The sequence below is a fragment of the Corylus avellana genome, chromosome 5 (genome assembly GCF_965113065.1).
Source record: "Corylus avellana chromosome 5, dhCorAvel1.hap1.2, whole genome shotgun sequence".
In the NCBI taxonomy this organism is placed as follows: Eukaryota; Viridiplantae; Streptophyta; class Magnoliopsida; order Fagales; family Betulaceae; genus Corylus; species Corylus avellana.
Window position 1 is genome coordinate 7,453,840 of NC_142494.1, and position 54,819 is coordinate 7,508,658.

At 35.9% G+C, this 54,819-nt stretch overlaps 4 protein-coding genes across 4 annotated transcripts in view; all 4 read right to left on the reverse strand.

Moving 5' to 3' along the window:
* LOC132183028 (wax ester synthase/diacylglycerol acyltransferase 4-like) overlaps positions 1–2,021 on the reverse strand; it is a 7,576-nt gene extending 5,555 nt beyond the window's left edge. Inside the window, exons 1-2 of the mRNA XM_059596419.2 lie at positions 1,829–2,021; positions 1–410 (exon numbers count right to left, since the gene is read on the reverse strand). The exon at positions 1–410 is cut by the window's left edge and continues 163 nt beyond it. Coding sequence (XP_059452402.2) covers positions 1–410; positions 1,829–2,017 — 599 coding nt within the window. The 5' untranslated portion in view covers positions 2,018–2,021. The remainder of the gene's footprint in view (positions 411–1,828) is intronic.
* Positions 2,022–6,840: 4,819 nt separating this feature from the next.
* On the reverse strand, positions 6,841–12,098 carry LOC132182726 (wax ester synthase/diacylglycerol acyltransferase 4-like). Its single transcript, XM_088516903.1, has 5 exons — positions 11,903–12,098; positions 10,607–11,179; positions 8,112–8,465; positions 7,815–7,952; positions 6,841–7,122 (listed from the first exon to the last, which is right to left on the reverse strand). The coding sequence occupies exons 1-5, from the start codon at positions 12,077–12,079 to the stop codon at positions 6,976–6,978; spliced, it is 1,389 nt and encodes a 462-aa protein (XP_088373029.1). The 5' UTR covers positions 12,080–12,098; the 3' UTR covers positions 6,841–6,975.
* A 5,849-nt stretch (positions 12,099–17,947) lies between these two features.
* On the reverse strand, positions 17,948–38,596 carry LOC132181743 (wax ester synthase/diacylglycerol acyltransferase 11-like). The gene is made up of 2 exons (XM_088516711.1): positions 38,411–38,596; positions 17,948–18,538 (listed from the first exon to the last, which is right to left on the reverse strand). Exons 1-2 carry the CDS (start codon positions 38,594–38,596, stop codon positions 17,948–17,950), a joined length of 777 nt encoding a protein of 258 aa, XP_088372837.1.
* Positions 38,597–40,116: 1,520 nt separating this feature from the next.
* LOC148585324 (uncharacterized) lies at positions 40,117–40,584 on the reverse strand. The gene has a single exon (XM_088516712.1). The coding sequence runs from the start codon at positions 40,582–40,584 to the stop codon at positions 40,117–40,119; it is 468 nt and encodes a 155-aa protein (XP_088372838.1).
* Positions 40,585–54,819: the final 14,235 nt, after the last annotated feature.

Below are 54,819 nucleotides of genomic sequence, written 5' to 3' on the forward strand. Positions count from 1 at the left end.
GAGTTAAAGATCAAGGGAAAGATTTGAAACACTCTTGCACGATCACTTGTATTATCACTTTCTAGTTTTGTGTGTGGGCGTGACGGCAATGTTAAGGGAGCAGAAGGATTATCAGCACTTTGTAGACAAGAAAGAAGTGCACCCATGAGAGAGTAGCCATCACCAAGCGAATGATGAAGCTTGAATATGATATTACCAGCTGCATTGCTTGTTGGATACTTGAATACGTGAACTTCCCATAGTGGTTTGCTTTGGGGAAAGTGATCCATTGCTACCTTTGACAAGTAGTCGTCAAGATATGCATCGTATGATGTGGGTGACAATCCGGCAGGGAAAATGGGGACATTAATATGGTCTTCAAGCTTCACTTCTACTCTTTTCCATTGTCTATCACCTTTTTGGTCCATAACCTATTCCACAAGTGTGATGGGGTAAATAAAAAATTAATCTTTTTGCTCTACCCTACAAATTGTACATTTGAAAGTCAGTAATATATAGACAAAATTAAAGATAACATTTGCTATTTTCCCTAAAAAACGGGAACACATAAGAAGACAAGATGATCATACCACATGGAGAGAAAAAGAAAAGGACAATGTTATAGCATTTCTCAAAAAACTGAAAATTCCTATAAGAGTGTGTAGTTTTTCAGTATTACTCTTTCTATAATAGCCTAAGAAAAAAAAAAGTGTCTTGTCTATAGTAAAGTTTGATTTTATCATTCCAAATTATCATTCTTTTTGTAATATCGCATAAAATTTTTAATTTAAACAAGGATAAAGTTTTTCTTCAAACTGAATTGGAGAATTTTCCTTCAATCTAATCTTTAAAAGTGACATGTATTTATAAATATTTATGATGCACATTTTTTTTAATAACAGGGACGAAGTTAGAATAAATTTTATTAAAAACTCATGTGCATCTCACATGTTATTAAAAAAATGGACTCATATCACTTTTATAAACTAGCTAGATTGAAAGAAATTGCCTTATCAAGTGGCCACCACAACGGGCCAAGGATAATTGCCTCAAGTTAACCAGTTTTAGAAATTAACGTGATAAAATCTGGAATTTATTTGATCTAATTTAATGGAAAAAAATATATTATTATTATCATGATATACCTTCATAAACACGTGTCCAAAGTTTGGAGTCAATTGGACTTCGTTTGGGGGTCCAATTAAAATAGAAAAGAAAAACGTACTTGAAACTTCAACTTTTGGTACTTGAAACTTACCTTTTTCTTCTTCTACGAATATAAGACATGCGTTGTTGGCCATAACTACAACCCCATAACGCTAAACAAACTTAGTGCTGTGGATGGACTAAAGAATTATTACATGCGTTGTTGGCCAGCTGAAATCAATTTTGTTTGATAGTACGTATAATATATAAAATATCAAACAAATAAAGAATTATAAACACAAAAAAGCAAAAGAGATAAATTTTTTTTTAGGATTTTATACATGCATGCTACGTCATTTTTTTTATTCTTTTTTTCTGTTTTTCTAAACCTTAATTCCTAGAATATCAAATGGACTCTTCTCATTTCATTTTGCTTGAGACCTTTTACCATTTCTTTAATACAAACACCCTTTTCATATGTCATTGCCTTAATTGGCCTAACCATGCATATGCATGGAGCCGACCATGACCACCACCACCACCGACTGTCGTTGATGTTCCCGGCCGCTTCTAAATCAGAATCCCACGGCCATATATGGACGAAACATAGAAGTGGTGGTGGTGGATTTGAGACTACATGCATAAACCAGAGAAAAATATGTAACATAAAAAGGAAAACATAAGAGAGAGAGAGAGGGGGCACCATGACGGAGGAGAAGCGTGGATTGATAGGGAGGAATAAATCCTTGAGCAAAGATATGGCATGCATGTGGATGTCGGTGATAATTGGAACTTCAATTTCCAAAACGGTGAGAATAGATACAGATAATGCAGAGCTGTAGAGGTATTGTGCAGTTGGACTCATTGGCTCCAATCCTTCCTTCAACTCCATAATGCTTTTCGTCTTTCTGGCCTTCAATATTTGTCTTGCACTCCCACTCGGACAAGTAATTTAATATGGGAGCAATTGCTCACAAAATTAAAGTAGCTTGCCACTCCTGCGGATTTGGATCATCTTTTTATCCTCTTTTATCATCCTAAAGCTGATGTGGCTTTCAAAATCACCATTGAATTAAAATTCAAGTATGATTCATCTAAAATTTAATGATGATTTTAAAAGTCACATCAGCTTTAAGAGAATAAGAAAATGATAAAAAGATGGTACCTACCATTACTCATATTTAAATTATAGCTTGCGGCTTGAGCATGCTCTAACCATTTAAAGTTAGAGCATATATATTAGGGCCCGGTCTAACTAGGGGCCGTCCTTAATTAAAAATATTAAAAGATAATAAAGTAAAATACAGCTACTCCTTGATTCTTGAACCTTACCCTTCAGTCATTTTAATTTTCAATTAATTGGGATTTTCTGTCAAGATTGAAAATGGAGAATGAAGAGTTTATTGCATTAATGATTCAAGTGTTATAATTAACAAACTAACTTAACCAGCTGCCAGGTAGCTAACTAAGCCTCCGTTTGTTTCGATGCAAAATATTATTCATAAGAAAATGTTTTCAACTAAAAATATTTTTTTGAAAATTGATTTTCCAAAAAACATTTTCCAATGTTTGACGCATACGGAAAATCACAATTTACGATAATGTCCCGACCGGGTTCCAGCAACAACCTCACTAGGTCCGGCGAATCCCGATCGGCTCCTGACGAAGTCCCAACGGTTGTTTAGTTGGGTCCCAGCAAAGTACCAATGGTAGCCCGACCAGGTCCTTGTGAATCCCAACCACCCGCCGTGTCTCGATCGGGTCCTAGTGGTGCGAGACCAAGTCCAGCTAGTGGCCTTAATTACCAGGTCCTAGCAAAGGCCGGACGGTAGCCTGACGAGTTCTGATCGAGCCCTAGCAAAGTCCCAACTAGGTTCCCATGAACTCCGAGTGGTGGCCCGACGAGTCCAGATCAAGTCCCAGCAAGGTGCATACTATGTCTTGATTGGGTCCCAACAGGGTCTTGACCGTGTCCCGACAGGGTCCTGGTGAAATCCGGGCGGGGTCCCGACGATGTCTCAATTGGGTGTGTCGATTTGAAAATAAGATGCTTCAACTCGAAAAATAGTTTACTGCTTTTAAAAATGAAAACTATTTTTCGAAAATTAAAAAGGCTTTTTTAGTTAAACTGAAAATATTTTATAGTAAATATTATTTTCAATCACACCAAACACCTGAAAATATGAAAAACAAAAATTATTTTACGAGTCTAAGATAGCAATAATCTGCAACCTGTCTAACTAATTTCCTGCTGATTCACCACGTGTTACTGCAGTGCTCAATAGTTGGTTTCACCTGATTAATTCCTATTGGTTGTTGGCTGTTACACGTCCCAAATTGTAGACAAAGTGGTCATGCATAAGGAATCATTGGCTCTAACCCTACCTTGAACTCCATAATTGTATTTGTTTTTAAGCTTTTAGTTATTTTGCAGTAACTTTGTGACTTGGAAAATTAATTACACCTCAAAGTTGTGGCAGTCGTTTTTGTTGAGCATAAATATGTGTAAAATAGTTGAGTTTCACATAAAAAAATATGTGCCACAACTCATAAAAATATTGTGTTTTATCATGCAACAATATGGGTTCAATAAAATCCTTCCCAAAGTCTAATAATCTCCCTAACACGCTTTTCATAAAAAATGAACATATTGAGATCCTATCTATTTAAAATAAGTGATTCTTATCTTCTTACTTGTGGTTGTTTAGGGGTTGTTGTTTGGGTTGCTCAGCCTTTTTTGTATTTTTATCTTGTTATAATTTTTCTTTTCACTCTCCATATTTAAAAAAATAAAAAACAAAAACAAAAGTTATTCCCTCCCCACCCGCAATAAATGCCAATTAAAACTAGAGATCCAAGTCAAAATATTTATGTCCAATAATTCATGTGGTCTATTGAGGTTTCTTTTGAAGAAGGGAATAATTAATTACTTTGTAGCCCGACCTATGTATTTATATAAAACTATGGCCGTCTCCCACCATTATTGATACATGAAAGAGAAGAGAGAGATTATTTTTTTTTCGGCTGCCCCATTTTTCACAACTGCAAAAATCTTCGTTCATTTCAGTTGACTTTTCAGTTTTATAGCATGAGAGAGAGAGTTAGAGAAATGTTCCCTTTTGTGAAGAACTCTCTTTAATTTGTCGGACTGTGAGAATTTGGATGCAAGCTGAAATTTTGGATTTTGAGTTTTATAATTTATTTTTCATAGCGAAATTTCTTTTGGTCATATTTATCTATGAACGGAGACTTGTTAAGCTAAGCTAGAAAAATTTTAGTGTTTTGTATAATTGGCTTATTTTATTTACTTGTGAGTTTTTTTTTTTTTTTCTTTTTAACGAGATGACTTTTGCAAAATTTAATGTAAAAAAGTTTGATAGTCAAAATAATTTCGGTTTGTAACTTTTCAAGATGCGAGCTTTGTTGTGACAACAACGCTTGACGAAGATTTTGGATAGTGTGGTGCCATTAACATGATTCTTTTAAAAAAAGGAAAGTGGTTTCTGCCATCTGGGTTAGGGTGGCCTGCGAGCTACCTCCAAAGGTGGCGGAGGGCGGCTTGACCGGCAGCTATACCTTTCCCTTCTTTTACATTATTTTTTTTTTAATAAAAAAAAATTAATTCTTTAGTTTTTTATTTTTTTAAATTTATATTTTAGTTTCTAAAATAATAATGGTATTATATATATATATATATATATATATATATATATATATATATATAAATCTGGCCTTTTTCGTACACTTTGGTTATTTTATGGGCTACGTTAACACATTTTGAACATTTTGGGGCTCTTCCAAAAATGGCTGTTAGTTTGGGTAGCTTTTTTATATTTTTCCATTACTAAAATAAAAAACTAAAAAAAATTAAAATTTTCTTAAAACAAAAATCTTTTTTACTTTTTTTAGTTTGATATATATTTATTTATTTTTATTAAGAATGACGCATGTCACCATTTTTATTGGCGTTGATGTGACATTTAACCGAATTAGTCAAATTTTTTAATGAAATTTGACTCCAAGAACTAAATTATTTTTTGGCATTTCTTAGGAACCTCTAATTTCCCTTTTATATGACAAGAATCGATTTATAATTCAAGTCAACTACAAGGTTTGATTTTTCATTTATCATTTTTTTATACTGCATGAGCGATATGTAATTTAGGCCAACTATGGTAACTAATTTTTTATTTATTCCAAAAAAAATTGTATTTATTCATCCCTTGTTTTTTATTTTTATTTTTCTTTGTTTAAAAAATAGTTTAGTTTATTTTTTATTTTATTAATTTTATATTTTAGTTTTTAAAAGAATAGGGGTATTATATGAATATTAAAAAAATGTGGCATTTTTTACAAACTTTGGTAGTTTGATGGGCTAGTTTAGTAACTTTTGAACATTGTGGGGCTTTATCGCAAACGACTGTTAGTTTTGGCGCTTCTTTATATTTTTCAGTTTTATTAATTTTTTAATTTTAGTTTTTAAAAGAATAAGGGCATTATAGGAATATAAAAAAATATGTGGCCTTTTTGACAGACTTTGGTAGTTTGATGGGCTATTTAATTTAGCACATTTCGAACATTGTGGGACTCTTTCAAAAACAGCATTTAGTTTTGGGGGATATTTTTTATATTTTTCCTTTTAGTTTTTCAAATTTATATAGATATTTTTGTCTTATTGAAAAATTTGTAAGATCATTTTGGTCTTTTTGTTGGTTTTGAGAGGGACATTGACAATGAGGTGGTAGTTTGAAGGAGTTATGTTTACTTTTCCATAAAATTAATGATAATGATCAAGACTTAGTTGTATTTTGTTCAAAATTATATTTCTTCGATAATTTCATTAACTCAATGTTGTACAGTAGATATATCATCTCCTTAGCTGACGTTAAGTTTGCTTCGAATTCTTTGTAGTTAAGGATAAGATTGAATGAGAAATCTAATGTTGATCAAGCTCAAAGTTTATTTGTTAAAGGTATTTCCAAAAATGAGTCGATCCATTGACAGAAACTCAAGCAATGGCAAAGAAAAATACGAGGCCAACTACAGTCGTAGTCTAAAATGAAAGTTAAGTGTTACTATTACAAAAAAATGGGCATTATAAAGTTGAGTGCTGGAAGTTGAAAAATAAAGGAGAAGATGATAAGTCAAGTTCTTCTTTTGTTGCTAGTGTTGTGGGAAAAAATAAAAAATAAAATTGACGGTTCATAAATTATCCTTACAGTTAATATTTCTAGTAGTCACTTTAATGACAAGTGAGTCCTTGATTATCACTATACATTTCATACGTGCCCTAAAAGAGATTGAATTACTACATATGAGTCAATCAATAGTTGGTTCAGTCTTCATAAGTAATTAACAAATGTAGCCTCTAACATTTTTGGTATTGGTAAAATCATAATAAGGATAAATGACATAATTGTTATTTAGTCCTTTTGACAGAATTCGAGATATACCGTATTTTTTATTTAATTATTATTAATAAATTGAGATCTAAAATTAATTCTTAATCTTTGATTGTGGTAAAAATCTCTATTTTGAAACCGACCAAAAAAAAAATTGTAAACCATTCTCTTTTTAATTAGCCAAAGGCCGAGGTTGATCATCATAGAAACTAGTGCCACACACGATATGTAGTATAGAACCACATATAAGTAATTCAAATCTTATTACTCAACCAAAAGTTAGAAGAAAAAAAAAAAAAAAAAAAGCCAAAAATATAAAAACATTCTTTCAACTAGTTATAACTAGTCCATTCATAATCATAACAGGATTGGAAATATTCATTATGCTTACCAAATAACAATTCAGTATACTTGATGCATATAAAAACCTTCAAATTAAAGTTTTCCGTCAGGGAAGTTCATCTACGGCTTTGAGCATCATCTTAAAGGCATTTTCTATGCATGACTTGAACTTTTGGGGATCAAGGAATCCCTTTTCTATTCCGGCACAGACCCTCAAATTTCCCATATAACTTGTGATTGTTATAGTAAGATTCTGCAAACCCACAATAGTAATAATAATTATTATTATTACAACAGCCCATAAACTATAATTAGAAATTTGAACAGAAACCATGGTTTATTTGTTCCGAAATTATCATTGTAATCAATAATAAAATATCTGAGCAAGTGTAACACCAACGATGTTAGCCCTTCAAAAATCGAAGTTAAGAAGTAAAAGTATTTTAGGAGAATACTAGGTGTTCTCCTAAATCCTAATGTTCCCCTCGTCCGACGTAGATATTATTTTCTAAAAATCATCTGAAAAAAATAAGGGTCAGTTTCTTTTTACTTTTTAAGAAAATAATATCCATCTTGGACAAGAAGAACATAAAGAGAACATCGTCGTTCTTTTATAGTTGATATTTAATTTTGTATGCTGTTTTATAGTTGTAAATTTGAATTATGTAAGAAAAAGAGTTGAATGGACAACAAATTAACATCAAAGCAGTCCTTATTAACTTATAGGGGCACTTATCTAGAGAAGAACCAACAAAATCACATGCTCTTTATTTTATAATGCAAATATGTGACGTCTACCTAAAAATATGCCACAAGTACTGATTCAACCTTGTCTAATTAAGAGATATGATGGCCACAAATTAAATGTTAATTTTTATGTCTATCAAAAGCTCAATATCAAAAACATAAAAGGAAAATTGGATAGTAATACAATTTTAATATTACCTGAGGCCCACCAACTGTCATAGAATATAGGCCTTTAACGGGATATTTAGACACAATCGCCTTTTCAGTTGGCCCAATCACGTTTGAGACCGTCATACTGGAGTTACTTAGTGTCCCATAGATGTATCTAGCAACAGCCTGTATTATTTGCATGCCCATATTAAGAGAAATTTCTGATATGGCAATCTTTCAAAAATAACAAAAATATGTTTCCATATATATAAGTATAACTAATATTAAAATGAAGTTACATAATTGTTTTGAAAAATATCAAATGATTGATTATAGAATATGTACCTCAGGGCCTCTAAGTTTCTTCATAATCTCCAAAAGCCTGCTGGTAAGATAAACATCTAATGAGCTTCTTTTCCTCTTGATTATCTTGTGTGCTTCCCACACAAACTCAATTGGGTCTAAAGATTTAGGATCCTTAAACTTTGGAATTGGAACATGTAAGAAGGCAAATCGGTTTCCCCATGGAGCCTCTGAGTCAGGTTCAACCATCTCCTTCACTGACTTGTATGCCCTTATCATCCTTGTGTTGAGCAACACTAAGGCTGTGGAATGTGCTTTACTTGATTCATGGCTAATCTCTTGCATGCATAAACGGGTGCCCAAGAAGATTATTCCAGTTATTACATCATTTGACGTCTGCACACTCGGGAAAATACAGTTCAGAACTGATCGATGAGCTATAAGAAACTAACTATAATTAACTAAGAATAATAATAAAATAATAAAATAATAAAATAAAAAATAAAAGAGAAGATAATGTTATCCATATAATTGAATTCATAACATTTCCTTTGATATTATGATAAATTAACAATTATCTCAAAAAGCTTAAGCTAATAGGAAGAGATAAATTTAATCACTTAATCAATACTTTAACCATGGAACTCCTTGGATAGGAAGAAGAAATCTCACTGCCTTCCTCAAAATTTGAGAATCATAAGGATTTAACCATGAAGATTCTAATGATATGATGATGAGGTTGAAGCTGTGACATTCGAACAAAAGGGACAACTTTTGGGTCTTAAGTAGGAGAAAATGATTGTCAAGTAAAAGTGGATCTCCCGTCCTTCAATGGCTAATTACATATATATTGATCATTTTCTGATTTGCTTATAGAGGTGGGCATTAATATATTTTAATTAATTAGTAGTTTTAAAAGATATGAAAGTAAAATTGGTCACTCATGAGGAGGGGGAGGTTGATGGGCAAGCCCCCTTCTCTAAGATTACATGATGAGGATGAGGAATATTGGTATGAACTAGGGAGAAAGAGAGAACTAAAATGGAGATTTAAGATATCCTCATTCCTGGCAATCTTGACTCTTTTACCCTTCTTTGCGTCTAACATTTAGAAGGCATAGGCTAGGGAAAAAAATGGCTTTCGTTGGGAAAGAGTCCAAGGTTTTAGAATTATTTCGATACTGAATGAGGCAGAATTCAAAGAGATTAGGTAAGAATAAAACCTAATAAATGAAGCAAATGGCTTGAACTATGTTATTATGATCAAATAAATCATGTGATAAAAAGAATAGAATCTCATTTAAATTAGGGTTAAAAACTCTTTTACCCCTTAGGGTTTCAAAACTTAATTTTTTTCTCCTAAGGGGTTTCTTTTTTATTACAGAAGGTACCTGTGATTTTCATAAAGATCAAAATGGTACTTCCGTTAAAATTCCATTCAAAATTTAACAGAACATCACCTCAGCACCAATCAGATGTCGCCATGTGTCATATAATTAATTTTTTTGTAATTTTTCAAAAAAATTATATTTAAAAAAAATATGGGGGTGGCCGTCATCTTGCCGGTTTAGGGGTAGCGAGCCACCCCGCGCCCGGGAAGTCACCGCTGTTAGGTAGAGACAATCGCTTCTTTGCCTGTTTATCTGGTTGTATATATGGATCTCTCTTTTGGATTGCTGTGGGATCTCAAACCAATTCCAAGCCTTGAGCTAGCTTCATCAACTAGATCATCCTTGGGTTTGCGTTCGGCAAGCAGCGTATTGGATGCCTTTTCCATCCCTGCTGAGTTACTGGGTGAAGAACCACAGCCATCAGAATGAGAGTGCCCCATTTTCAAACTTGAAAGGTTCATCTGAAGATTTGATGCAATTGGTTTCTTGTGAGCAGATTTTTAGTGGGATTTGGTTCCATTCTGGCCCTCACTAGATCCATTTTCATTTACCATCACTCTTATCTCTGAGATTGATATCAAGAAGGCGGTTCTCCCAAACAGGCCAGATGGGGTTGCGCCACCCCCAAATCGGCCAGATGGGGGTTTCCTGGCCACCCCTATGGCCAAAGGGGGTGGCCAGCCACCCCCCAAATGGCCAAGAGCCACCCCCAAATTTTTTTTCTTTTTTTCTTTTTTTAGAAAAAATTTAATTATATGACGCATGGCGACATCTTATTGGTGCTGACGTTACGTTACGTTAAGTTTCGAACAGACTTTTAACGGAGGTACCATCTTGGTCTTTATAAAAATCACAGGTAGCTCCGGTGATAAAAATGAAACCCTATGGGGAAAAAAAAAAAAATAAAGTCTTGCAACCTAGGGGGCAAAAGAATATTTAAAAACATAAAGAGTTACATACTTAAATACTTTAAACCCAAATGGCTAATAAACATGACAGTTGGGAGTTATTAAAAAGTTCATAATTGATACCTAAAAAAAAAAAGTTCATAATTGAAGATAAACTTGCTTTGTGCTAGTAGTGAATATGAATTTCATGAAAATCAAATGATCATTAGCTAGTTTGTGCTTAGACATGTTGATCTTACCAATCCAAGCTTGGCCTTTATGTGTTTGATACGATCAAGAGAGAATGTCATGGTTGATATTGTGATTGGCCGAAACACTACTCCTTCATCCCCCGACCTAATTGGTGTCCGATCGTCCTTAACCAAAGTGCTCTTCAAAATGCTCCATCCAAAATCCGATAGAGAGTTAGAGATCAAGGGAAAGATTTGAAACACTTTTGCAAGAGCACTTTTATTATCACTTTCTAGTTCTGTGTGTGGGCGTGACGGCAACGTTAAGGGAGCAGAAGGATTATCAGCACTTCGTAGACAAGAAAGAAGTGCACCCATGAGGGAGTAGCCATCACCAAGCGAATGATGAAGCTTGAATATGATATTACCAGCTGCATTGCTTGTTGGATACTTGAATACGTGAACTTCCCATAGTGGTTTGCTTTGGGGAAAGTGATCCATTGCTACCTTTGACAAGTAGTCGTCAAGATATGCATCATATGATGTGGGTGACAATCCGGCAGGGAAAATGGGGACATTAACATGGTCTTCAAGCTTCACTTCAACCCTTTTCCATTGTTTTTCACCTTTTTGGTTTGTAACCTGTTTCAGAGTTCTCAGTATTAGTGGCACGTGATAAGATCGAGGTAAAGCTATAAAACCATCGAATCAACAATCAATATACTGTGCTTAAAAAAGAAAAAGAAATCAAGATCACGAAACAATGACAATGTACCCACAATTTTAACAAAATGACAAAATTACCCTTACTAAGATAAAAACAAACATACTAAAATTTATAAAAAATAATAAATAAATAAAAAGCAAAACAGGGGTGCCAAACCACCCCTGGATGGTGGCCGGACCACCCCTAGTTAACTGGGGATGGTCTAGCCACCCACAGGGGGTGGATCGGCCACCCCCGAGAGAAAAATCTAGGCGTGCCTAATTAATCTTCATTTGAGCATGGGTGTTAGAGACTGAAAAACTTCTTCTTCGCAAGGGATTGTGAGACAATTCTTCCTCCGCTTGCCGGAGAAGGATTTGGAAATCAAGACGAGTCAAGTAAGAGATTGGGACAATGACCTAGAAATATAGAAATGGCTTATGTCTTCTTCGGCTTGGGTAAGATACAGAAATGGTTGTGTGAAGGGCTGAGGGGTGTGGAGGGTATTTATAAGCTGTTTTCGAGGGTGGCCGGCCACCCCTATTATATTTAGTGGTGGCTGATCCACCCCCACCCATGCACTTGGGGGGTGGCAGAACCACCCCTTGCCACCCTGTAAATATCAAAGTATCAAAGATATAAAGAGAGAGAAAGGGCACCATGACGGATGAGAAGCGTGAATTGAGGGGAAGGAGTGAATCATTAAGCAATGATATGTCGATGTCGGTGATTGGAACTTCAGTTTCCAAGACAGCAACAATAGATATAGATAACATAGAGCTGTTCAAGTATTGTCCGCTTGGACTCACTGGCTCCAATCCTTCATTCAAGTCCATAATGCTTGGACTCTCTGGCCTTCAATACTCTTGCACTCCCACTCAGATAAGTAATTTAGTATTTAAATCGTAAACACTTGCACACAATATTTAAAGAGTAATGTTATGGACCATTTTTTTATCTTCTTTTATCATCCTAAAGTTAATGTGGCTTTCAAAATCACCATTGGATCAAAATTCAAGTATGATTCATTTAAAATTTAATAGTGATTTTAAAAGCCACATCAACTTTACGAGAATAAAAAGATAGTACTTAACATTACGTATATATATATATTTTGATATGTCCGCACAAGAGGGGGGAGAGGGATTCGAACTAGTGACCTCCGCTTCATTTATGCGTGTTCCCAACCGATCGAGCTACCTCTTAGAGACAACAGTACTCATATTTAAATTGTAGCTTGTGGCTTCAGCATGCTCTAACCATTTAAAGTTAGAGCATATATATTAGGCGCCGGTCTAACTAGGGGCCGGTCCTTAATTAAAACTATTAAAAGATAATAAAGTTAAATACAGCTACTCCTTGATCCTTGAACCTTACCCTTCAGTCATTTTAATTGTCAATTAATTGGGATTTTCTGTCAAGATTGAAAATGGAGAACGAAGAGTTTATTGCATAAATGATTCAATGTTACAATTAACTAACTAACTTAACCAGCTAATAGGTAGCTAACTAAGCCTCAGTTTGTTTCGACGCAAAATGTTATTCATAGGGAAATGTTTTCAACGAAAAATATTTTTTTGAAAATTGATATTCCAAAACACATTTTCCAATGTTTGACGCATACAGAAAATCACAATTTACGATAATGTTCCGACCGGGTCCCGGCAACGACCTCACTAGGTCCAGTGAATCTCAACCGACTCCTGACGAAGTCCCAACAGTGATTCAGTTGGGCCCTAGCGAAGTACCAATGGTAGCCCGACCGGGTCCTTGTGATTCCCAACCGAGTCCTAGTCGTTTCTCGATCGACTCCTAGTGGTCGAGACCAAGTCCCGGTAGTGGCCTTAATTACAAGGTCCCAGCAGAAGCCGGACGGTAGCCTAACGAGTTCTGATCGAGTCCTGGCAGAGTCCCAACTAGGTCCCGACGAAGTCCGGACGGTGGCCCGACGAGTCCAGACCAGGTCCTAGCAAGGTCCATACTATCTCTTGATTGGGTTCCAGCAGGTTCTTGACCGTGTCCCAGCAGGGTCTTAGTGAAATCCGGGCGGGGTCCCAACGATGTCTCGGTTGGGTGTGTCAATTTGAGAATAAGATGCTCTAACTGAAAAAATGGTTTACGACTTTTAAAAATGAAAATTATTTTTCAAAAATTAAAGAGGTTTTTTTATTAAATATTATTTTCAGTCGCACCAAACACTTGAAAATATGAAGAAAAAAAAATTTTCAAAAATTATTTTACGAGTCTAAGATAACAATAATCTGCCACCTGTCTAACTAATTTCCTGCTGATTCACCACGTGTTACTGCAGTGCTTAATATTTTGTTTCACCTGATTAATTCTATTGGTTGTTGGCTGTTACACGTTACAAATTGTTGAGAAAGTGGCCATGCATAAGGATTCATTGGCTCTAACCCTTCCTTGAACTCCATAATTGTATTTGTTTTTAAGCTTTTAGTTATTTTGCAGTCACTTGTGACTTGGAAAATTAATTACACCTCAAAGTTGTGGCAGTCGTTTTTGTTGAGCATAAATATGTGACTGTAAAATAGTTGAGTTTCACATATAAAAATATGTGCCTCAACTCATAAAAATATGGTGTTTTATCATGCAACAATATGGGTTCAATAAAATACTTCCCAAAGTTTAATAATCTACCTAACTCGCTTCTCATAAAAACTGAACATATTGAGATCCTATCTATTTAAAATAAGTGATGCTTAATTATCTGCCGACTTGTGGTTATTTAGGGGCTGTTGTTTGGGTTGCTCACCCTTTTTATATTTTTATCTTATTATTATTAATATTTTTTTTTTCACTCTCTATATTTGAAAAAAAAAAAAAAAAAAACAAACAAAAACCAAAGTTATTCCCTCCCCACCCGCAATAAATGCCAGTTAAAACTTGCGATCGAAGTCAAAATATTGGACAAATTAAGGTCCTTATTTATCTCCAATAATTCATGTGGTCTATTGAGGTTTCATTTGAAGAAGGGAATAATTACTTTGTAGCCCGACCTATGTATTTATATAAAACTATGGCCGTCTCCCACCATTATTGATACATGAAAGAGAAGAGAGATTATTTTCTTTTTCGGCTGCCCCATTTTTCACAACTGCAAAACTCTTCGTTCATTTCAGTTGACTTTTCAGTTTTATAGCATGAGAGAGTTAGAGAAATGCTCCCTTTTGTGAAGAACTCTCTTTAAATATTTGTAGGACTGTGAGAATTTGGATGCAACTGAAATTTTGGATTTTGAGTTTTATAATTTATTTTTCATAGGGAAATTTCTTTTGGTCATATTTATCTATGAGCGGAGACTTGTTAAGCTAAGCTAGAAAAATTTTAGTGTTTTGTATATAATTGGCTTATTTTATTTAATTGTGAGTTTTTTTTTTTTTTTTTTTTTTTTTTTTTAACGAGATGACTTCTGCAAAATTTAACGTAGAAACGTTTGATAGTCAAAATAATTTCGGTTTGTGACATTTCAAGATGAGGGCTTTGTTGTGACAACAACGCTTGACGAAGATTTTGGATAGTGTGGCACCATCAACATGATTAAAAAAAAATTGTGGAACCTAAAGAAAAAGTATAGCGTCCCACATTGCTTGAGTATGAAAAAAATAATGTGCTTATATAAAACATGCTATCTCTAAATAATATGAGGCCTTATGAGGTAAACCTAATAACAAAATCATGTAGGCTGAGACCCAAAGCGGTTAATATCATTGTCCTTTGTTGACGAAAAAACTAAAAATGATTTTTTTTTTTTTTTTTTTTTAAAAAAAAGGAAATTGGTTTCTGCCAATTGGGTATGGTTGGCCTGCAAGCTCCCCCCAAAGGTGGCGGAGGGCAGCTTGACCAGCAACTACCCCTTTCCCTTCTTTTTCTTTTTCTTTTTTTTTTTTAAAAAAAAAAATTAATTCTTTAGTTTTTTATTTTGTTAAATTTATATTTTAGTTTCTAAAATAATAAAGGTGTTATAGGAATAAAAAAAAAAAAATGTGGCATTTTTGATACACTTTGGTTATTTTATGGGCTACTTTAGCATATTTTGAACATTTTGGAGCTCTTTAAAAAATGGCTGTTAGTTTTGGTGGCTTTTTTTTTTATATTTTTTCATCAATAAAATAAAAAACAAAAAAATTAAATTTTTCTTAAAAAAAATCATTTTAGTTTTTTTAGTTTAATTTATATTTATTTATTTTATTAAGAATGACACAAGTGGCCATTTTTACTGGCGTTGATGTGACATTTAACCGAATTAGTCAAATTTTTTAATGAAATTTGACTCCAGGGACTAAATTATTTTTTGTCATTTCTTAGGAACGTCTAATTTCCCTTGTATACGACAAGAATCAATTTATAATTTAGGTCAACCACAAGGTTTGATTTTTAATTTATCATTTTTTTATACTGCATGAGCAATATGTAATTTAGGCGAACTATGGTAACTAATTTTTTTATTTATTCCAAAAAAAAATTGTATTTATTCATCCATTGGTTTTTTTTTTTTTAAAAAAAAAAAAAAAATTGTTTAGTTTATTTTTTATTTTATTAATTTTCTATTTTAGGTTTTAAAAGAATATATAGGGGTATTATATGAATATTAAAAAAAAATGTGGCATTTTTAACAAACTTTGGTAGTTTGATGGGCTAATTTAGTACCTTTTAAACATTGTAGGCCTTTATCACAAATGACTATTAGTTTTGGGGGCTTCTTTATATTTTTTCATTTTATTAATTTTTTAATTTTAGTTTTTAAAAGAATAAGAGCATTATAGGAATATAAAAAAATATGTGGCCTTTTTGACACACTTTGGCAGTTTTGATGGGTTACTTAATTTAGCACATTTTGAACATTGTGGGACTCTTTCAAAAACTGCATTTAGTTTTGGGGGATGATGAGGTTGAACCTGTGACATTCGAACAAAGGGGACAACTTATGTGTCTTAAGTAGGAGAAAATGATTGTCAAGTAAAAGTGGATCTCCCGTCCTTCAATGGCTAATTACATATATATTGATCATTTTCTTGATTTGCTTATAGAGGTGGGCATTAATATATTTTAATTAATTAGTAGTTTTAAACGATATGAAAGTAAAATTGATCACTTATGAGGAGGGGGAGGTTGATGGCCAAGCCCCCGGCCTTCTCTAAGATTACATGATGAGGATGAGGAATATTGGAATGAACAAGGGAGAAAGAGAGAACAAAAAAGGAGATTTAAGATATCTTCATTCCTGGCTATCTTGACTCTTTTACCCTTCTTTGCTTCTAACATTTCGAAGGCATAGCCTAGGGAAAAAAATGGCTTTCGTTGGGAAAGAGTCCAAGGTTTTAGAATTATTTCGATACTGAATGAGGCAGAATTCAAAGAGATTAGGTAAGAATAAAACCTAATAAATGAAGCAAATGGTTTGAACTATGTTACTATGATCAAATAAATCATTTGATCAAAAGCATAGAATCTCATTTAAATTAGGGTTAAAAACTCTTTTGCCCCTTAGGGTTTCAAAACTTAATTTTTTTTCTCCTTAGGGGTTTCATTTTTATTACCGGAGGTACCTATGGTTTTCATAAAGATCAAGATGGTATTTCCGTTAAAATTTCATTCAACATTTAACAGAACGTCACGTCAGCACCAATCAGATGTCGCTATGTGTCATATAATTTTTTTTTTTTTTTTAATTTTTCAAAAAAATTATATTTAAAAAAAAAAATGGAGGTGGCCGTCATCTGGCCGGTTTAGGGGTAGCGAGCCACCCCACGCCCGGGAAGTCACCGCTGTTAGGTAGAGCCAATCGCTTCTTTGCCTGTTTATCTGGTTGTATATATGGATGTCTCTTTTGGATTGCTGTGGGATCTCAAACCAATTCCAGGCCTCGAGCTAGCTTCATCAACTAGATCATCCTTGGGTTTGGGTTTGGCAAGCAGCGTATTGGATGCCTTTTCCTTCCCTGATGAGTTACTGGGTGAAGAACCACGACCATCAGAATGAGAGTGCCCCATTTTCAAACTTGAAAGGTTCGTCTGAAGATTTGATGCAATTAGTTTCTTGTGAGCAGATTTTAAGCGGGATTTGGTTCCATTTTGGCCCTCACTAGATCCGTTTTCATTTACCATCACTCCATCTTTGAGATTGATATCAAGAAGGCAGTTCTCCCAAACGGGCCAGATGGGTGGCGCCACCCCCAAATCGGCCAGATGGGGGTTTCCTGGCCACCCCTAGGGCCAAAGGGGGTGGCCAGCCACCCCCCAAATAGCCAAGAGCCACCCCCAAATTTTTTTTCGTTTTTTTTTTTTTTTGTTAGAAAAAAATTAATTATATGACACATGGCGACATCTTATTGGTGCTGACGTTATGTTCTGTTAATTTTCGGACATAATTTTAATGGAGGTACCATCTTGGTCTTTATGAAAACCACAGGTACCTCCGGTAATAAAAATGAAACCGTATGGGAAAAAAAATAAATAAAGTCTTGCAACCGAGCTAGGGGGCAAAAGAGTATTTAAAAACATAAAGAGTTAAATACTTTATGTTGAGAGTTAAATACTTTAAACCCAAATGGCTAATAAACATGACAGTTGGGAGTTATTGAAAAGTTCATAATTGATACCTAAAAAAAAGGGTTCATAATTGAAGATAAACTTGCTTTGTGCTAGTAGTGAATATGAATTTCATGAAAATCAAATGATCATTAGCTAGTTTGTGCTTAGACATGTTGATCTTACCAATCCAAGCTTAGCCTTTATGTGTTTGATACGATCAAGAGAGAATGTCATGGTTGATATTGTGATTGGCAGAAACACTACTCCTTCATCCCCCAACCTAATTGGTGTCCGATCGTCCTTAACCAAAGTGCTCTTCAAAATGCTCCATCCAAAATCCGATAGTGAGTTAGAGATCAAGGGAAAGATTTGAAACACTTTTGCAAGAGCACTTTTATTATCACTTTCTAGTTCTGTGTGTGGGCGTGACGGCAACTTTAAGGGAGCAGAAGGATGATCAGCACTTCGTAGAGCACCCATGAGAGAGTAGCCATCACCAAGCGAATGATGAAGCTTGAATATGATATTACCAGCTGCATTGCTTGTTGGATACTTGAATACGTGAACTTCCCATAGTGGTTTGCTTTGGGGAAAGTGATCCATTGCTACCTTTGACAAGTAGTCGTCAAGATATGCATCGTATGATGTGGGTGACAACCCGGCAGGGAAAATGGGGACATTAACATGGTCTTCAAGCTTCACTTCAACCCTTTTCCATTGTTTATCACCTTTTTGGTTTGTAACCTGTTTCAGAGTTCTCAGTATTAGTGGCACGTGATAAGATCGAGGTAAAGCAATAAAACCATCGAATCAACAATCAATATACTGTGCTTAAAAAAATAAAAAAATAAAAAAATCAATATCATGAAAAGACTTTGCATTTGCTTTAACTTAATAACATGCTTAATTACACCGAAATAACTAGCAAATTTTGTTTTGTTTGTCATTGTAAACATGGCCTGTGTGGAGGCCCAACAGCCACAGGGTATTAAGCTTTGTCTATGAACCCAGCCAAATTAACACACTGCAATGAGATTAGTTAAGAGAAGAAGAAAAAGAAAAAGAAGAATATTAAAACTAGAAGAGAAAGAGGATTAATTGAACAATGTCTCCTCCAGGCTTTACTCCTCAATAAAATCTATTTTTAAGGCTTTTTCATCATTCTTTATAAATAAAGAAAGTGGAGACATGAAGAGAGAAAACGAAGAAAAAAAATAAATAAATAAGAAGCTTAGTGAAAAACTTATATACGACTCCAAACTACACCTATTCAACTGCCTAGATGTATCACTTAGAAGCAACAAAATAAGATCTCACTTAACAGTTAACAATCAACAAAATACAGATATGTAATGAATTTTAAGAACACAGATATTTGGTTACGAAAAGTAAACCATTTAGAGAACTCTCTAAATGTAAAACCTATCCGGAGTAGCCAAACTCAGGAAATCAATCCACTATAAGAAGAATAAGGAATACAAGAAGAATTACAAAACATTTGCAATTTACTCTCCCTTGCACACGACAAGCGACCCACTTGACTTCTATCGCAATAGCCCTTTCCAGAACCTCTCGCACAATTCTTCTATAAGATTTCCTTTCACCGAAACTCCAATTGGCTTCACGTATTTAATCTTCACTCACATAAACTAGAACAATATTTCTTTCTAATCTCTCTGTTTTAGCTCTCAAAATACGTACGTATATTAGGCAAAATAGTTTGTTTAAATAGAGAATAAAACAATAATTCAGCAGCCATGTCCAAACAGGGATAAGTGGGTGTCCGAACATGGCTAGGGTTACATATGCGTAACCATGTGGTGTCCGAACACCCAAGTCATGTGTCCGGACATGCCATGCAAAATGATCTTGCTGGAAATTGGGTTCGGACCCAGCTTCTGACGGTCCGAACCTACCTCTCAAATGTAGCTTGCTGGAAATTGGGTCCGGACCCAGCTTCTGGCGGTCCGGACCTCCCCTTCAAAAACAGCTTGCTGGATGTAGTGTCCGGACCCAACTTCTGACCGTTTAGACAGGCCCTTCACATTTGACTTGCTGGATTGTGTCCGGACCTGGCTTCTGATGGTCCGGACACTCCATTCAAAATGTGTTGTTTGGAAATTGGGTCCGGACCTGGCTTCTGGCGGTCCGGACAAGGCCTTCTAGAATCTTGCTTTCTGGACATGCTGAGGTGATCATTTTCAACAACTTACATGCAAACCGAATGTGCCAAAACCTAAACTAACAAACTCCCCCTTTGGCCATTCGGGGACAAAAATAATTATACATGAAAATGACACATCAACTCCCCCTTTTTGTCTTTGAAGGACAAAAGGAAGCACAAATAAAAAAATGGAATTCTAGAGTTAAAAAAAAAAAAAAAAAAAACAACTCATTAAATCTGAAATAAGTAGACACAAAAACAAAAATAGTCCCATCACATAATGGTATTCGAGTTGTAAGCAAAGCAAACAAAAAATGAAAATTATTCTTGCCAAAAACTATCTTTGATATACTTCATATCTTGCTCCAAAGTTGTTAGGCGGGTGTTGATAGCTTCGATGCTTTGGCCTTGAGCTTGAAGTAAGTCAATTATTTTATTTAATTGACTGGAAACATCTGATGATCCCGAGGAGGACGCAGCTGGAGGATCTTGAACAATTGGAGGAGCATTGTTAGCTAGAAGTTTTGAGCCTTTACATTTGAAAAAAAAAATGAAATCATAGAGAAAGAAAGAAAAAAATAACAAAACGAAAGAAAAAAAGAAACTTTTGGAACAGGCAAGTGCTTCGGCCGAGAGAGAGGAGGAGGAAATGGGAATAAGAAGAGATATCAGGTTTTTTTTTTAAAAAAAAAAACAAAATTAATTTAAAAATAAAACACAACTTGTATAGATATCCAATAACTCATGCATGTCCTTATGAATATCTTAACAATCCAGAGTGATCAATAACTACACACACCATAAATGTATCATATGCATTAATCATCCTTTTTTTGTGAATTCAGCCAAGTAAGCAATAACTCAGAAAACTCATGCGAGGGTGTAGTGTGTGAAAAACTCCCATTAAATAAGATTTCATCAGTGGAATGTAAATCTAGACAGACATTTAGCAAATAAAAGACAAATAGTTTGATTCAAGCCACAGTCAAACCTTATAATGTTAGGACCTAGAATCCCTCATCCGATACACTCCCCCTGAGACTTATCATTTAGTAACCATCTATTTCCGCAATGATTTGATCACTGATTCTTTCTATAGGGACATATAAAAGCAAAACTAAGTCATTTGAGCATATTTTATGCCCCTTTTTTTTTCTTTTTTTATTGAAGAAAATGTCGGAATTTTTAGGAGCTAGGTTCAACTGACTAGTTGATCAAGTGGATAGAAATGACATACCTATCTTTCAAAAAAATGTTTGATCCGAATTCCCAAACACATATCAAAAATACAAACTTAATGGGGGCATATAGTGCACAACTTCGAACATGAGAAAAAACTGACTCTTACTCCCTCAACAATCTTCAGAAGAACAAGGTAGATCATAAAACATATGAAGCATTAGATGTAAATTGCAGAATTATTGACCCCACTCAGATGTAAAATATTCATTTGAAAATAATACATGAGAAACTGACTACCGAACAGGAAAAAAATATCACAAAAATAACACAACCAAAGAACAGAAAACCAAAAAAAAAAAAAAACAAAACAAAACAAAATGCTCTAGAATAGTGACGGAAAAATATCAATATGCTTAATTTCTAGGCATGTTCTATATATACGATCATGAGAGATCGCATACACCAATAGCATTCTTGAGATACTCAAACCTAGATCCATCTAGGGGTTTTGTAAACAGGTCAGCTAATTGATATTCAGTAAGCATAAATTCAAGAGATACCACCTGGGTCTCCACCAAGTCATGGATGAAATGATGATGTATGTCAATGTGTTTCGTGCGTGAATGTTGGACCGGATTCTTCGAGATGTTTATGGCACTAGTATTGTCATAGTAGACAATCATCTTCCCTTGAGTAAATCCATAGTCCGCAAGAAGTTGCTTCATCCAGATTAGCTGTGTGCAACAGCTCCAAGTAGCTATATATTCGGCCTCAGCAGTAGAAAGAGAGATGGAGTTTTGTTTCTTACTCATCTAGGTGACCAAGTTTGTACCCACATAAAAACATCCGCCAGAAGTACTCTTTCGATCATCCGCATTACTGGCCCAGTCAACATCAGAATATCCTGCAAGCTCAAGATTTGTGTTAGTAGAAAAATAAATCCCAAAATTGATAGTTCTATTTACATACCTGAGGATCCGTTTAACTGCTGTCAGATGAGATTCCTTTGGATTAGCTTGAAATCGAGCACATACACCCACACTGAAAGATATATCTGGTCGACTAGTTGTAAGGTAAAGCAGACAGCCGATCATACTTCTGTATAAGATTTGGTCAACGGATTTCCCAGCCACATTTGCACTCAGCTTAACACTTGTACTCATGGGTGTGTGAGCATGACTTTTTCCATCCAATCCAAATCTCTTCACAAGATCTTTGGCATACTTTGGTTGAGACACAAAGATACCTTTGTAGGATTGTTGGACTTGAAAACCTAGAAAGTAAGTCAATTCACCAATCATACTCATTTTGAACTCTTGTTTCATTTCTGTAGAGAATTGATGAGCATGTGAGTCGACCGTAGAGCCAAAAATAATGTCATCTACATAAATCTAGACAATGAGTAGTTGGTTGCCTTTCCTACGGATGAACAAGGTACGGTCAGCTTGTCCTCGAATGAACCCATGTTCAAGAAGATAAGTTGTCAGATATTCATACCAAGCTCTCGGAGCTTGTTTCAATCTATAAAGTGCCTTTTTTAGCTTGTAAACATGTTTTGGATATGTTGGATCCTGAAACCCTTTTGGCTGAGCTACATACACTTCTTCTTGAAGGATGTCATTAAGAAAAGCACTCTTGACGTCCATCTGATACAATTTGATCTGAAGATGACATGAGATGCTCAGCAAAATTCTGATAGATTCCAATCTGGCTACCGGTGCAAACGTCTCATCAAAGTCCACTCCTTCAACTTGAGTGTATCCTTGAGCAACCAATCGAGCCTTGTTTCTTACCACTGTACCATGCTCGTCAGACTTATTCTTGAATACCCATTTAGTGCCAATGATATTCTGATCTTTTGGTCTTGGAACCAAATTCCATACATCATTCCGAACAAACTGATTGAGTTCATCGTGCATAGCAGCAACCCAACTCTCATCTTCTAATGCCTCATTAACTTTCTTTGGCTCAATCTGAGAAAGATAACAAGAATAAGAGACTTAATTAACCACCCTGTTTTGCAGTCGTAAACCTTCATTAACATTTCTCAGCAAATTTTCTCTAAGGTGATTAAGTTTGAATCTGGAGGATGGTACATGAGAGACCATGTTTGGAACTGGTGAAGGAATCATGTCTTCTGCAACTGAAGATATTGATGTACGGACTGCTGAAACATTCGGACTAGGAGGTTCATGAGTCTTATCAGAAATATCAACTTGCTCCCCTTCAACATGAGATTCTTCTTCTGCAAGATGATCCTTGGTAGTTTCATCATCGATGACAACATTGACTGATTCCATTACTGACTTGGTCCTTGTGTTATACACTCGACTAGCTCGACTTGCAGTGGAATACATAAGAAAAATTCCTTCGTCATTTTTTGCATCAAACTTCCCCAAGTTCTTCCTGTCACGAAGAATGTAGCACGTACTTCCGAACACCCAAAAATATTTGACAGTGGGTTTCTTGCCTCGCCATAGCTCATACGGTGTCTTGGTAGTTGTTGGTTTAAGAAAAACTCGATTTACAGTATGACATGCAGTATGGACTGCTTCTCCCCAAAATGTTATGCCAAATTCTTAGCATTTATCATTACTCTAGCCATTTCCTGTATGACTCTATTTTTTCATTCTACTCCTCCATTTTGTTGAGGAGTTATGGGAGATGAGAATTCTTGTTTGATACCTTGTTGAGCACAATAATCTTCAAAACTGGAATTCTCGAATTCTCTGCCATGATCACTACGAATTCGCTTGATGAGACAGTTTTGTTCATTTTGTATCTTATTGAACAAGATCTGAGCTTGTTCAAAGGCTTCAGATTTCTCTCTTAACAAAATTACCCATGTATATCGAGAGAAGTCATCTACGACCACCATAATGTATTTCTTGCCTCCCATTCTAGCTGTCCGTGTAGGTCCCATGAGATCCATGTGAAGAAGCTCTAAGTTTCGAGAGGTAAAAATACCTGAAGTCTTTTTGTGTGGAGTTCAAGTTTGTTTCCCCAATTGACATGGTCCACACTTTCCTTTATCAGCCTGATGAATCTTGGGTAAATCAGCTATGGCTTCTGTCTTTGAGACTTTGACCAGATCATGAAAATTTAGATGCCCCAGCCGTTGATGCCACAATTCTCCAGTGTCCAGGGTTGCCTTGTTGCATTTTATCTGAGAATTTGAGGAGAACCAATAGCAGTTGTCAACAGTGCATTTTCCTCCCATCAATCATTTTCCTTGAAAATAAAAAATGCTGCATTCTTTCTTAGAAAACTGAACTACTAAATCGTAATCACAAAACTGACTAATGCTCAATAAATTTGCCTTGAGTCCTTCAACATACAACACTTCTTGTGGAGTAGGAGCACCGAAAATTTCCACAATTCCTTAACCGATCACCTTCAATTTGCTGCCATCTCCATAAGTGATGCTTCCACCTCCTTTGCCTTCTTTAAGCTCTTTGAATATAGACTTATCACCTGTCATATGTTTGGAACAACCACTATCCAGAAACCACAAACATGAATTAAGCATACTTAAGGCAATATGAGCAACCAAGCATAGATGATCTTTCTTTTTAACCCAGACCTGTTCCTTTTGAGGAGGTATTTTCACATGATTGCCAAACAAATTAGGCATATCTTTTACATCAACAGAATTTGACAAAGCTGCTAACTTCTCACTAATAAGTTTCACTTGAGCATTTAAAACTTTTAGTTGATTTCCAATTCCAGGTTCATCTAGTCTAGGGATATTCTTTTGAGACCATGGTTGTTTAGCCCTAATTTGAAAACAATTTGGTCGAGTATGACCTTTGACACCATAGTGAAAACATGTAGGGATAAACTTAGAATTGAAGTTAGTCCTTACCGAAACCTTGAATTTTAACTTATTCTTCTTGGTCACATCTTCTGAGCTTTCTTTAGGTAAACACGAGTTCTCAATTACAACATCTTTCATTTTAGGTTTCACAAACATAATCTTAGAAGTGGTAGCAACATTTGAAGAAGAATTAACATGTTTATTAAAACCCAATCCAGTCCTATCAGATGAATGTTTCTGATTTCCTAACATTTGATTCAATTTATCACTAGAAAATTTCTTTAAATGATCATTTGAATCAGTCAAGTCCTTTTCCAGAGATTTAACTTTAGCAATCAATATGAGGTTTTCAGAAGTCAAGGTGTTTCGAATAGCTAGACATTCATCCATAGATTTCATTAATCTCTCTTTCTCAAGTTCAGCTTCTTTTAGATTTTTCAAATTTCTCCTATTCAGCTTGTTCACTTTATCACATTCCACAAACAAGTTATTATAAGCAGTTTGTAAATCCACCTCATCAACAGATTCGATTTCAGATTTGTTAAGCATATGAGGTGAGTTAACAACCTTATAATCGTTATCATAAGAAGCAGTAAAAGCTAAATAATTCACTCCTCCTTCAACTTCTCCTTCGAGTTTCTCATCATCCGACTCATCACTCTGAGTGACATTAAAAGCTTTACCTTTTGACATTTTCAGATTAGCACATTCAATTCAAATATGACCCCGACCCCCACATTCATGACATTTGCGTCCACTAGTAAACTTATCATTCTGATTAGTCTCTAAGTTCTCTCGTGGATTACTTCTAACTTCACCTCTAGGTTTCACAGGACCTTTTGAGTCTCGATTTTTAAAATTTCCATTAACGGGTCTAAAGAATTTTCTAAATTTTTTAGCAAATAGGGCAAATTCTTCATCATCCCCAGAATCCTCATCAGACGAACCACAAGAATTGACTTTAACATTTTTTGCCTTAAGAGCAATGTTTTTAGTTTTCTTGTTTTTGGGTAAAATTTGCTCAAAAGTTTGAAGGGAACCTACTAGTTCTTCTACTCTCATAGTATCTACGTCTTTGTTCTATTGTATGGCAGCAATTTGAGGTATAAATCTCTCAGGTAAAGATCTTAAGATTTTTTTCACCACTTTTGCATCATCCATTTTCTTTCCTAAATTAATAGTAGAGTTTCTAATGACACTAAGCTTTGAATAGAATTCATCAAAAGTTTCATCTTCCTGCATTCTAATCTCCTTAAACTGAGAAACCAACATTTGAAATTTTGAAGTTCTAACCACCTTAGTTTCTTCATGTGTGATTTCTAAAGTTTTCCAAGCTTCCTTAGCTAACTCACATCTATAAATTCTTAAAAATTCCTCATTTGAAACAGAGATGTAAATAGCATTTATAGCTTTGTCATTCGCAGTAGCATTATTCTTTTCTTCCGTTGTCCATTCAACTATTGCTTTTTCTGGACGTGTCCATCCAGATTCAACAATATGCCATACATTAATGGATTTAAAGTATGCTCTCATAAGAATTTTCCAAAGCGTATAATTTATTCCGTCAAAGGCGAGAAGGGAATTAGGAGCAACAGTAAGTGACACTTGATATGGAGTGTAGGATCACACTCAGGAAAAAAATTACTTCATAGAGTGAACCCACTCTGATACCAATTAAAAAACCTATATACGACTCCAAACTACACTTGTTCAACTGCGTAGATGTATCACTTAGAAGCAACTTAATAAGATCTCACTTAACAGTTAACAATCAACCAAATACAGATATGTAATGAAATTCAAGAACACAGATATTTGGTTACAAAGAGGAAACCATTTAGAGAACTCTCTAAATGTAAAACCTCTCTGGGGAAGCCAAACCCAGGAAATCAATCCACTATAAGAAGAATAAGGAATACAAGAAGAATTACAAAACCTTTACAATTTACTCTCACTTGCACACGACAAGCAACCCACTTGACTTCTACTGCAGTAGACCTTTCTAGAACCTCTGGCACAATTCTTCTTTAAGATTTCCTTTCATCGGAACTCCGATTGGCTTCACATATTTAATCTTCACTCACATAAACTAGAACAATATCTCTTTCTAATCTCTCTGTTTTAGCTCTCAAAATACGTACGTATATTAGGCAAAACAATTTGTTTAAATAGAGAATAAAACAATAGTTCAGTAGCCATGTCCGGATAGGGATAAGTCGGTGTCCGGACATGGCTAGGGTTACATATGCGTAACCACGTGGTGTCCGGACACCCAAGTCATGTGTCCGGACATGCCATGCAAAATGGTCTTGTTGGAAATTGGGTCCGGACCCAGCTTCTGACGGTCCGGACCTACCTCTCAAATGTAGCTTGCTAGAAATTGGGTTCGGACCCAGTTTCTGGCGGTCCGAACCTCCCCTTCAAAAACAGCTTGCTGGATGTAGTGTCTGGACCCAGCTTCTGACGGTCCGAATAGGCCCTTCACATTTGACTTGCTGGATATTGTGTCCGGACCCGACTTCTGATGGTTTGGACAGGCCTTTCAAAATGTGTTATCTAGAAATTGGGTCCGGACCTGGCTTCTGGCGGTCCGGACAGGGCCTTCTAGAATCCTGCTTTCTGGACATGCTGAGGTGCTCATTTTCAAACACTTACATGCAAACCGAATGTGCCAAAACCTAAACCAACACTTTGTTCTTCCCTTTTGGCGTGTTCTCCAACTCAAAGTTCTGCCTCTTCGATTCAATTAAAAAATAAAGTTTTAAAGAAAGATGTTGGGCCTAGAATAAGACTAATTCATTTTATCTTTCTTTTAAAATAAGCAATTCTAAGCAGAATTTAATCAGTTGTGTACTAATCAAAACTTGCAATGGGCCGGAACTAAAATTAATTGAATTTAGGGTAAAGTCCTCTTAACCTCCTCAAACGACCACCCCAATGACAATCTACCCTCCAAACTATCAATTGCGACAATTTACCCCACAAACTATCAAAACAATGACAATGTACCCCAAATTCTATCAAAATAACGAAATTACCCTTATTAAAATAAAAAGAAAAATACTAAAATTTATAAAAAAAAATAAAAATAAAAAGCAAAACAGAGGTGATGGACAACCCTGGATGGTGGCCGGACTACCCCTAGGTAACTGGGGATGGTCCAGCCACCCACTAGGGGGTGGATCGGCCACCCCCGAGAGAAAAATCTAGGCATGCCTAATTAATCTTCATCTGAGAATGGATGTTAGAGACTGAAAAACTTCTTCGCAAGGGATTGTGAGACCCATGTCATGGCTGAAGCCAAATTCTTCTTCGGCTTGCTAGAGAAGGATTTGGAAATAAGGACGAGTCAAGTAAGAGATTGGGTCAATGACCCAGAAAATGACACAAAAATACAGAAATGGCTTATGTCTTCTTCGGCTCGGGTAAGATACAGAAATAGCTGTGTGAAGGGCTGAGGAGTGTTGTGGGGGGGGGGGTATTTAAGCTGTTTTCGGGGGTGGCCGAACCACCCCTAGAGGTGATTCAGCCACCCCTACTATATTTAGTGGGTGGCCGAACCACCAAAGCACCTGGGGGGGGTGGCAGAACCACCCCTTGCCACCCATGGGGTGGTTCTTTCACCCTTTTTTTTTTTTTTTTTTTTTAACTTTTCTTTTTAAATTTTAAATTTATTTAATTTTTTTTCAAATTTTTAGGGATATTTTTGTCTTATTAAAAATTTTATAGAGATAATTTTGTTATTTTTCTATTATTGGGAGTAGATTGTTATTTATGTGGTAGTTTGAGGGGGTTAAGAGAACTTTACCCTTAAATCTAATAGTAAGAATAATATATAAAATATCAAAGAAATAGAGAGAGAGAGAGAGAGGGCACCATGACGGATGACAAGCATCGATTGAGCGGAAGGAATGAATCACTGAGCAATGATATGATGTCGATGTCGATGTCGGTGATTGGAACTTCAGTTTCCAAGACATCAACAATAGATCTAGATAACAAAGAGCTATTCAAGTATTGTCCGCTTGGACTCACTGGCTCCAATCCTTCATTCAACTCCATAATGCTTGGACTCTCTGGCCCTCAATGCTCTTGCACTCCCACTCCGATAAGTAATTTAGTATTTAAATCGTAAACACATGCACACAATAATAGAGAATAAAACAATAATTCAGCAGCCATGTCCAAACAGGGATAAGTGGGTGTCCGAACATGGCTAGGGTTACATATGCGTAACCATGTGGTGTCCGAACACCCAAGTCATGTGTCCGGACATGCCATGCAAAATGATCTTGCTGGAAATTGGGTTCGGACCCAGCTTCTGACGGTCCGAACCTACCTCTCAAATGTAGCTTGCTGGAAATTGGGTCCGGACCCAGCTTCTGGCGGTCCGGACCTCCCCTTCAAAAACAGCTTGCTGGATGTAGTGTCCGGACCCAACTTCTGACCGTTTAGACAGGCCCTTCACATTTGACTTGCTGGATTGTGTCCGGACCTGGCTTCTGATGGTCCGGACACTCCATTCAAAATGTGTTGTTTGGAAATTGGGTCCGGACCTGGCTTCTGGCGGTCCGGACAAGGCCTTCTAGAATCTTGCTTTCTGGACATGCTGAGGTGATCATTTTCAACAACTTACATGCAAACCGAATGTGCCAAAACCTAAACTAACAAACTCCCCCTTTGGCCATTCGGGGACAAAAATAATTATACATGAAAATGACACATCAACTCCCCCTTTTTGTCTTTGAAGGACAAAAGGAAGCACAAATAAAAAAATGGAATTCTAGAGTTAAAAAAAAAAAAAAAAACAACTCATTAAATCTGAAATAAGTAGACACAAAAACAAAAATAGTCCCATCACATAATGGTATTCGAGTTGTAAGCAAAGCAAACAAAAAATGAAAATTATTCTTGCCAAAAACTATGTTTGATATACTTCATATCTTGCTCCAAAGTTGTTAGGCGGGTGTTGATAGCTTCGATGCTTTGGCCTTGAGCTTGAAGTAAGTCAATTATTTTATTTAATTGACTGGAAACATCTGATGATCCCGAGGAGGACGCAGCTGGAGGATCTTGAACAATTGGAGGAGCATTGTTAGCTAGAAGTTTTGAGCCTTTACATTTGAAAAAAAAAATGAAATCATAGAGAAAGAAAGAAAAAAATAACAAAACGAAAGAAAAAAAGAAACTTTTGGAACAGGCAAGTGCTTCGGCCGAGAGAGAGGAGGAGGAAATGGGAATAAGAAGAGATATCAGGTTTTTTTTTAAAAAAAAAAAACAAAATTAATTTAAAAATAAAACACAACTTGTATAGATATCCAATAACTCATGCATGTCCTTATGAATATCTTAACAATCCAGAGTGATCAATAACTACACACACCATAAATGTATCATATGCATTAATCATCCTTTTTTTGTGAATTCAGCCAAGTAAGCAATAACTCAGAAAACTCATGCGAGGGTGTAGTGTGTGAAAAACTCCCATTAAATAAGATTTCATCAGTGGAATGTAAATCTAGACAGACATTTAGCAAATAAAAGACAAATAGTTTGATTCAAGCCACAGTCAAACCTTATAATGTTAGGACCTAGAATCCCTCATCCGATACACTCCCCCTGAGACTTATCATTTAGTAACCATCTATTTCCGCAATGATTTGATCACTGATTCTTTCTATAGGGACATATAAAAGCAAAACTAAGTCATTTGAGCATATTTTATGCCCCTTTTTTTTTCTTTTTTTATTGAAGAAAATGTCGGAATTTTTAGGAGCTAGGTTCAACTGACTAGTTGATCAAGTGGATAGAAATGACATACCTATCTTTCAAAAAAATGTTTGATCCGAATTCCCAAACACATATCAAAAATACAAACTTAATGGGGGCATATAGTGCACAACTTCGAACATGAGAAAAAACTGACTCTTACTCCCTCAACAATCTTCAGAAGAACAAGGTAGATCATAAAACATATGAAGCATTAGATGTAAATTGCAGAATTATTGACCCCACTCAGATGTAAAATATTCATTTGAAAATAATACATGAGAAACTGACTACCGAACAGGAAAAAAATATCACAAAAATAACACAACCAAAGAACAGAAAACCAAAAAAAAAAAAAACAAAACAAAACAAAATGCTCTAGAATAGTGACGGAAAAATATCAATATGCTTAATTTCTAGGCATGTTCTATATATACGATCATGAGAGATCGCATACACCAATAGCATTCTTGAGATACTCAAACCTAGATCCATCTAGGGGTTTTGTAAACAGGTCAGCTAATTGATATTCAGTAAGCATAAATTCAAGAGATACCACCTGGGTCTCCACCAAGTCATGGATGAAATGATGATGTATGTCAATGTGTTTCGTGCGTGAATGTTGGACCGGATTCTTCGAGATGTTTATGGCACTAGTATTGTCATAGTAGACAATCATCTTCCCTTGAGTAAATCCATAGTCCGCAAGAAGTTGCTTCATCCAGATTAGCTGTGTGCAACAGCTCCAAGTAGCTATATATTCGGCCTCAGCAGTAGAAAGAGAGATGGAGTTTTGTTTCTTACTCATCTAGGTGACCAAGTTTGTACCCACATAAAAACATCCGCCAGAAGTACTCTTTCGATCATCCGCATTACTGGCCCAGTCAACATCAGAATATCCTGCAAGCTCAAGATTTGTGTTAGTAGAAAAATAAATCCCAAAATTGATAGTTCTATTTACATACCTGAGGATCCGTTTAACTGCTGTCAGATGAGATTCCTTTGGATTAGCTTGAAATCGAGCACATACACCCACACTGAAAGATATATCTGGTCGACTAGTTGTAAGGTAAAGCAGACAGCCGATCATACTTCTGTATAAGATTTGGTCAACGGATTTCCCAGCCACATTTGCACTCAGCTTAACACTTGTACTCATGGGTGTGTGAGCATGACTTTTTCCATCCAATCCAAATCTCTTCACAAGATCTTTGGCATACTTTGGTTGAGACACAAAGATACCTTTGTAGGATTGTTGGACTTGAAAACCTAGAAAGTAAGTCAATTCACCAATCATACTCATTTTGAACTCTTGTTTCATTTCTGTAGAGAATTGATGAGCATGTGAGTCGACCGTAGAGCCAAAAATAATGTCATCTACATAAATCTAGACAATGAGTAGTTGGTTGCCTTTCCTACGGATGAACAAGGTACGGTCAGCTTGTCCTCGAATGAACCCATGTTCAAGAAGATAAGTTGTCAGATATTCATACCAAGCTCTCGGAGCTTGTTTCAATCTATAAAGTGCCTTTTTTAGCTTGTAAACATGTTTTGGATATGTTGGATCCTGAAACCCTTTTGGCTGAGCTACATACACTTCTTCTTGAAGGATGTCATTAAGAAAAGCACTCTTGACGTCCATCTGATACAATTTGATCTGAAGATGACATGAGATGCTCAGCAAAATTCTGATAGATTCCAATCTGGCTACCGGTGCAAACGTCTCATCAAAGTCCACTCCTTCAACTTGAGTGTATCCTTGAGCAACCAATCGAGCCTTGTTTCTTACCACTGTACCATGCTCGTCAGACTTATTCTTGAATACCCATTTAGTGCCAATGATATTCTGATCTTTTGGTCTTGGAACCAAATTCCATACATCATTCCGAACAAACTGATTGAGTTCATCGTGCATAGCAGCAACCCAACTCTCATCTTCTAATGCCTCATTAACTTTCTTTGGCTCAATCTGAGAAAGATAACAAGAATAAGAGACTTAATTAACCACCCTGTTTTGCAGTCGTAAACCTTCATTAACATTTCTCAGCAAATTTTCTCTAAGGTGATTAAGTTTGAATCTGGAGGATGGTACATGAGAGACCATGTTTGGAACTGGTGAAGGAATCATGTCTTCTGCAACTGAAGATATTGATGTACGGACTGCTGAAACATTCGGACTAGGAGGTTCATGAGTCTTATCAGAAATATCAACTTGCTCCCCTTCAACATGAGATTCTTCTTCTGCAAGATGATCCTTGGTAGTTTCATCATCGATGACAACATTGACTGATTCCATTACTGACTTGGTCCTTGTGTTATACACTCGACTAGCTCGACTTGCAGTGGAATACATAAGAAAAATTCCTTCGTCATTTTTTGCATCAAACTTCCCCAAGTTCTTCCTGTCACGAAGAATGTAGCACGTACTTCCGAACACCCAAAAATATTTGACAGTGGGTTTCTTGCCTCGCCATAGCTCATACGGTGTCTTGGTAGTTGTTGGTTTAAGAAAAACTCGATTTACAGTATGACATGCAGTATGGACTGCTTCTCCCCAAAATGTTATGCCAAATTCTTAGCATTTATCATTACTCTAGCCATTTCCTGTATGACTCTATTTTTTCATTCTACTCCTCCATTTTGTTGAGGAGTTATGGGAGATGAGAATTCTTGTTTGATACCTTGTTGAGCACAATAATCTTCAAAACTGGAATTCTCGAATTCTCTGCCATGATCACTACGAATTCGCTTGATGAGACAGTTTTGTTCATTTTGTATCTTATTGAACAAGATCTGAGCTTGTTCAAAGGCTTCAGATTTCTCTCTTAACAAAATTACCCATGTATATCGAGAGAAGTCATCTACGACCACCATAATGTATTTCTTGCCTCCCATTCTAGCTGTCCGTGTAGGTCCCATGAGATCCATGTGAAGAAGCTCTAAGTTTCGAGAGGTAAAAATACCTGAAGTCTTTTTGTGTGGAGTTCAAGTTTGTTTCCCCAATTGACATGGTCCACACTTTCCTTTATCAGCCTGATGAATCTTGGGTAAATCAGCTATGGCTTCTGTCTTTGAGACTTTGACCAGATCATGAAAATTTAGATGCCCCAGCCGTTGATGCCACAATTCTCCAGTGTCCAGGGTTGCCTTGTTGCATTTTATCTGAGAATTTGAGGAGAACCAATAGCAGTTGTCAACAGTGCATTTTCCTCCCATCAATCATTTTCCTTGAAAATAAAAAATGCTGCATTCTTTCTTAGAAAACTGAACTACTAAATCGTAATCACAAAACTGACTAATGCTCAATAAATTTGCCTTGAGTCCTTCAACATACAACACTTCTTGTGGAGTAGGAGCACCGAAAATTTCCACAATTCCTTAACCGATCACCTTCAATTTGCTGCCATCTCCATAAGTGATGCTTCCACCTCCTTTGCCTTCTTTAAGCTCTTTGAATATAGACTTATCACCTGTCATATGTTTGGAACAACCACTATCCAGAAACCACAAACATGAATTAAGCATACTTAAGGCAATATGAGCAACCAAGCATAGATGATCTTTCTTTTTAACCCAGACCTGTTCCTTTTGAGGAGGTATTTTCACATGATTGCCAAACAAATTAGGCATATCTTTTACATCAACAGAATTTGACAAAGCTGCTAACTTCTCACTAATAAGTTTCACTTGAGCATTTAAAACTTTTAGTTGATTTCCAATTCCAGGTTCATCTAGTCTAGGGATATTCTTTTGAGACCATGGTTGTTTAGCCCTAATTTGAAAACAATTTGGTCGAGTATGACCTTTGACACCATAGTGAAAACATGTAGGGATAAACTTAGAATTGAAGTTAGTCCTTACCGAAACCTTGAATTTTAACTTATTCTTCTTGGTCACATCTTCTGAGCTTTCTTTAGGTAAACACGAGTTCTCAATTACAACATCTTTCATTTTAGGTTTCACAAACATAATCTTAGAAGTGGTAGCAACATTTGAAGAAGAATTAACATGTTTATTAAAACCCAATCCAGTCCTATCAGATGAATGTTTCTGATTTCCTAACATTTGATTCAATTTATCACTAGAAAATTTCTTTAAATGATCATTTGAATCAGTCAAGTCCTTTTCCAGAGATTTAACTTTAGCAATCAATATGAGGTTTTCAGAAGTCAAGGTGTTTCGAATAGCTAGACATTCATCCATAGATTTCATTAATCTCTCTTTCTCAAGTTCAGCTTCTTTTAGATTTTTCAAATTTCTCCTATTCAGCTTGTTCACTTTATCACATTCCACAAACAAGTTATTATAAGCAGTTTGTAAATCCACCTCATCAACAGATTCGATTTCAGATTTGTTAAGCATATGAGGTGAGTTAACAACCTTATAATCGTTATCATAAGAAGCAGTAAAAGCTAAATAATTCACTCCTCCTTCAACTTCTCCTTCGAGTTTCTCATCATCCGACTCATCACTCTGAGTGACATTAAAAGCTTTACCTTTTGACATTTTCAGATTAGCACATTCAATTCAAATATGACCCCGACCCCCACATTCATGACATTTGCGTCCACTAGTAAACTTATCATTCTGATTAGTCTCTAAGTTCTCTCGTGGATTACTTCTAACTTCACCTCTAGGTTTCACAGGACCTTTTGAGTCTCGATTTTTAAAATTTCCATTAACGGGTCTAAAGAATTTTCTAAATTTTTTAGCAAATAGGGCAAATTCTTCATCATCCCCAGAATCCTCATCAGACGAACCACAAGAATTGACTTTAACATTTTTTGCCTTAAGAGCAATGTTTTTAGTTTTCTTGTTTTTGGGTAAAATTTGCTCAAAAGTTTGAAGGGAACCTACTAGTTCTTCTACTCTCATAGTATCTACGTCTTTGTTCTATTGTATGGCAGCAATTTGAGGTATAAATCTCTCAGGTAAAGATCTTAAGATTTTTTTCACCACTTTTGCATCATCCATTTTCTTTCCTAAATTAATAGTAGAGTTTCTAATGACACTAAGCTTTGAATAGAATTCATCAAAAGTTTCATCTTCCTGCATTCTAATCTCCTTAAACTGAGAAACCAACATTTGAAATTTTGAAGTTCTAACCACCTTAGTTTCTTCATGTGTGATTTCTAAAGTTTTCCAAGCTTCCTTAGCTAACTCACATCTATAAATTCTTAAAAATTCCTCATTTGAAACAGAGATGTAAATAGCATTTATAGCTTTGTCATTCGCAGTAGCATTATTCTTTTCTTCCGTTGTCCATTCAACTATTGCTTTTTCTGGACGTGTCCATCCAGATTCAACAATATGCCATACATTAATGGATTTAAAGTATGCTCTCATAAGAATTTTCCAAAGCGTATAATTTATTCCGTCAAAGGCGAGAAGGGAATTAGGAGCAACAGTAAGTGACACTTGATATGGAGTGTAGGATCACACTCAGGAAAAAAATTACTTCATAGAGTGAACCCACTCTGATACCAATTAAAAAACCTATATACGACTCCAAACTACACTTGTTCAACTGCGTAGATGTATCACTTAGAAGCAACATAATAAGATCTCACTTAACAGTTAACAATCAACCAAATACAGATATGTAATGAAATTCAAGAACACAGATATTTGGTTACAAAGAGGAAACCATTTAGAGAACTCTCTAAATGTAAAACCTCTCTGGGGAAGCCAAACCCAGGAAATCAATCCACTATAAGAAGAATAAGGAATACAAGAAGAATTACAAAACCTTTACAATTTACTCTCACTTGCACACGACAAGCAACCCACTTGACTTCTACTGCAGTAGACCTTTCTAGAACCTCTGGCACAATTCTTCTTTAAGATTTCCTTTCATCGGAACTCCGATTGGCTTCACATATTTAATCTTCACTCACATAAACTAGAACAATATCTCTTTCTAATCTCTCTGTTTTAGCTCTCAAAATACGTACGTATATTAGGCAAAACAATTTGTTTAAATAGAGAATAAAACAATAGTTCAGTAGCCATGTCCGGATAGGGATAAGTCGGTGTCCGGACATGGCTAGGGTTACATATGCGTAACCACGTGGTGTCCGGACACCCAAGTCATGTGTCCGGACATGCCATGCAAAATGGTCTTGTTGGAAATTGGGTCCGGACCCAGCTTCTGACAGTCCGGACCTACCTCTCAAATGTAGCTTGCTAGAAATTGGGTTCGGACCCAGTTTCTGGCGGTCCGAACCTCCCCTTCAAAAACAGCTTGCTGGATGTAGTGTCTGGACCCAGCTTCTGACGGTCCGAATAGGCCCTTCACATTTGACTTGCTGGATATTGTGTCCGGACCCGACTTCTGATGGTTTGGACAGGCCTTTCAAAATGTGTTATCTAGAAATTGGGTCCGGACCTGGCTTCTGGCGGTCCGGACAGGGCCTTCTAGAATCCTGCTTTCTGGACATGCTGAGGTGCTCATTTTCAAACACTTACATGCAAACCGAATGTGCCAAAACCTAAACCAACACTTTGTTCTTCCCTTTTGGCGTGTTCTCCAACTCAAAGTTCTGCCTCTTCGATTCAATTAAAAAATAAAGTTTTAAAGAAAGATGTTGGGCCTAGAATAAGACTAATTCATTTTATCTTTCTTTTAAAATAAGCAATTCTAAGCAGAATTTAATCAGTTGTGTACTAATCAAAACTTGCAATGGGCCGGAACTAAAATTAATTGAATTTAGGGTAAAGTCCTCTTAACCTCCTCAAACGACCACCCCAATGACAATCTACCCTCCAAACTATCAATTGCGACAATTTACCCCACAAACTATCAAAACAATGACAATGTACCCCAAATTCTATCAAAATAACGAAATTACCCTTATTAAAATAAAAAGAAAAATACTAAAATTTATAAAAAAAAATAAAAATAAAAAGCAAAACAGAGGTGATGGACAACCCTGGATGGTGGCCGGACTACCCCTAGGTAACTGGGGATGGTCCAGCCACCCACTAGGGGGTGGATCGGCCACCCCCGAGAGAAAAATCTAGGCATGCCTAATTAATCTTCATCTGAGAATGGATGTTAGAGACTGAAAAACTTCTTCGCAAGGGATTGTGAGACCCATGTCATGGCTGAAGCCAAATTCTTCTTCGGCTTGCTAGAGAAGGATTTGGAAATAAGGACGAGTCAAGTAAGAGATTGGGTCAATGACCCAGAAAATGACACAAAAATACAGAAATGGCTTATGTCTTCTTCGGCTCGGGTAAGATACAGAAATAGCTGTGTGAAGGGCTGAGGAGTGTTGTGGGGGGGGGGTATTTAAGCTGTTTTCGGGGGTGGCCGAACCACCCCTAGAGGTGATTCAGCCACCCCTACTATATTTAGTGGGTGGCCGAACCACCAAAGCACCTGGGGGGGGGTGGCAGAACCACCCCTTGCCACCCATGGGGTGGTTCTTTCACCCTTTTTTTTTTTTTTTTTTAACTTTTCTTTTTAAATTTTAAATTTATTTAATTTTTTTTCAAATTTTTAGGGATATTTTTGTCTTATTAAAAATTTTATAGAGATAATTTTGTTATTTTCCTATTATTGGGAGTAGATTGTTATTTATGTGGTAGTTTGAGGGGGTTAAGAGAACTTTACCCTTAAATCTAATAGTAAGAATAATATATAAAATATCAAAGAAATAGAGAGAGAGAGAGAGGGCACCATGACGGATGACAAGCATGGATTGAGCGGAAGGAATGAATCACTGAGCAATGATATGATGTCGATGTCGATGTCGGTGATTGGAACTTCAGTTTCCAAGACATCAACAATAGATCTAGATAACAAAGAGCTATTCAAGTATTGTCCGCTTGGACTCACTGGCTCCAATCCTTCATTCAACTCCATAATGCTTGGACTCTCTGGCCCTCAATGCTCTTGCACTCCCACTCCGATAAGTAATTTAGTATTTAAATCGTAAACACTTGCACACAATATTTAAAGAAGAATGATAAGAACCATCTTTTTATTCTCTTTTATTATCTTAAAGCTGATATAGCTTTCAAAATCACCATTGAATCAACATTCAAGTATGATTCATCTAAAATTTAATGATGATTTTAAAAACCACATCAACTTTAAGAGAATAAAAATATAGTACATAGCATTACTCATATGCTCTAACCATTTAGAGTTAGAGCATATATATTAGGGGCTGGTCTAACTAGGGGCCGGTCCTTAATTAAAAATATTAAAAGATAATAAAGTAAAATATAGCTACTCCTTGATTCTTGAACCGTACCCTTCAATCATTTTAATTGTCAATTAATTGGGATTTTCTGTCAAGATTGAAAATGGAGAATGAAGAGTTTATTGCATTAATGATTCAAGTGTTACAATTAGCAAACTAACTTAACAACTACTAGGTAGCTAACTAAGCATCCGTTTATTTCGACACAAAATCTTATTTATAGGAAAATGTTTTCAACAAAAAATATTTTTTTGAAAATTGATTTTCCAAAAAACATTTTCCAATGTTTGACGCATACAAAAAATCACAATTTACAATATTGTCCCAACCGGGTCCCAACAGCGACCTCACTAGGTCTAGTGAATCTCGACCGGCTCTTGACGAAGTCCCAATGGTCGTTCAGTTGGGTCCCAGCAAAGTACCAATGGTAGTTCGACCGGGGCCTTTTGAATCCCAACCGGGTCCTGGCCGTTTCTCGATCGAGTCCCAGTGGTGCGAGACCAAGTCCGGTAGTGGCCATAATTACCATGTCCCAGGAAAGGCTAGATAGTAGCCTGACAAGTTCTGATCGAGTCCTGGCAGAGTCCCAACTAGGTTCCCTCGAAGTCCGAGCGGTGGCTCGACGAGTCCAGATCAAATCCCTCAAGGTCCATACTATGTCTTGATTGGGTCCCAGCAGGGTCTTGACCGTGTCCCGATAGGGTCCAGGTGAAATCTGGGCGGGGTCTCGACGATGTCTCGGTTGGGTGTGTCGATTTGAGAATAAGATGCTCTAACTTGAAAAATAGTTTGCTGCTTTTAAAAACGAAATCTATTTTTCCAAAATTAAAAAGGCTTTTTGTAGTCAAACTGAAAATATTTTATCCTAAATATTATTTTCAGTCGCACCAAACACTTAAAAATACGAAAAACAAAAATTATTTTACGAGTCTAAGATAACAACAATCTGCCACCTGTCTAACTAATTTCCTGTTGATTCACCACGTGTTACTGCAGTGCTCAATATTTGGTTTCACCTGATTAATTGCTATTGGTTGTTGGTTGTTACACGTCCCAAATTGTAGACAAAGTGGCCATGCATAAGGATTTATTGGCTCTAACCCTTCCTTGAACTCCATAATTGTTTTTGTTTTTTTTTTTTTTTTTTTGAATAAAAGAGCTCACTTTATTGTAATAATCAAGCAGGGATTACATCTTTCCCATAAGCAATAAGCCTCTTAATACAGTTTGGTGGATTTGAAAACCACAACTCGTCCCTATTTTGTGTTATAGCTAATCTGGCTAGCTCGTGAGCTACCTGGTTTGCTTCCCTGTGAACGTGAGAAAAGGTCCAGTGAGAGAATCCTCGAACAGTTGATCGTATCCCATCAATAATGTTTCCCTTCTTGCTCCAATCTTGTTCATCAGAGTTCACCCCTTCCACTATGACTTTCGCATCTCCCACAAATTTAACCCAGTCATATCCCAGGTTACGGCAGATTTGAGTCGCTTCTAGAGCAGCATGGGCTTCAGCATCCGTGGGCTCTAAGTATCCCATTCTGGAACAACATCTCGCAGCCATTAGATCACCTACCGAGTTCCGGACAATCACTCCCATACCCCAAATCCCTCGTGGACGATCAACTGAAGCGTCCCAGTTGGCCATAATCCAGCCTGTTGGAGGGGCAAGCCACTGTAACTGACGACCAGTTTCTCATGTTGTATGAACCATTGCATGCGCGACATTGTAGCTTAAACGGGCTGATTGCATATGACGAATAATCTCTGCCGAATGCCAAAAATTACCCCCGTACACCAGATCATTCCGACGTAACCAAATCCGCCGTGCGATGCCCACAAATTGCATAAATTCCTCCGCATCACATCGTTGTAGCATCTTCTCAACTAATAAAAGGAAGTTTGGTTCTCGGTATGAGCATTTCTGAAAAATTCTGGCTCCCTCATTCCAGACATCCATGGCCGAAGGGCAAAGCCACAGAATATGTATAGTTGTCTCCTCCTCGTGCTCACATATTGGACATTTCGGTGATTCAATGATTTTCCGTTTGAAAAGATTCGCTCGGGTGGGTAGGATATCATGACACGCCCTCCACATGAAATTCTTCTCAGGATTCGGTATTGGCAGGTTCCATAATTTCTCCCATACCCCACTTAGTATATTTCCAGATGAGCCCATTGCTTTTCTCGCCATTTCAATTTCATGTTGCATATGGTATGCACTGCGTACAGAGAAGATACCCTTAGCTGTACCCCTCCAAATAAGAAAATCTGGTTGATCACTGCCAGTAATGGGTATAGACAAAATAAGCTGTGCTTCGTTGGGGGAGAATAATTGATTCACCAAATTCGCATTCCACCACTTTGTTTCTCCGTCGATAAGCCTGCGGACCTTTGCGGTGGGATCAAGTCCACAAGGCTGAGAATGTAATTTAAAAGTGGAGAATTTCAGTATCCATCTATCTTGCCAAATGCAGATATTTTCTCCATTGCCAACTCTCCAAATTAGCCCTTCCCTAAGCAAATCACAAAAGCCCTGAATGCTACGCCATGCAAACAAAGATCGCTTACCTGGTTGTGCTTCTAGGATTGAACTGTCAGGAAAATACTTTGCTTTCATTATCTTGGCAATGAGACTATCCGGCATCTTCCACAATCTCCAACATTGTTTAGCGAGTAGAGCCTTATTAAAATTATTGAAATCTCTAAACCCCATGCCTCCCTGCCGCTTTGACAATCCCATACGACTCCAACTCATCCCCGAAATTCGCCTTTCTTTGTCCTTTTGACCCCACCAAAAACTTTGCATAAGTGAACTAAGCTCCGAACATAGAGCCTTCAGAAGGCGAAAGACGCTCATGCAATAAGTTGGTATGACTTGGACAACCGCCTTTAATAAAATTTCCCTTCCCGCCTGAGAAAGAAATTTTAGTTTCCAGTCCTGCAGGCGTTTCTGCACCCGTTCAATAATATTCCGAAAAGCGGTTAGAAGGAGGGAAGCCCCAAATAAGTATCATACTGTTGTGTGGCAGGGATCCTAGCAAGCTCCATGATCTGAGATTTTTTTGCCGGAGGCGTATTTTTGCTGAAAAATATCGCCGTCTTGTTTTGGTTCATCTTTTGTCCCGAAGCAACCTCATACATGTGTAACAAATTTGTCAAGTTGCTCCACTGTGCGACAGTTGCCCTGCAAAAAAGTAAACTATCGTCTGCAAACAGAAGGTGAGATATAAGGGGCCCCCGTTTGGATGTGGGGACTCCCTCCAACAAGCCATCACGATTAGCTCTTGTCAGCATAGCACTAAGCGGCTCCGCACAAAGAAGGAACAAATAGGGGGAAATAGAATCCCCCTGTCGAATACCCCGTGACGGAATAATATTGCCACAAGGTGTTCCATTCACTAGGACTGCATATTTTGCAGACATAACACACATCATGATCAGTTTTATCCACCTACCCTCAAAGCCCATCCGCCCCATAACTGCTTCCAAAAATCGTCATTCTACCTGGTCATAGGCTTTACTCATGTCCAGTTTAACTGCCATGAAACCCTTGTTACTCCTCATACCCGTATGCATGGTATTGAGTGTTTCATATGCCGCTAGGATATTGTCGGATATCAGCCGACCCGGAACGAAAGCGCTTTGAGATGGAGAAATAATCTCTGGGAGAATTTTCTTCAATCTATTGGCTAGAACTTTAGAGATTATTTTATATAGCACATTACACAAACTGATGGGTCGAAAATCCGTGACGCACGACGGATTTTCAGTTTGGGAATAAGAACTATATGGGTTAAGTTCAAAGCTTCAGGCATAATTCCAAAATTAAGGGTATGAAGGACAGCTTCACATACCTCATCCCCCACAATCTTCCAATTTATTTGGAAGAAATCTGCTGTAAATTCGTCCGGACCCGGTGCATTGAGAGGACTCATTTGAGTAAGTGCCGCATAAACCTCCTCTTTTCTAAAAACCTTTAGTAAATCAGCATTCATTTCTATGGAAATACAGGGTGTAAGGCTTTGAAGACAAGGATCCAATTCTCCTTCCCTCCCTGCCGTGAACAAGCCTTCAAAATAATTAACAAAAGCCTTCTCCACGTTATTGGGTGTATCCCATTGATTACCCATTTCGTCAATGATTTCGTCAATAAAGTTCCTTCTTCTTCTAGCATTGGCACACTCGTGAAAGTACCTTGTATTATGATCCCTGTTGATGAGCCATGCCTCTTTTGCCCTTTGCCTCCACCGGGTATCCTCTTGGTCTAAGAGATGTTGGAGTTCACGTTGAAGATTTTTTTCCTGCTCCCATGCCTGAGTTCCTTCCCTCCCAGTGAGCTCCAAGATTCTGCCCTTCAGCCAAGCCATTTGTCCCCCAGGGTCTTTTATATTTTTCTGCCAGGCAATCAGCTGATTTTTGCAAACATTTAATTTTTTCTCCACCTTATTCCACTGGCCCACATGTGCGTCTACAGACCCCCATGCTTGTTGAATTAAATTTGCATATCCCTCCACTAATGCCCACCGAGCCTCATGCCGAAAATTTTTATTTTTTTTACGTCCCCCCATTTTTCCTTGTAAACACAAAAAAATTGGTAGATGATTCGAGCCCAACGCCAATTCCACATTAATCTCTGCCTCCGGGAAGAGGTCCCTCCCTTCTTGGTTCGCCACCCCTCTATCCAATTTTTCTTTTATAAGATCCATCCCATCTCTGCGGTTACTCCATGTATATTTGGGCCCAAACCAACTGAGCTCTGTTAGTTCACATTCCACAAGAGCTTGTTGAAAGCCCCTCATCTGACTCCTATTTCTATTACGTCCACCCCATTTCTCAGACTGATTAAGGATCTCATTAAAATCTCCTACGCAAACCCATGGAAGTGGATTAAATTGAGCCAAGATTTTTAAGAGTTCCCATGATTCACTTCTTCTGTTTGCTTCGGGATGTCCATAAAAACCGGTGAACTTCCATTTAATACTATTCGGATGCGCTTGAATTTCAGCGTTAATATGGGATTGACTAAAATTCTAAATTTCCACATTAATCTCTTCTTTCCATAGCACCGCCAAACCTCCTCCCTTCCCAATACAATCTACAACAAATAATCCAAAATAACCAAGGTTACACCTGATTAATTCCATTTTATTGCGACGAAGTTTGGTTTCCATGAGGAAAACCAAAGAGGGATTTTTTTCCTTCACCAATCAGCGAAGGTCTCGAACTGCACGAGGGTTCCCAAGCCCTCGGCAGTTCCAGCTCAAAAAATTCATACTGGTTGGCGGGGCTGTATTACAGCCGCCGCCGTTCCCGATCCATTTATAGTCAAATTTCCAGTTACTTTACGTCCCTTTTCCACTGGGTTTCCATCTCCCGCCAGACCTCTCCTTTCACTACAAGAAATTTGCTCATTAGCGGCGACCCAAAGTCGCCGCTAATGAGCAAAACGTCGCCGCTATTGATCAATAGCGGCGACCCTTGGCCGCTATTCAGTTGCTGGTATTAATCCGCCACTGATGATCAATAGCGGCAACATCTGGGGTCGCCGCTAATGACTTTTTTTGTTGCCGCAAAAAAAGCTTGAAATGGGCCTAGAGTCGCCGCTGATGATGGTCAATAGCGGCGACCATCTGGGTGGCTGCTATTGACTATCAATAGCGGCGACCTAGATGTCGCCGCTATTGATAATCGTAAAAAAATAAAAAAATCATTAGCGGCGACCTTGAGGTCGCCGCTAATGATATTTAAAAAAAAAAAAAAAAGACCTGCTTATAATAGATGTTATTATATAACAGTTATGAGAATTACATCTTTGTTGACCCTAATACATAAGCATTAGGGTCGACTTTAAAAGTCGACCCTACTGAGGTATCTTCAACGTCCACTCTATTCGTCATCAAGTTTAATTTTTTATTTATTTTTTTGATTTACGACCGACTCTTTAGGGTCGACTTTTGTCGACCCTAATACACAAGCATTAGGGTCGACTTTCAAAGTCGACCCTAATGAGGTATCTTCAGCGTCCACTTAGAGTGGACGCTATTCGTCATCTATTTTAATTTTTTATTTATTTTTTTGATTTACTACCGACTCTTTAGGGTCGACTTTTGTCGACCCTAATACATAAGCATTAGGGTCGACTTTAAAAGTCGACCCTAATGAGGTATCTTCAGCGTCCACTTAGAGTGGACGCTATTCGTCATCAAGTTTAATTCTTTATTTTTTTTTTGATTTACTACCGACTCTTTAGGGTCGACTTTTAAAGTCGACCCTAATGAGGTATCTTCAACGTCCACTTAGAGTGGACGCTATTGGTCATCTATTTTAATTTTTAATTTTTTTTTTTTGATTTACTACCGACTCTTTAGGGTCGATAAAAGTCGACCCTAATACATAAGCATTAGGGTCGACTTTAAAAGTCGACCCTAATGAGGTATCTTCAGCGTCCACTTAGAGTGGACGCTATTGGTCATCAATTTTAATTTTTTAATTTTTTTTTATTCTTCTACGCACTCTTTAGGGTCGACTTTGTCGACGCTAATAACTAACTATTAGGGTCGACGATGAAAGTCGACCCTATTGAGCTTTTATGTGATTTTTATTTTTATTTTTTATTATTATTATTATTATTTTTTTTCAGCTTATTTGTTAATTATTAGGGTCGACTATTATCGACCCTAAAAGTTTTTTTTTCGCCGCTGAAATTTTTCCCGCCCCTCGGATAATTCCCGCGCGTATATTAGGGTCGACTTATTAGCGTCCACTGTAAAGTGGACGCTAATAGTCCAATTTTCGACCCATTATTAGCGTCCACTACTAGGTGGACGCTAATACGGAACTATTAAGGGCGACTTTGAAAGTCGCCCCTAATAGTTGAGTATTAGGGGCAACTTTTTAGTCGCCCCTAATAAGTCGCCCCTAATGAGCAACTTTCTTGTAGTGATGAAAATGGATCTAGTGAGGGCAAGAATGGAACCAAATCCCACTTAAAATCTGCTGACAAGAAACCAATTGCATCAAATCTTCAGTCGAACCTTTCAAGTCTGAAAATGGGGCCCTCTCATTCTGATGGCTGTGGTTCTTCACCCAGTAACTCAGCAAGGATGCAAGAGGCATCCAATACGCTGCTTGCCAAACCCAAACCCAAGGATGATCCAGTTGTTGAAGCTAGCTCGAGGCCTGGAATTGGTCTGAGATCCCACAGCAATCCAAAAGAGAGATCCATACAACCAGATTAACAGGCAAAGAAGTGATTGTCTCTACCTAACAACGGTGAGTTCCCGGCCCCAAATCGGCCAGATGACTACCCCAATTATTATTATTATTATTATTTTTTATTTTTTTTATTATTTTTTAAATATAATTTTTTAAAAGAAAATAAAAAAAATAAATAATAATTATTTGACACATAGCAACATCTGATTGGTGCTAATGTGGCGTTCCGTTAAATTTTGGATGAAATTTTAACGGAGGTACCATCTTAATCTTTATGAAAACTACAGGTACCTCCTGTAATAAAAATAAAACCCCTAAAAAAAAAAAAAAATAAATAAAGTCTTGAAACCTTAAGGGGCAAAAGAGATTCTATGCTTTTGATCACATGATTTATTTGATCATAATAAGATGGTTCAAGCCATTTGCTTCATTTATTAGGTTTTATTCTTACCTAATTTCTTTGAATTCTGCCTCATTCAGTGTCGAAATAATTCTAAAACCTTCGACTCTTTCCCAACGAAAGCCATTTTTTTTTCCCTAGCCTATGCCTTTGAAATGTTAGAAGCAAAGAAGGGTAAAAGAATCAAGATTGCCAGGAATGAAGATATCTTAAATCTCCATTTTTGTTCTCTCTTTCTCCTTTGTTCATACCAATATTCCTCATCCTCATCATGTAATCATAGAGAAGGGGGCTTGCCCATCAACCTCCCCCTCCTCATAAGTGACCAATTTTACTTTCATATCGTTTAAAACTACTAATTAATTAAAATATATTAATGCCCACCTCTATAAGCAAATCAAGAAAATGATCAATATATATGTAATTAGCCATTGAAGTACGGGAGATCCACTTTTACTTGACAATCATTTTCTCCTACTTAAGACCCATAAGTTGTCCCTTTTGTTCGAATGTCACAGCTTCGATCAACCTCATCATCATATCATTAGAATCTTCATGGCTAAATCCTTATGATTCTCAAATTTTGAGGAAGGCAGTGGGATTTCTTCTTCCTCTCCAAGGAGTCTCATTGTTAAAATATTGATTAAGTGATTAAATTTACTTCTTCCTATTAGCTTAAGCTTTTTGAGATAATTGTTAATTTAACATAATATCAAAGTAAAGGTTATGAATTCAATTATATGGATAACATTATCTTCTCTTTATTATTATTATTATTAGGTTAATTATAGTTAGTTTCTTATAGCTAGCTCATCAGTACTGAACTGTATTTTCCCAAGTGTGCAGACGTCAAATGATGTAATAACTGGAATAATCTTCTTGGGCACCCGTTTATGCAAGCGATTATTGTTAATTTTCATGGCTAAATCCTTATGATTCTCAAATTTTGAGGAAGGCAGTGGGATTTCTTCTTCCTATCCAAGGAGTCTCATTGTTAAAATATTGATTAAGTAATTAAATTTACTTCTTCCTATTAGCTTAAGCTTTTTGAGATAATTGTTAATTTAACATAATATCAAAGCAAAAGTTATGAATTCAATTATATATGGATAACATTATCTTCTCTCTTTTTTTTATTATTATTATTACTCTTAGGTTAATTATAGTTAGTTTCTTATAGCTCATCAGTACTGAAATGTATTTTCCCAAGTGTACAGATCGACGTCAAATGATGTAATAACTGGAATAATCTTCTTGGGCACCCGTTTATGCATGGAAGAGATTAGCCATGAATCAAGTAAAGCACATTACACAGCCCTAGTGTTGCTCAACACAAGGATGATTAGGGCATACAAGTCAGTGAAGGAGATGGTTGAACCTGACTCAGAGGCTCCAGTCCATGGGGGAACCGATTTGCCTTCTTACATGTTCCAATTCCAAAGTTTAAGGATCCTAAATCCTTAGATCCACTTGAGTTTGTGTGGGAAAGCACACAAGATAATCAAGAGGAAGACAAGCTCATTAGATGTTTATCTTACCAGCAGGCTTTTGGAGATTATGAAGAAACTTAGAGGCCCTGAGGTACATATTCTATAATCAATCATTTGATATTTTTCAAAAACATTATGTAACTTCTTTTTAATATTAGTTATACTTATATATATGGAAACATATTTTTGTTATTTTTGAAAGATTACCATATCAGAAATTTCTCTTAATATGGGCATGCAAATAATAGAGGCTGTTGCTAGATACATCTATGGGACACTAAGTAACTCCAGTATGACGGTCTCAAACGTGATTGGGCCAATTGAAAAGGCGACTGTGTCTAAATACCCCGTCAAAAGCCTATATTATATGACAGTTGGTGTGCCTCAGGTAATATTAAAATGTATTACTACCCAATTTTCCTTTTATGTTTTTGATATATATTGAACTTTTGATAGACATAAAAATTAACAATTAATTTGTGGCCATCTTATCACTTAATTAGACGAGGATGAATAAGTACTTGTGGCATATTTTTATGTAGACGTCACATATTTCCATTATAAATTAATAAGGACTGCTTTGATGTTAATTTGTTGTCCATTCAACTCCTTTTCTTACATAATTCAAATTTACAACTATAAAACAGCATACAACATATCAACTATAAAAGAACAACGATTTTCTCCTTCTCCAAGATAACTATTATTTTCTTAATAAGTAAAAAAGAAACTGACCCTTATTTCTCTCATATGTTTTTTAGAAAATAATATCCATATAGGACGGGGAGAACACCTAGTATTCCCCTAAATTAATATTTTTACTTCTTAACTTTGATTTGTGAAGGGCTAACATCATTGGTGTTACACTTACTCAGATATTTTATTATTGATTACAACGATAAGTTTGGAACAAATAAACCATGGTTTCTGTTCAAATTTCTCATTATAGTGTATGGGCTATTGTAATAATAATAATAATTATTATTACTATTGTGGGTTTGCAGAATCTTACTATAACAATAGTAAGTTATATGGGAAATTTGAGGGTCTCTGCCGGAATGGAAAAGTGATTCCTTGATCCCCAAAAGTTCAAGTCATGCATGGAAAATGCCTTTGAAATGATGCTCAAAGCCGTAGATGAACTTCCCCGGCCCGACGGAAAACTTTAATTTGAAGGTTTTTATATGCATCAAGTATAATGAATTGTTATTTGATAAGCATAATGAATATTTCTAATCCTGTTATGATTGTGAATGGACTAGTTATAACTAGTTGAAAGAATGTTTTTATATTATTGGCTTTTTTTTTTTTTTTCTTTTAACTTTTGGTTAGGGGTGTCAAAAATAACCGGGAAACCGGAACCGGGACCGGAAAACCGGGAAACCGGGAAACCGGAAACCGGAAAACCGGGACCCGGTTCCGGTTCCGGTTTCAAAAAAAAAAAAAACCGGGACCCCGGTTCCGGTCCCGGTTTTTGGCACCCGGTCAAAACCGGGAAAACCGGAACCGGGTATTAAATAATATATATATATATATATATATATATATATATATATATTTTAATTCTTTTACTCTTAGTATTACGCAATACTCAGTATATATATAAAATAATACTTTTTATTATTTTAATGTTTTATTTATGTATCTAATTTAAAATTATGTTTAGGGTATTTTAAAAAATTTGAATTTTTATTTTTAAGGCTCATATAGGCAAAAACATTGATTATTTAGGATTTTTATGCTTTTTTAGGTTTATTTTTTAATTATTTGAAACAATCACAATAAAGCCTCTTTAATTTAGACAAAAAGATTAATAGTTTCTTTTTTAAATGAGCTAACTTATGAAAAAAATAATGGGCTTATTTTAGGCCCAATACCTAAAATAAGCCCCAAACACTAATTATTTTCAAAAACCGGGTACCGGACCGGGTAAAACCGGAACCGGCCGGGAACCGGGACCCCGGTTAACCGGGGTCCCGGTTCCGGTTCCGGTTTCCCAAAACCAAGAACCGGGGTACCCCGGTTCCGGTTCCGGTTTTGGCCAAAAACCGGGAAACCGGACCGGGTTGACACCCCTACTTTTGGTTGAGTAATACAATTTGTATTACTTATATGTGGTTCTATACTTCGTATCGTGTGTTGCACTAGTTTCTATGATGATCAACCTCTGCCTTTGGCTAATTAATAAGAGAATGGATTACAATTTTTTTTTTTTTTTTTTTGGTCGGTTTCAAAATAGAGATTTTCACCACAATCAAAGATTAAGAATTAATTTTAGATCTCAATTTATTAATAATAATTAGAAAAATATGGTATATCTCAAATTTTGTCGGAAGGACGACTAAATAACAATTATGTCATATATCGTTATTATGATTTTACTAATACTAAAAATGTTAGAGGCTACATTTGTTAATTACTTATCAAGACTGAACCAACTATTGATTGACTCATATGTAGTAATTCAGTCTCTTGTAGGGCACATATGAAATGTATAGCGATAATCAAGGACGTACTCACTTGTCATTAAAGTGACTATTAGAAATGTTAACTGTAAGGATAATTTATGAACCGTCATTTTTTTTTTTTTGCCACAACACTAGCAACAAAAGAAGAATTTGACTTATCATCTTCTCCCTTATTTTTCAACTTCAAACACTCGACTTTATAATGCCAATTTTTTTTGTAATCATAACACTTAACTTTCTTTTTAGACTACGATTGTAGTTGGACTCTTATTTTTCTTTGCCATTGCTTGAGTTTTTGTGATTAGATCGACTTATAAAATTAGTGGAATTTATTGAAATACCTTTAACAAATAAACATTGAGCTTGATCAACACTAGATTTCCCATTCAATCTTTTCCTTAGCTACAAAGAATTCGAAGCAAACTTAACGTTAGCTTAGGAGATGATATCTCTACCATATAACATTGAGTTAATGAAATTATCAAAGAAATATAATTTTGAACAAAATACAATCAAGTCTTGATCATTATCATTAATTTTAGAGGAAAGTAAACATAATCCCTTCAAACTACTACCTCATTGTCAATGCCCCCCTCAAAACCAACAAAAAGACCAAAATGATCTTACAAATTTTTCAATAAGACAAAAATATCTTTATAAATTTGAAAAATCAAAGGGGAAAATCTAAAAAATTCTCCAAAACTAAATGCTATTTTTGAAAGAGTCTCACAATGTTCAAAATGTGCTAAAGTAGCCCATTAAACTACCAAAGTGTGTCGAAAAGGCCACATATTTTTTATCTTCCTATAATGCCCTTATTACTTTAAAATCTAAAATTAAAAAATTAATAAAAGGGAAAAATATAAAGAAGCCCCCAAAACTAATAGTCGTTTGCGATAAAGCCCCACAATATTCAAAATGTACTAAACTAGCCCATTAAACTACCAAAGTGCGTAAAAAATGCCACATTTTTTTTTTAATATTCATATAATACCCCTATTCTTTTAAAAACTAAAATAGAAAATTAATAAAATAAAAAATAAACTAAACTATTTTTTAAACAAAAAAAAAAACCAAGGGGTGAATAAATACATTTTTTTTTGGAATAAATAAAAATTTAGTTACCGTAGTTGGCCTAAATTACATATTGCTCATGCAGTATAAAACATGATAAATGAAAAATCAAACCTGGTGGTTGACTTAAATTATAAATCAATTCTTGTCGTATTAAAGGTAAATTAGAGGTTCCTAAGAAATGCCAAAAAATAATTTAGTCCCTAGAGTCAAATTTCATTAAAAAATTTGACTAATTCGGTTAAATGTCACATCAACACCAATAAAAATGGCGACGTGTATCATTCTTAATAAAATAAATAAATACATATTAAACTAAAAAAACTAAAAATGATTTTTTTTTTAAGAAAAATTTAATTTTTTTAGTTTTTTATTTTATTAATGAAAAAATATATAAAAAAAATCCACCCAAACTAATAGTCATTTTTTAAGGAGCCCCAAAATGTTCAAAATGTGCTAAAGTAGCCCATAAAATAACCAAAGTGCATAAAAAATGCCACTTTTTTTTTTTTTTTTTTATATATATTCCTATATACCCTTATTCTTTTAGAAGCAAAAATATAAATTTAACAAAATAAAAAACTAAGGAATTAATTTTTTTTTAACAAAAAAAAAAAAACGAAAAAGAAAAAGAAGGGAAATGGGTAGCTGCCGGTCAAGCCGCCCTCTGCCAACCCTACCCAACCAGCAAAGTTTTTTCGTCAAAAAAGGACGGCTAATAGAAAGAGATGAATTTAATCATTTAATAAATACTTTAACAATGATATGGACCGCTTTGGGTCTCAGCCCACATGATTTTGTTATTAGGTTTACTTTATAAGGCCTCATACTATTTAGAAATAACATGTTCTATATAAGCTCATCCGCTTTCTCATATTTAGACAATGTGAGACGCAATACTTTTTCTACAAGTTCCACAAATTTTTTTAATCATGTTGATGGTGCCACACTATCCAAAATCTTCATCAAGCGTTGTTGTCCCAACAAAGCCCGCATCTTAAAATGTCACAAACCGAAAATTATTTTGACTACTCATTAAAAAAAAAAAAAAAAAAAAAGTCACAATTAAATAAAATAAGCCAATTATACAAAACACTAAAATTTTTCTAGCTTAGCTTAACAAGTCTCCGTTCATAGATAAATATGACCAAAAGAAATTTCGCTATGAAAAATGAATTATAACACTCAAAATCCAAAATTTCAGTTACATTCAAATTCTCACAGTCCGACAAATTAAAGAGAGTTCTTCACAAAAGGGAACATTTCTCTAACTCTCTCTCTCATGCTATAAAACTGCAAAAGTCAACTGAAATGAACGAAGATTTTTGCGGTTGTGAAAAATGGGGCAGCCCAAAAAAAAATAGTCTCTCTCTTCTCTTTCATGTATCAATATTGGTGGGAGGCGGCCATAGTTTAATATAAATACATAGGTCGGGCTACAAAGTAATTAATTATTCCCTTCTTCAAAAGAAACCTCAATAGACCACATGAATTATGGGAGATAAATAAGCACCTTGGTCCAATATTTTGACCTCGATCTCAAGTTTTAATTGGCATTTATTGCGGGAGGGGAGGGAATAACTTTTGTTTTTGTTTTTTTTTTATTTTTTTAAATATGGGAAGTGAAAAAAAAAAGAAAAAAAAAGGTAAAGTTCACCTAACCCCCTCAAACTACCACCTCAATGACAATCTACCCTCCCAAACTATCAAACAATTTACCCCTCAAATTACTAAAACAATGACAATGTATCCCCCAATGCTAGCAAAATGATGAAATTACCCCTATAAAATTTTTAATAAGACAAAAATACTCTTAAAATTTGAAAAAAAAAAATTAATATATATATATATATATATATATATTTATTTTAGTATGGGTAATTTTGTCATTTTGTTAAAATTTGGGGTACATTGTCATTGTTTTAGTAGTTTGGGGTCTAGATTATCATTGGGGTTGGCAGTTTGAGGGGGTTAAGTGGACTTTACCAAAAAAAAAAAAATTATAACAAGATAAAAACACAAAAATGATGAGCAACCTAAACAACAGCCCCTAAACAACCATCAGTCGGCAGATAAGAATCACTTATTTTAAATCGATAGGATCTCCATGTTTTCATTTTTTATGAGAAGCGTGTCAGGGAGATTATTAGATTTTGGAAAGTATTTTATTGAGCCCATACTATTGCATGATAAAACACCTTACATCTCAAAAGCCTAAATTTATGAGTTTAGGCACATATTTTTTATGTGAAACTCAACTATTTTACAGTCACACCAAAGCCGGCTAGACCACTAGGCGAGTGAGGCGCTCACCTAGGGTGTCCGAATAAATAAGGCCCAAAAAAAAAAAAAAAATTTGTCCAATTTTTTTTTTTTAATATATATATAATTTAAGGCCCATTTTTTTTTTTAATTAGGCTTAAAATTTTTTTTTCATAAAAGCTTAAGGCCTCTAATCATGATAAGTAAGTAATTTAAAAAATGCCTCAATTTGATAAGGCTCCAATATAATAAGCACATGGTAAAATAAAATAAATTAACCCAGAAAAACAAATATACTTATACTTAAAAAGAGCCTATCTATCTGTCCATCCGAAATTATTAGATATTGAAAGATCATTTTAACCTTACCTAACCACACACTTTCTTTCCTTTCTTTTTCTTTCTCTCTTTTCTTCTCCATCTTTTTCCTTAGTTTCATTCAAAACAGAACGTGATGGAGAGAGATGAAGAGAGGGAGAGAGAGAGGCTAGGCGAGAGAGAGAAACATTTGTATGAATGAGGTAAGGATTCATAAAGATAATTGATTTTTTTTTTTCTTTTTTTGTAATGTTTATTTCTATGCTTGATTTTTCTTGTGGGTTTTGTATGAGCTTTTGTCAATTTTTTTTGTAGGTTTTGTTTGAAACATGTGTATCAAAGAGGTAAGGATTCATAAAAATAAAAAATAAAAAAAAATAAATAAATGATTTTTTTTTTTTTGTAATGTTTATTTATGTGCTTAATTTTTCTTGTGGGTTTTGTATTGGTTTTTGACAAAATTTTTATTGGGTTTTGTTTGAAACAGAGGTGTATCAAAGAATCAAGTGAGGAAGTTACTGCCACAATGTTGATATATATATATTTTTTGATAATTTTGTATAAGTTCTTGATAATATTTCGGGTGGATTTTTGTTTTTTGGGTTTGCTTTTGTGTGCTTCAGTTTTGGAACATGTGCTTAGCAAAGATTTGG

Coding starts and splice junctions, on each gene's coding strand:
- LOC132181743 (XM_088516711.1), bottom strand. CDS start 38,596: ATGGAGTTGAATGAAGGATTGGAGCCAGTGAGTCCAAGCGGACAATAC. Junction 18,539..38,410: donor CATGCTTGTCATCCGTCATG/GTGCCCTCTCTC, acceptor ACTCTGAAACAG/GTTACAAACCAAAAAGGTGA.
- LOC132182726 (XM_088516903.1), bottom strand. CDS start 12,079: ATGGACTTGAATGAAGGATTGGAGCCAGTGAGTCCAAGCGGACAATAC. Junction 11,180..11,902: donor CACGCTTCTCATCCGTCATG/GTGCCCTTTCTC, acceptor ACTCTGAAACAG/GTTACAAACCAAAAAGGTGA. Junction 8,466..10,606: donor TAAAGGCCAAGCTTGGATTG/GTAAGATCAACA, acceptor CCGAGTGTGCAG/ACGTCAAATGATGTAATAAC.
- LOC148585324 (XM_088516712.1), bottom strand. CDS start 40,584: ATGGCCAACTGGGACGCTTCAGTTGATCGTCCACGAGGGATTTGGGGT.